Here is a 69,501-nt window from a genome sequence, read left to right as displayed (position 1 = left end):
CGTTTCTCATACTTTAAACCAATCCTTCTGAGGGACAGGACTGAGAAAGTGTCCCCAAGCTCCACATAAAGCAAAACACTGGAGGCAGTGATGACAGGTGGGGAGAAGCAAGGGAAAGGTGTTTCTGATGCTGAGCAAACCTGTGCCTCTGTCCCTGCAGGCTGTCCTCATCCCCCGCTGCCCCACCTGGCTGGCCCCTTCCTTTGCTGACAGCTCTGCCTCCTGCCTGCCTCTGCCTGCCCACACAAAGCCTTGGGCTGCTCCAGGCTTTTTCTGGGTGATGTGTTGCACCACAGCCCTGCCCTGGCAGGGAAATGCTTTTCTCCTGATGTCCAGTCTGGGCCTCCCCAGCTGCCCTTAGCACAATTATTTCTTCAGGCTCATTCCCACTATGAAGAAAAGCTCCAGCCTCTCTGAAACCACCCTTCACTCCCTCCCGGACTACTCCTGTTCTGTCCTCAGTCTCCACACCACTGAGCCCAGAGTCTGCAGCCTCCTCCTGCTGGTTATGTGATGAGGCCTCCAAACACCATCTTGGGAGATTTTTGGGTCCTCTCCAAGGTCTGTGAAAATACAAGAATAGTGGTGGAAATTATTTTCTCCCAAATCTTGCAGTGACAGAACAAGGCTCAATATCTTTCAACTGAATGAGGGTGGATTTACATTTGTTAGAAGGAGGAAATATTTTACAATGATGAGAGTGGCACAAAACTGCAACTGCATTCTTCCACAGAATTGGATTCCCTGTCTCAGGAATTATCCAAAAGCAGGAGCTTTGTGCAACCTGACCCAGTGAAACCCTCTCATCCCCAAGCACAGAATTCCTGTTGTGTGGGTTCTCTGCTGTGCTGGGTGCCCTCACAAAGCTTCTGGCCAGAATGTCTGCTGAGGGCAGCCAGGCTGCTGCAGGGGCAGTGACCTCACAGCCATCACCATGGCAGCCCTGTGCCCTGGGCCTGGCTCTGCCCTTTCCTCTGCCCCTGCCTTGTCTCTGCTGCCATGAAGAGTTTTGTCATTCATATCTTGTCCCCAAGGTGCTGGGGCCAATGGCTTCCCAGGCAGGCTCCTGGAGCAGAAGTGGCTTTTCAGAGCCCAGGCAGAAATGAGCCCTGAGGCAGCAGCTCTGCAGTGCTGGCCACCAGGCCGGGCTGCCAAGGGAGGCTTCTGGCCATGCCCTGCAAGCAGCTGCTGCTGCCAAGGTGCCTTTGGTGCCTCAGGCTCTGCCTGGCACAGCTCCCAGCACGGCACTCTGCCCTTGTGCCCGAGCCCTTCCCTGTGCTGGGGCTGGCCTGGGGCTTTTCCTGCAGCGGGACCTGCCCTGCTCCTGGCACAGGAAAGCAGTTCCTGCTGGAGCAGGAGGAACTGCCATGGGCTCCAACAACTCCAGCAAGGCTCAGGTGACATCAAAATTGCTTCCTAGATCACTATATTTTAATAATTGTTATAGCTCCTATACTGTGGAGTAAATTACTCTCTTTTTTTAAATTTAATCTGTGGTGTAAACAAACCATTCTGTCTAATCATGATCAGAATCAATCCGAGCTGTATTTATATAAATTTATCTAGCATTCCATCGATAATCCTGTGGGACAAATTGCATTAAGGTTCAATTCTACCTGTCCAATCTTTTACACCTTTGACAAAGTCTGGGGCTGGGATTGGATCCAGCCAATCCCACTCTCCTGTACTAAAATAAATTTTGGAAGCCTAGGGGCCCTGCAGGGATTTGAGGATCCATGGTGGCTGTTGGATATCATTCCTCCATCTCATTACCCAGCAGGATTTTCTGTAATAAAGAAATAAAGCTTTTGCCTGAGGCTCCCACTGTGCCCATGACAGGAACCCCTGTGAGTGTCTGGGACATCCCGGCTCTTTGGCAGCCTGGGGACTCCTGCGATGTCACCATGGAGCCCCTGTGAGTGCCTGTGACAGATGGGTGCCTTTGCAGCGCAAGGTCCCCTGGGATGTCACCATGGAATGGCTGTGACTGCCTCTGAGCACACAGCTCTTTACCATCCCCAGAAACCCCTGGGAGGTGTCCATGGAGCCCCTGTCTCTGCCTGTGACATTCCAGCTCTTGAACAGCCTGGAGACTCTTGGAAAGTGACCATGGAGCCCCTCTGAGGGCCTGTGACAAATCTGATCCTTAGCAGGCAACCATCCCCAGCCCCATTCCTATGGTCAGTTTCCATGGCAACCATCCCCAGCCCCCTGCTGCTATGGTCAGTTCCCATGGCAACCATCCCCAGCCCCCTGCTGCTATGGTCAGTTTCCATGGCAACCATCCCCAGCCCCCTGCTGCTATGGTCAGTTTCCATGGCAACCATCCCCAGCCCCCTGCTGCTATGGTCAGTTCCCATGGCAACCATCCCCAGCCCCTGTTGCCATGCTCAGTCCCTCGGCAGCTCCATGCACACCCCAGGCCAGGGGTGGGTGCCATGGACACCAGCTCAGGCCTGCAGCCAGAGCCCGTTGCCATGGCAACCATTGGCAGCCCCATCCCCAGGGTCATGGGATCCCAGATCCACAGAACTGGCTGAGCTGGGAGGGACCCATCAGGATCCTGGAGTCCAACTGCTGGCCCTGCACAGGACACCCCAACAATGCCAGCCTGGGCCTGGCAGCGCTGGCCAAACGCTGCTGGAGCTCAGAGAGCCCTGGAGCTGGGAGCCTTCCCTGGGGAGCCTGGGCACTGCCCCAGCAGCCTCTGGGCAAAAACCTTTTCCTGAGATCCAGCCTGAGCCTGCCCTGACTCAGCTGCAGCCGTTCCCTCCAGTCCTGTCCCTGGGCACCAGAGGGAAGAGGTTCCCACAGCCCCAGCCAGGGACCCGCTCCCAAGGCTGCTGCCATGGCCACCAGGGCTGGGACCAGCTGGGATGCTCGGTTTCCATGGGCCGGGGTTCAGGAATGGGATTCCCCAATTTCCTTCTCCCGCTAAAACCACGCTGCTGCTCGCTGCCCTCCCACCTCCCATGGAAAGAACAAAAGGCAAATATCCCAAAGGCTGGGATAAGAACAATTTACTGGGAACAGCAATGAGATAAGGAACAAACAGGAAAAAAAGCAATATTGATAACAGAAGGGATAAGAAAAACTATTTACAGGGAAAACTACAACATCACCACTGAGTGGCTCTTCCTGGCCACGTATTTCCTCCTGCCTGGAAAGGACACCTTTCTCCTCAGGGAGAGAGAGAGAGAGTCCCTTTCCTGCCCCTGGCAATGACCTGAGGTGGGAGTGAATGTAATGACACGGCTCTGGCCAGACCCTCTTGTTCTTCAATCCTACATCAGGTCACTAGCAGGGGCAGGAAAAGTGACAGGTGTCTTCCCACCGTGGATCACAGGGAACATGGATCAGCAGGTCTCTTCCCAATGCGGGTTCTCCAATGGGGGATGAAGCTGGAGCAGCACACGAGGCTCTTCCCACACTCGGGGCACTTGCAGGACTTCCCTTACTGGTGACTCTGTTGGTGTTTGGTCAAGTCAGAGCTCTGGGTAAAGCTCTTCCCACACTGGGGACACTCGTAGGGCCTCTCCCCGCTGTGGATGCACCGGTGCCTGGCGAAGTTTGAGTTGCACTTGAAGCCCTTCCTGCAGTCTGGGCAGCGGAAGGGCCTCTCCTCTGTGTGAATCCATTGATGCTGGAGGAGACTGGAGCTGGTCTGAAACCTCTTCTGACACTCGGGACAGTCATAGGGCCTCTCCCCGGTATGGATGCGTTAGTGAGTGATGAGCTCAGAGCTGCACCTGAAGCCTTTCCCACACTCCCCACACTCGTAGGGCCGTTCCCCAGTGTGAGTTCTCTGGTGCACGATCAGGTTGGTGATCCACCAGAAGCTCTTCCCACACTCCAAGCACCTGTGAGGCTTCTCCCCATCAGGAACCTGCTCATGGACCACCAGCTCCAAGCTCTGGCTGAAGCTCTGTCCACCTTCCTGGCACAGGGTGGATCTTTACTCCTCAGAGCAACCTGGGCTGCGTTTGCAGCCCCTCCTCGTGCGGCATCTCCGGGGCTTTTCCTCCCCGTTGGGTTCCTGCGCCGTGGAGCCGCTCAAAACGACCTCTGCCACGAGGTTCTGCCGCGGGGATTTGTCCTCCCTGCTCTCCATGCTCAGCTCCTGCTCTGGGGGAGGAAGGACAAGGACAGGATGGCATTTGCCTCCAGGCCACAGGCTGTGGAAGGGGCTAACATCCGGCCTGTTAGCTAAAGGAGCAAGAAGAAGCTGAGAAGAAAGAAGAAGCTGATAAGGATCTCTCTCCAAGGCTGTAACCAAGGAGACTAAGAGAATTGAGGGACTGAAGAAAGATAAGAACTTCACAGCTTCACGAAGTATATTTAGAAAGTTACGTTAAGTCACTGTAACTTTTCACCAATGGTGTTATGTTGATTTACTGTATCCAATAGATAGGGTAGAAGAAGCATAAACAATTAAAAAGTGTATAAAAGGCCAGCCATGTTCGATAATAAAGTGTTGCCATCTGAGACTGCTTGTGGTCTCTGCTTTGTGTCGTGACCGCCTCGACAATGACAACAGGCAAGGGCAAGGAGATGCCCCCAGGCTGTCCTGCAGCAGGGGCCGTGCTGGGCTGGGAGATGGAGCAGGAGAGAGGGGAAAGGGGCACTGACTTCCTCCTCACCTTGCATTGTTCTGGGGCATTTTCCTCACAGCCTCAATGGGGGTTGGCAATGGAAATCCTGGTTTGAGGAAAACAAAGGATGAGCACATTGAGTCTGAAGGTCCCTCTGCCCAAGTGCATCTCTACAAGTCACCGGCCATCTGGGCTCCAGAAAAACCTCCCAAACGCCACGAGTCAGCCTGGAAAAAGCCTCCCAGGAGTTCCCCACCCCTGCTCCCTCCCCTCAGGTGTTGGGGGTTCCCCCTGTCCCAGCTGCTGGGGTCACGCTTGCATTGGGGGTCCCCCTTCTCCTCGGTGCCCGCCCTCCCCAGCCTGCTGGCAGTCCCAGCAATCCCAAAAGCTGCCCCCTCTTCGCTCTGCCCATTCAGGGATGCCGGGGCTTTTTGGGCTCCCTTTTGGGCTCCCTTCTCCCCTCATTCTCTGCTCCGGGCTGCAGGGGCTCCAAGGAGTCCCCCCTGCCCCTCTCCAGCCTCTGCAGGCTCCCGCCCATGGCGGCGCTCCCCCCTCTCTGGGCTCCCCACTTTGGGCTCCTGGGGGACACAGGGCTCTGCTCCTCCAGGCTGCCTCTGCCGCCAGCCGCCACCGCCACCCCCCGATGTCCCCCCGAGGGGCCTTTTCCGCTCAGCCTCGCACTTCTTCATTCTCCAAACATCCCCCCAAAAAACCCAACTGGGAGGAACTGGGAGTGACTGGGAACATGCTGGTGGTCACTGGAAAAAACTGGGCTTCTACTGGGATCAACTGGGATCACGCTGGAGGTGACTGGGATCATCCTGGCAGTGAGTGCCACTGCACTGAGGCTGACTGGGAGTGCTTGGCAGCAAATGGGATCATACTGGGGAATAATGGGAGGGACTGGGAACATGCTGGAGGGAACTGGCATACACTGGGAGATACTGGGAGTGACTGGAACCAAAGGGAGGGTGAAAGAGAGCCACTGGAACCATGTGGAGCACAACTGGTTCATACTGGCAGGGACTGGGAGCACACTGGGCTCATCTCTGGATCATACTGGGAGGGACTGGACAAATACTGGGAGAATCTGAGAGAGACTGGGAACACATCCTGCACATCATCCCCCATACTGGGCCTGACTGGGAGCAACTGGGATTATACTGGGACCACACTGGGAGGGCTGGCATGTGACTGGCATCCAACTGGAGCTTACTGGGATCATATTGGGGTTGAAAGGGAGTGACTGGGATCACACTTTGGGCTACTGGGAGCACCTGAGAGAAACTGGGATCATGCTGCAAGCAAACTGGAGGAACTGGGCAGGACTGGATGCATGCTGGAGGCAGCTGGGATATTCTGGGCATGACTGGGGGATCCCACTGGGAGAACTGACACCTTCCTGGGGCCCCTGGCAGCGCCTGGGAATGACTGCAGACATGCTGGGACAAGGTGGGAAATGTTGGGGGGTTGTGTGGATTTTGGGGGGTTTGGATTTTGGGGGTTTTATTGGCGCTTTGGGGGCGGGTGTTGTTCTGGGGATGTTTGGGGGTTGATTGAAATTTTTTTAGTTTTGTTTGTATTTTGGGAGACTTTACTGAGATTTTGTTGGGGGTTTTTTGGGATTCTCAGAAATTCTGGCAGTTTTATTGGGATTTCTAGGAGATTTTGAGGCATTTCACTGGAATTGTGGGGGCTTTTAGTGGGATTCATTGGGGATTTGAGGTTTTTTTTGAGAATTTTAGTAGACTTTTGGGGTTTCATGTTTTATTTGGGTGTTGTCATGATTTCTTTAGGTCTTGGGGGAGATTTTGTGGGATTTTTATGGTTTTTGGGACATTTTTTGGGGATTTGCGGGCTTTCATCAGGATTTTGGGCGTTATTGGGATTTCAAAAGATTTTGTGGGCTTTTATTGGGATTCTAGGGTGTTCTAATAGGATTTTGTCATATTTATTTCAGACTTCATGAGCTTTATTGGGACTTGTGGAGTTTTAAGGAGATTAAGGAGATTTTGATGCCTCTCAGCCCTTCCACAAACCCTGGGAAAACCCCAAAGGCCCCAGACCCCAAAATCCCCCACAAATTCCACTAAAAATCCCAAATTCCTCAAGAAATTACAATAAGATCCTCCAAAACCCCAGAGAATCCCACAAAATCCCAGTGAAACCCACCAAACTCAAAAAAACTCCCCAAAATTTCACTAAACCCCCTCAAAAATCAACCCCCAAGCCCCAATAAAACTCCCCAAATCCAAAACTCCCCAAATCCACAAAACCCCCAAAATCCCATAACCCCCCAAAACCCAATAATTCTCTCCGAAACCCCACTAATAGCCCCTCAACTTCCATCAAATACCCAATAAAGTCCAAAAAAACGCCCAAGATAATTCCAAAAAACCCTCCCAGAATTGCATCAAAATTGCCCCAAAATGCCCCAAATCCCAAAATTGCCCCCCAAAATCCCCCCAGACTCTCTGGGGCCGTCCTGGGTCAGGGGCACCGGCCGGTGGAACAGGAGCCACCTCAGGGGCCCTCGGAGCTCTGTGGGGAGGGGGCACCATGGGAGACCCCCAGAAACGGGAGGGGGGGGTGGAACCCCTGTTGTGCCCCCTCGCCCTGAAACCCCCAGACCCCGGTTCAGGGGGGGCCTGGGACCCCCCGGGACCCCCAAATCTCCCCCGGGACCCCTCCGGGAGCCCCAAACCCCCCCAAGGTTGGCCCAGGATCACCCTGGACCCCCAAAACCTTCCCGGGACCCTCAGACCGCCCAGTTCCCCACAAAAGTGACCCCAGACCCACCTGAGACCCCCCTCAAATCCATCAGACTGCCCCAAATCCTCCTCAGACCCCTCAATCCCCCCCAAACCCTGGGAAATCCCCTCACACTCCGCTAAATCCCCCCAGATGCACCTCAGAACCCCCCAGAGCCCCCCAGCTCCTCTCACAATCCCCCAGAATCCCCTCAGACCCTCCCAATTCCCCTCAGATCCCCTAAACCCACCTGAGAACACCCAGACCCTCTCAAACTGCCCCTAAAGATCCCTAAAGCCCCTCAGACCCCCTCACTCCCCCCAAACACACCGCACACCCCCCTATTTCCGGTCAATCTCTCCAAAATCCCCAATTTCTCCTCAGACCGCCCCAACCCCCCCAGTTTCCCCTCAGCGCCCTCCTCAGCCGCGCTCGCCTCTGAATCTCCCGCCTCCGCCGCCGGCACGGGCTCCCCAGCCAATAGCGGCGCGCCCCGCCCCGAACCAGCCAATGAGGGCGCGGCTCCCCTCAGCAGCGCCCGCCTCCCCGCGGCGCTGCAGCCAATCAGAGGCGAGCCGCAGCGGCGGTGCCGTGCCGGGCGCTGCAGAGAGCGGGGGCGGCGCTGGGAGCGGCCGGAGCGCTCCGGGAGCTGCTGAGGCGGCCGGGACAGGGCCGGGAGGGGCTGAGAGGGGATCGGGGGGCGTGGGAGGGTCCGGGGGGCTGGGGGGGCTTTGGGGAGGGTTCCGGGGTGTGGGGCGGGGTCTGGGGAGGGGTCTTGGCTGGGGGATCGTGAGGGGTCAGGGAGGGTCTGGGGAGGGGTCCTGGGGCACTGTGGGGGGATCTGGGGGTGGGGAGGGGTCCTGAGAGGGGTCTCGAGGGGGGTCCTGGGGGTGCTGGGGGGACTTTGGGGTTCCAGGGTGGTCCTGGGCCAACCTTGGGGGCTTTTCAGGGGGATTTGGGGTTCCCGGGGGAGATTTGGGGATCCTGGGGGTTCCCAGCCCCCCCCCCCTCCCGTTTCTGGGGGTCTCCCATGGTGCCCCCTCCCCACAGAGCTCCGAGGGCCCCTGAGGTGGCTCCTGTTCCACCGGCCGGTGCCCCTGACCCAGGACGGCCCCAGAGAGTCTGGGGGGATTTTAGGAGGGCTTTTTTAAGGGCTTTGGAGGGTTTTGATTGAAGTTGAGGGGCTATTAGTGGGGTTTTGGAGAGAACTATTGTGTTTCAGGAGGTTATGTGATTTTGGGAGTTTTGTGGATTTGGGGAGTTTTGGATTTTGGGGGATTTTATTGGGGCTTGGGGGTTGATTTTTGAGGAGGTTTAGTGAAATTTTGGGGAGTTTTTTTGAGTTTTGGTGGGTTTCACTGGGATTTTGTGGGGTTTTGGAGGATCTTATTGTAATTTCTTGAGGAATTAGGGATTTTTAGTGGAATTTGTGGGGGATTTGGGCGTCTGGGGCCTTTGGGGTTGTCCCAGGGTTTGCGGAAGGACTGAGAGGCATCAAAATCTCCTTAAAAGCCCCAAAAGTCCCAATAAAACTCATGAAATCTGAAATAAATATGACAAAAACCCATGAGAACACCCTAGAATCCCAATAAAAGCCCACAAAATCTTTTGAAATCCCAATAACCCCCAAAATTCCGATGAAACTCCATAAATCCCCCCAAAAATGTCCCCTAAATAATAAAAATCCCATAAAATCCCCCCGAAGACCCAAAGAAATCATGGCAACACCCAAAAAAACCCCACAAAACCCCAAAAATCCCACGAAAATTCTGAAAGAAACCAAATCCCCAATGAATCCCACTAAGAGCTCCCACAATTCCAGTAAAATGCCTCAAAATCTCATAGAAATCCCAATAAAACACCCCAGAATTTCTGAGAATCCCAAAAAAAACCAAGTAAAATCCCAGTATAACCTCCCAAAATACAAAAAAAAAAAAAATTTCAATCAACCCCCAAACACCTCCAGAAGAACAGCCCCCCCAAAGTGCCAATAAAACCCCCAAAATCCAACCCCCCTCCCAAAATCCACACAACCCCCCAACATTTCCCACCTTGTCCCAGCATGTCTGCAGTCATTCCCAGGCGCTGCCAGTGGCCCCAGGAAGGTGTCAGTTCTCCCAGTGGGATCCCCCAGTCATGCCCAGAATATCCCAGCTGCCTCCAGCATGCATCCAGTCCTGCCCAGTTCCTCCAGTTTGCTTGCAGCATGATCCCAGTTTCTCTCAGGTGCTCCCAGTAGCCCAAAGTGTGATCCCAGTCACTCCCTTCCAACCCCAATATGATCCCAGTAAGCTCCAGTTGGATCCCAGTCACATGCCAGCCCTCCCAGTGTGGTCCCAGTATAATCCCAGTTGCTCCCAGTCAGGCCCAGTATGGGGGATGATGTGCAGGGTGTGTTCCCAGTCGCTCTCAGATTCTCCCAGTATTAGTCCAGTCCCTCCCAGTATGATCCAGAGATGAGCCCAGCGTGCTCCCAGTCCCTGCCAGTATGAACCAGTTGTGCTCCACATGGTTCCAGTTGCTCTCTTTCACCCTCCCTTTGGTTCCAGTCACTCCCAGTATCTCCCAGTGCGTCCCAGGTCCCTCCAGCATGTTCCCAGTCCCTCCCATTATTCCCCAGTATGATCCCATTTGCTGCCAAGCACTCCCAGTCAGCCTCAGTGCAGTGGCACTCACTGCCAGGATGATCCCAGTCACCTCCAGCGTGATCCCAGTTGATCCCAGTAGAAGCCCAGTTGTTTCCAGTCACTCCCAGCATGCAGCCAGCCACTCCCAGTTGCTCCTGTCATGATCCCAGTTGCTCCCAGCTGCTCCCAGTCACCCTCAGCATAATCCCAGTCACTCCCAGTAGATCCCATTGGCCCCTACCATGGTCTCAATTGCCTCTGCAGGCTCCTGCTCACTCCCAGTATGATCCCAGAATGATATCAGTACAAAGCCAGTACAGTCCAAGTATGATTCCAGTATGATCCCAGAACAAACCCAGTACAGTCCCAGTCACTCCCAGTATGATCCCAGTATGATCCCAGTATGGTCCCAGCAGAGCCCAGTCCCTGGCAGTGCTGCCAGCGCTGGGATCCCGCAGCCCTCTGAGCGTTCCCCGCTCCCGGCTGTGCCGAGAGGAGCCCCAAGGGCTGGCAGTGCCCAGGCAGGCTCCCCAGCAAGGCCCAGTTTGGATGGGGGGCCCCCAGTTGTCGCAGTTTGCCTCTCCTTTTGCCCGGGCCGGCTTCCCCCCTTCTCCGCAGCGGCCGGGAGCAGCCGAGAGCCCCGCGCTGCCCGTGCCGAGCTGTGCCGGCTCCAGCCCCGCTCCTGCCGCGGGCTGCGAGGGCTCCGGGAACGGGGCAGCGAGGGGGTCGCTGCTGCTGCGGGAGGAGGAGGAGGGAGCCAAGGGCAGGGATGAAGGAGGAGGAGGAGGCGGGATTAGGGAGGAGGAGGGTGGGAGGGGAGATGGAAGAGGAGGGGGAAGGCGGAGAGAGAGCAGGCACAGAAGGAGAAGGAGGTGTGGTTAGGGAGGAGAAGGATTAGGAGGAGGCGGGGGGATGGAATAGGAGAAGGGGCAGGAAGAGGAAGGGGAGGGACAGAGGCGGATGAAGGCTGAGCAGCAGGAAGCACGCGGCCGAGCCCTCCGTGCATTCGCAGCCCCCACCTGTGGGATCATCGCCCCCATGGCGCAGGTGAGCGGGGAGGGGGAGCTCGGCCCAGATATCCCGGGGGTCCCTGGGCTGGGATTTTTGGGGGGAAGTTTGGAGAATGAAGAAGTGCGAGGCTGAGCGGAAAAGGCCCCTCGGGGGGACATCGGGGGGTGGCGGTGGCGGCTGGCGGCAGAGGCAGCCTGGAGGAGCAGAGCCCTGTGTCCCCCAGGAGCCCAAAGTGGGGAGCCCAGAGAGGGGGGAGCGCCGCCATGGGCGGGAGCCTGCAGAGGCTGGAGAGGGGCAGGGGGGACTCCTTGGAGCCCCTGCAGCCCGGAGCAGAGCATGAGGGGAGAAGGGAGCCCAAAAGGGAGCCCAAAAAGCCCCGGCATCCCTGAATGGGCAGAGCGAAGAGGGGGCAGCTTTTGGGATTGCTGGGACTGCCAGCAGGCTGGGGAGGGCGGGCACCGAGGAGAAGGGGGACCCCCAATGCAAGCGTGACCCCAGCAGCTGGGACAGGGGGAACCCCAAACACCAGAGGGGAGGGACAGGGGACAGGGAGCTCTTGGTAGGATTTTTAGGGCTGAATCTTGGTGTTTGGGAGGTTTTTCTGGAGCCCAGATGGCCGGTGACTTCTCGAGGTGGGCTCGGGCAGACGGACCTTCATATTCAACGTGCTCATTCCTTATTTTCCCCTCACCAGGATTTCTCATTCCCAACTCCTGGGAAGCTGTGAGGAAGAGGAAGATGCCCTGGGACACTGAGGCAGGTGAGGAGGAAGTCAGTGCCCCTTTCCCCCTTTCTCCTGCTCCATCTCCCAGCTCAGCAGAGCAGAACCTCGTGGCAGAGGCCGTTTTGAGCGGCTCCACGGCGCAGGAAGCCAACGGGGAGGAAAAGCCCCGGAGATGCCGCACGAGGAGGGGCTGCAAACGCAGATGGCGGGGATGTGAGGGGGAAAGAGCCAGCCTGGGCCGGGAAGGCGGCCGGAGATGGAGCCAGAGCTCGCAGCTGGTGGTCCATGAGCAGGTTCCTGATGGGGAGAAGCCCCACACGTGTGAGGAGTGTGGGAAGAGCTTCAGGAGGAGATCCAGCCTGATTGTGCACCAGAGGAGCCACACTGGGGAACGGCCCTACGAGTGTGATCAGTGCAGGAAGAGGTTTAAGACCAGCTCCCATCTCCTCGTGCACCAGCGCACGCACACAGAGGAGAGGCCCTTCCGCTGCCCCGACTGCGGAAAGTGTGTTCCCAACAGGGATCACAGGGAATGTGGGTCACCAGGGCTGTGCCCAGCGTGGGTCCTGCGCTGGGGGATGGAGCTGGAGCAGCGCACGAAGCTCTTCCCGCACTCGGGGCACTCGCAGGGCTTCCCTCACCGGTGCCTCCGTTGGTGTCGGGTCAAGTGAGAGCTGCTGGAGAAGCTCTTCCCACACTGGGGACACTCGTAGGGCCTCTCCCCAGTGTGGATGCGCCGGTGGGTGACGAGGTGGGAGTTCTGCCTGAATCCCTTCCCACAGTCGGGGCAGCAGAAGGGCCTCTCCTCTGTGTGACTCTGATAGTGCTGGAGGAGATGGGAGCGGATCCGAAAGCCCTTCCCACACTCGGAACACTCGTAGGGCCTCTCCCCAGAGTGGATCTTTTGGTGCAAAATCAGATTGGCGCGATGTCTGAATCTCTTCCCACACTCCCCACACTCGTAGGGCCGTTCCCCAGTGTGGGTTCTCTTGTGCTGGATCAGGTGGGAGCTCTGCCTGAAGCTGTTCCCAAACTCCCCACACTCGTGGGGCCTCTCCCCAGTGTGGATGCGCCGGTGCAGGACAAGATGGGAGTTGTGCCTGAAGCCCTGCCCACAGTCGGGGCAGCGGAAGGGCCTCTCCTCTGTGTGCGTGCGCTGGTGCACGAGGAGACTGGAGCTGATCTGAAACCTCTTCCTGCACTGATCACACTCGTAGGGCCGTTCCCCAGTGTGGATCACCTGGTGCCTGATCAGTTGGCAGTTCCACCTGAAGCTCTTCCCACACTCCAAGCACTTCTGGGGCTTCTCCCCATCAGGAACCTCCACATGGACCACCAGCTCCGAGCTCTGGCTCCATCTCCGGCCGCCTTCCTGGCCCAGGCTGGCTCTTTCCCCCTCAGATCCCCGCCATCTGCGTTTGCAGCCCCTCCTCGTGCGGCATCTCCGGGGCTTTTCCTCCCCGTTGGCTTCCTGCGCCGTGGAGCCGCTCAAAACAACCTCTGCCACGAGGTTCTGCTCTGCTGAGCTGGGAGATGGAGCAGGAGAGAGAGGCAAAGGGGCACTGACTTCCTCCTCACCTGCCTCAGTGTCCAGGGACATCTTCCTCTCTCTCACAGCCTCACAAGAAGTGACAACGGGAAATACTGATTTGGGAAAAACAAGGGATGAGCACGTTGAGGTTGAAGGTCTCTCTGCCCAAGTCCACCTCTACAAGCCACCAGCGACCTAGGCTCCAGAAAACCTCCCAAACACCAAGATTCAGGGCTGAAAAACCCTCCCCGGTAGTTCCCCACCCCTGCTCCCTCCCCTCTGCAGTTCAGGGTTCCCCCTGTCCCAGCTGCTGGGGTCACGCTTGCATTGGGGGTCCCCCTTCTCCTCGGTGCCCGCCCTCCCCAGCCTGCTGGCAGTCCCAGCAATCCCAAAAGCTGCCCCCTCTTCGCTCCCCATTCAGGGATGCCGGGGCTTTTTGGGCTCCCTTTTGGGCTCCCTTCTCCCCTCATGCTCTGCTCCGGGCTGCAGGGGCTCCAAGGAGTCCCCCCTGCCCCTCTCCAGCCTCTGCAGGCTCCCGCCCATGGCGGCGCTCCCCCCTCTCTGGGCTCCCCACTTTGGGCTCCTGGGGGACACAGGGCTCTGCTCCTCCAGGCTGCCTCTGCCGCCAGCAGCCACCGCCACCCCCCGATGTCCCCCCGAGGGGCCTTTTCCGCTCAGCCTTGCATGTCTTCATTCTCCAAACATCCCCCCAAAAAAACCAACTGGGAGGAACTGGGAGTGACTGGGAACATGCTGGTGGTCACTGGAAACAACTGGGCTTCTACTGGGATCAACTGGGATCACGCTGGAGGTGACTGGGATCATCCTGGCACTGAGTGCCACTGCACTGAGGCTGACTGGGAGTGCTTGGCAGCAAATGGGATCATACTGGGGAATAATGGGAGGGACTGGGAACATGCTGGAGGGAACTGGCATACACTGGGAGATACTGGGAGTGACTGGGACCAAAGGGAGGGTGAAAGAGAGCCACTGGAACCATGTGGAGCACAACTGGTTCATACTGGCAGGGACTGGGAGCACACTGGGCTCATCTCTGGATCATACTGGGAGGGACTGGACTAATACTGGGAGAATCTGAGAGCGACTGGGAACACACCCTGCACATCATCCCCCATACTGGGCCTGACTGGGAGCAACTGGGATTATACTGGGACCACACTGGGAGGGCTGGCATGTGACTGGGATCCAACTGGAGCTTACTGGGATCATATAGGGATTGAAAGGGAGCGACTGGGATCACACTTTGGGCTACTGGGAGCACCTGAGAGAAACTGGGATCATGCTGCAAGCAAACTGGAGGAACTGGGCAGGACTGGATGCATGCTGGAGGCAGCTGGGATATTCTGGGCATGACTGGGGGATCCCACTGGGAGAACTGACACCTTCCTGGGGCCCCTGGCAGCGCCTGGAAATGACTGCAGACATGCTGGGACAAGGTGGGAAATGTTGGGGGGCTTTGTGGATTTTGGGGGGTTTGGATTTTGGGGGTTTTATTGGCACTTTGGGGGGGGGTGTTGTTCTGGGGGTGTTTGGGGGTTGATTGAAATTTTTTTAGTTTGGTTTGTATTTTGGGAGACTTTACTGAGATTTTGTTGGGGTTTTTTTGGGATTCTCAGAAATTCTGGCAGTTTTATTGGGATTTCTAGGAGATTTTGAGGCATTTTACTGGAATTGTGGGGGCTTTTAGTGGGATTCATTGGGGATTTGAGGTTTTTTTTGAGAATTTTGGTAGACTTTTGGGGTTTCATGTTGTTATTTGGGTGTTGTCATGATTTCTTTAGGTCTTGGGGGAGATTTTATGGGATTTTTATGGTTTTTGGGACATCTTTTGGGGGATTTGCGGGCTTTCATCAGGATTTTGGGCGTTATTGGGATTTCAAAAGATTTTGTGGGCTTTTATTGGGATTCTAGGGTGTTCTAATGGGATTTTGTCATATTTATTTCAGACTTCATGAGCTTTATTGGGACTTGTGGAGTTTTAAGGAGATTAAGGAGATTTTGATGCCTCTCAGCCCTTCCACAAACCCTGGGAAAACCCCAAAGGCCCCAGACCCCCAAATCCCCCACAAATTCCACTAAAAATCCCAAATTCCTCAAGAAATTACAATAAGATCCTCCAAAACCCCAGAGAATCCCACAAAATCCCAGTGAAACCCACCAAACACAAAAAAACTCCCCAAAATTTCACTAAACCCCCTCAAAAATCAACCCCCCCAACCCCAATAAAACTCCCAAAATCCAAAAATCCCTAAAATCCACAAAACTGTCAAAGTCCCATAACCCCCCAATACTCACTAATTCTCTCCAAAAACCTCTATAATTCCCCCTCAACTTCCATCAAATACCCAATAATGCCCTAAAAAAGCCCCAACATAATCCCCCAAATCCTCCCAAAACTGCCTCAAAACTGCTCCAAAATGCCCCAAATCAGAAAATTCCCCCAAAATTGCCCCCCAGATCCCCCCAGACTCTCTGGGGCCGTCCTGGGTCAGGGGCACCGGCCGGTGGAACAGGAGCCACCTCAGGGGCCCTCGGAGCTCTGTGGGGAGGGGGCACCATGGGAGACCCCCAAAAACGGGAGGGGGGGCCTGGGAACCCCCAGGATCCCCAAATCTCCCCCGGGAACCCCAAATCCCCCTGAAAAGCCCCCAAGGTTGGCCCAGGACCACCCTGGAACCCCAAAGTCCCCCCAGCACCCCCAGGACCCCCCTCGAGACCCCTCTCAGGACCCCTCCCCACCCCCAGATCCCCCCACAGTGCCCCAGGACCCCTCCCCAGACCCTCCCTGACCCCTCACGATCCCCCAGCCAAGACCCCTCCCCAGACCCCGCCCCACACCCCGGAACCCTCCCCAAAGCCCCCCCAGCCCCCCGGACCCTCCCACGCCCCCCGATCCCCTCTCAGCCCCTCCCGGCCCTGTCCCGGCCGCCTCAGCAGCTCCCGGAGCGCTCCGGCCGCTCCCAGCGCCGCCCCCGCTCTCTGCAGCGCCCGGCACGGCACCGCCGCTGCGGCTCGCCTCTGATTGGCTGCAGCGCCGCGGGGAGGCGGGCGCTGCTGAGGGGAGCCGCGCCCTCATTGGCTGGTTCGGGGCGGGGCGCGCCGCTATTGGCTGGGGAGCCCGTGCCGGCGGCGGAGGCGGGAGATTCAGAGGCGAGCGCGGCTGAGGAGGGCGCTGAGGGGAAACTGGGGGGGTTTGGGGCGGTCTGAGGAGAAATTGAGGATTTTGGGCAGATTGACGGGAAATAGGTGGGTGTGCGGTGGGTTTGGGGATAATGAGGGGGTCTGAGGGGGCTTTGGTGGGTCTGAGGGGGCTTTAGGGATCTTTGGGGACAGCTTGAGAGGGTCTGGAGTGTTCTCAGGTGGGTTTAGGGGGATCTGAGGGGAATTGGGAGGGTCTGAGGGGATTTTGGGGGATTGTGAGAGGAGCTGGGGGGATCTGGGAGGTTCTGAGGTGCATCTGGGGGGATTTAGCGGAGTGTGAGGGGATTTCCCAGGGTTTGGGGGGGATTGAGGGGTCTGAGGGGGATTTGGGGCAGTCTGATGGATTTGAGGGGGGTCTCAGGTGGGTCTGGGGTCAATTTTGTGGAGAACTGGGGGGTCTGAGGGTCCCGTGAAGGTTTTGGGGGTCCAGGGTGATCCTGGGCCAACCTTGGGGGGGGTTGGGGCTCCCGGAGGGGTCCCGGGGGAGATTTGGGGGTCCCGGGGGGTCCCAGGCCCCCCCTGAACCGGGGTCTGGGGGTTTCGGGGCGAGGGGGCACAACAGGGGTTCCACCCCCCCCTCCCGTTTTTGGGGGTCTCCCATGGTGCCCCCTCCCCACAGAGCTCCGAGGGCCCCTGAGGTGGCTCCTGTTCCACCGGCCGGTGCCCCTGACCCAGGACGGCCCCAGAGAGTCTGGGGGGATTTTGGGGGGCATTTTGGGGGGGGTTGAGAGGGTGTGTGGGGATTTTGGGGGGGTTTATGTGGATTTTGGGAGGGCTTTTTTGGACTTTGGGGGATTTTGTTGGGATTTATGGAGAATTATTGGGGTTTTGGGGGGTTTTGTGGATTTAGGGGGTTTTGGATTTGGGGGGATTTTATTGAGGTTGGGGGGGTTGATTTTTGAGGGGGTTCAGTGAAATTTTGGCGAGTTTTTTGAGTTTTGGTGGGTTTCACTGGGATTTTGTGGGATTCTCTGGGGTTTTGGAGGATCTTATTGTAATTTCTTGGAAATTTGGGGATTTTTAGTGGAATTTGTGGGGGATTTGGGGGTCTGGGGCCTTTGGGGTTGTCCCCGGGTTTGCGGAAGGGCTGAGAGGCATCAAAATCTCCTTAAAACCCCACAAGTCCCAATAAAGCTCATGAAGTCTGAAATAAATATGACAAAATCCCATTAGAACACCCTAGAATCCCAATAAAAGCCCACAAAATCTTTTGAAATCCCAATAACGCCCAAAATCCCGATGAAAGCCCGCAAATCCCCCAAAAAATGTCCCAAAAACCATAAAACTCCCAGAAAATTTCACCCAAGACCCAAAGAAATCATGACAACACCCAAATAACAACACGAAACCCCAAAAGCCTACCAACATTCTCAAAAAAAACCTCAAATCCCCAATAAATCCCACTAAAAGCCCCCACAATACCAGTAAAATGCCTCAAAATCTCCTAGAAATCCCAATAAAACTGCCAGAATTTCTCAGAGTCCCAAAAAAACCCGAACAAAATCTCAGTAAAGCCTCCCAAAATACAAACCAAACTAAAAAAATTTCAATCAACCCCCAAACATCCCCAGAAGAAACCCCCCCCCAAAGCGCCAATAAAACCCCCAAAATCCAAACCCCCCAAAATCCACAAAAGCCCCCAACATTTCCCACCTTGTCCCAGCATGTCTGCAGTCATTCCCAGGCGCTGCCAGTGGCCCCAGGAAGGTGTCAGCTCTCCCAGTGTGATCCCCCAGTCATGCCCAGAATATCCCAGCTGCCTCCAGCATGCATCCAGTCCTGCCCAGTTCCTCCAGTTTGCTTGCAGCATGATCCCAGTTTCTCTCAGGTGCTCCCAGTAGCCCAAAGTGTGATCCCAGTCACTCCCTTTCAATCCCAATATGATCCCAGTAAGCTCCAGTTGGATCCCAGTCACATGCCAGCCCTCCCAGTGTGCTCCCAGTATAATCCCAGTTGCTCCCAGTCAGGCCCAGTATGGGGGATGATGTGCAGGGTGTGTTCCCAGTCACTCTCAGATACTCCCAGTATTAGTCCAGTCCCTCCCAGTATGATCCAGAGATGAGCCCAGTGTGCTCCCAGTCCCTGCCAGTATGAACCAGTTGTGCTCCACATGGTTCCAGTTGCTCTCTTTCACCCTCCCTTTTGTTCCAGTCACTCCCAGTTCCTTCCAGTATGATCCCATTTGCTGCCAAGCACTCCCAGTCAGCCTCAGTGCAGTGGCACTCAGTGCCAGGATGATCCCAGTCACCTCCAGCGTGATCCCAGTTGATCCCAGTATAAGCGCAGTTTTTTCCAGTGACCACCAGCATGTTCCCAGCCACTCCCAGTTCCTCCCAGTTGGATTTTTTGGGGGGATGTTTGGAGAATGAAGAAGTGCGAGGCTGAGCGGAAAAGGCCCCTCGGGGGGACATCGGGGGGGTGGCGGTGGCGGCTGGCGGCAGAGGCAGCCTGGAGGAGCAGAGCCCTGTGTCCCCCAGGAGCCCAAAGTGGGGAGCCCAGAGAGGGGGGAGCGCCGCCATGGGCGGGAGCCTGCAGAGGCTGGAGAGGGGCAGGGGGGACTCCTTGGAGCCCCTGCAGCCCGGAGCAGAGCATGAGGGGAGAAGGGAGCCCAGAAGGGAGCCCAAAAAGCCCCAGCATCCCTGAATGGGGAGCGAAGAGGGGGCAGCTTTTGGGATTGCTGGGACTGCCAGCAGGCTGGGGAGGGCGGGCACCGAGGAGTAGGGGGACCCCAATGCAAGCGTGACCCCAGCAGCTGGGACAGGGGGAACTCCCAAAGAGCAGAGGGGAGGGAGCAGGGGTGGGGAACTCCTGGGAGGCTTTTTCCAGGCTGAATCTTGGTGTTTGGGAGGTTTTTCTGGAGCCCCAATGGCCGGTGACTTGTAGAGATGGACTTGGGCAGAGGGACCTTCAGACTCAATGTGCTCATCCTTTGTTTTCCTCAAACCAGGATTTCCATTGCCAACCCCCATTGAGGCTGTGAGGAAAATGCCCCAGAACATGCAAGCAGGTGAGGAGGAAGTCAGTGCACCGTTCCCCTCTCTCCTGCTCCATCTCCCAGCCCAGCAGGGCCCCGGCTGCAGGACAGCCTGGGGGCATCTCCTTGCCCTTGCCTGTGGCCCGGAGGCAAATGCCATCCTGTCCTTGTCCTTCCTCCCCCAGAGCAGGAGCTGGGCATGGAGAGCAGGGAGGACAAATCCCCGCGACAGAAGCTCGTGGCAGAGGCCGTTTTGAGTGGCTCCACGGCGCAGGAACCCAACGGGGAGGAAAAGCCCTGGAGATCCTGCACGAGGAGGGGCTGCAAACGCAGCCCAGGTTGCTCTGAGGAGTAAAGATCCACCCTGTGCCAGGAAGGTGGACAGAGCTTCAGCCAGAGCTTGGAGCTGGTGGTCCATGAGGAGGTTCCTGATGGGGAGAAACCTCACAGGTTCTTGGAGTGTGGGAAGAGCTTCTGGTGGATCACCAGCCTGATCATGCACCAGAGAACCCACACTGGGGAACGGCCCTACGAGTGTGGGGAGTGTGGGAAAGGTTTCAGGTGCAGCTCTGAGCTCATCACTCACTAACGCATCCATACCGGGGAGAGGCCCTATGACTGTCCCGAGTGTCAGAAGAGGTTTCAGACCAGCTCCAGTCTCCTCCAGCATCAATGGATTCACACAGAGGAGAGGCCCTTCCGCTGCCCAGACTGCACTAAGGGCCTCAACTGCAACTCAAACTTTGCCAGGCACTGGTGCATCCACAGCGGGGAGAGGCCCTACCTGTGTCCCCAGTGTGGGAAGAGCTTTACCCACAGCTCTAACTTGACCAAACACCAACAGAGTCACCAGTAAGGGAAGTTCTGCAAGTGCCCTGAGTGTGGGAAGAGTCTCGTGTGCTGCTCCAGCTTCATCCCCCATTGGAGAACCCGCATTGGGAAGAGACCTGCTGATCCATGTTCCCTGTGATCCATGGTGGGAAGACACTTGCCACTTTTCCTGCCCCTGCTAGTGACCTGATGTAGGATTGAAGAACAAGAGGGTCTGGCCAGAGCCGTGTCATTACATTCACTCCCACCTCAGGTCATTGCCAGGGGCAGGAAAGGGACTCTCTCTCTCTCCCTGAGCAGAAAGGTGTCCTTTCCAGGCAGGAGGAAATACGTGGCCAGGAAGAGCCACTCAGTGGTGATGTTGTAGTTTTCCCTGTAAATCGTTTTTCTTATCCCTTCTGTTATCAATATTGCTTTTTTTCCTGTTTGTTCCTTATCTCATTGCTGTTCCCAGTAAATTGTTTTTATCCCAGCCTGGGATCTTTGCCTTTTGTGCTTTCCATGGGAGGTGGGAGGGCAGTGAGCAGCAGCGCGGTTTTAGCAGGAGCAGGAAATTGGGGAATCCCATTCCTGAACCCCGGCCCATGGAAACCGAGCATCCCAGCTGGTCCCAGCCCTGCTGGCCATGGCAACAGCCTTGGGAGCGGGTCCCTGGCTGGGGCTGTGGGAACCTCTTCCCTCTGGTGCCCAGGGACAGGACTGGAGGGAACGGCTGCAGCTGAGTCGGGGCAGGCTCAGGTTGGATCTCAGGAAAAGGTTTTTGCCCAGAGGCTGCTGGGGCAGTGCCCAGGCTCCCCTGGGAAGGCTCCAGCTCCAGGGCTCTCTGAGCTCCAGCAGCGTTTGGCCAGCGCTGCCAGGCCCAGGCTGGCATTGTTGGGGTGTCCTGTGCAGGGCCAGCAGTTGGACTCCAGGATCCTGATGGGTCCCTGCCAGCTCAGCCAATTCTGTGGATCTGGGATCCCATGACCCACAGCAACAGGGTCCTGGTGATGGCTGCCTGCTAAGGATCAGATTTGTCACAGGCCCTCAGAGGGGTTCCATGGGGACTTTCCAAGAGTCTCCAGGCTGTTCAAGAGCTGGAATGTCACAGGCAGAGACAGGGGCTCCATGGGGACCTCCCAGGGGTTTCTGGGGATGGTAAAGAGCTTTGTGCTCAGAGGCAGTCACAGCCATTCCATGGTGACATCCCAGGGCACCTTGGGCTGCAAAGGCACCCATCTGTCACAGGCACTGACGGGGGCTGCACGGTGACATCGCAGGAGTCCCCAGGCTGCCAAAGAGCCGGGATGTCCTGGACACTCACAGGGGTTCCTGTCATGGGCACAGTGGGAGCCTCAGGCAAACCTTTATTTCTTTATTGGAGAAACTCCTGCTGAGTCATGAGATGGAGAAATGACACCCAACAGCCACCATGGATCCTCAAACCCCTGCAGGGCCCCTAGACTTCCAAAATTTATTTTAGTAGAGGAGAGTGGGAGTGGCTGGATCCAATCCCAGCCCCAGACTTTGTCAAAGGTGTAAAAGATTGGACAGGTAGAATTGAACCTTAATGCAATTTGTCCCACAGGATTATTGATGGAATTCTAGATAAATTTATATAAATACAGCTCTGATTGATTCTGATCATGATTAGACAGAATGGTTTGTTTACACCACAGATTAAATTTAAAAAAAGAGAGTAATTTACTCCACAGTATAGGAGCTATAACAATTATTAGAATATAGTGATCTAGGAAGCAATTTTGATGTCACCTGAGCCTTGCTGGAGTTGTTGGAGCCCATGGCAGTTCCTCCTGCTCCAGCAGGAACTGCCTTTCCTGTGCCAGGAGCAGGGCAGGTCCCGCTGCAGGAAAAGCCCCAGGCCAGCCCCAGCACAGGGAAGGGCTCGGGCACAAGGGCAGAGTGCCGTGCTGGGAGCTGTGCCAGGCAGAGCCTGAGGCACCAAAGGCACCTTGGCAGCAGCAGCTGCTTGCAGGGCATGGCCAGAAGCCTCCCTTGGCAGCCCGGCCTGGTGGCCAGCACTGCAGAGCTGCTGCCTCAGGGCTCATTTCTGCCTGGGCTCTGAAAAGCCACTTCTGCTCCAGGAGCCTGCCTGGGAAGCCATTGGCCCCAGCACCTTGGGGACAAGATATGAATGACAAAACTCTTCATGCCAGCAGAGACAAGGCAGGGGCAGAGGAAAGGGCAGAGCCAGGCCCAGGGGACAGGGCTGCCATGGTGATGGCTGTGAGGTCACTGCCCCTGCAGCAGCCTGGCTGCCCTCAGCAGACATTCTGGCCAGAAGCTTTGTGAGGGCACCCAGCACATCAGAGAACCCACACAACAGGAATTCTCTCCTTGGGGATGAGTGGGTTTCACTGGGTCAGGTTGCACAAAGCTCCTGCTCTTGGACAATTCTCTGGAAAAACAGTTGCAGTTTTGGGCCACTCTCATGATTGTAAAATATTTTCTTCTTTTAACAAATGTAAATCCACCCTCATTCAGTTGAAAGATGTTGGCCCTTGTCCTGTCACTGCAAGATTTGGGAGAAAATAACTTTGACCACTATTTTTCCATTTTCACAGACCTTGGAGAAGACTGAAAAATCTCCCAAGATGGGGTTTGGAGGCCTCTTCACATAACCAGCAGGGAGAGGCTGATGGCTCTGGGCTCAGTGGTGTGGAGACTGAGGACAGAACAGGAGCAGCCCAAAAGGGATTGAAGGGTGGTTTCAGAGAGGCTGGAGTTTTTCTTCATTATATAAAACAGCCAGAGAAAGAAATAATGGCACCAATGGTGTGGAGTGTCCCTACCCCAGGAGGCAGGGATTCTACCCAGAGAGCCACCATTGGGCAAGGGGCGTGATTTAAAGAAGATTCCCACTCTCCACCCTGTGGGGTGTGCCCTTTCAAGCCCAGGAAAAGATACTCCACCCCATCTGGTCAATAAGGAATGGCCTCACAATGTTCTTCCTTTTCTGTACCCTCATTGGTTTATGTTCTACTGCAATGCCTCCAGCTTAGATTTTTTCCTTGATTGTCCTCCTTGATCCACCCCTTTGCAGTCCCCTGCTCCTCCTGCTATTGGACTCCAACCCTAAGCTTCACCCCTAAACCCATGACCCCACCCCCTTAATTTCTTTTCTTGGGCTCTGGCACAATAAAGGATCCTGGGTAGTGCTAAACCAAGAGCCATCCTGTTGCCTTCCTTTCCCTGTTGTCATCGGTGCCTGCCTGAGGTCTGAGACTCCGGGGCCTGGAGGAGTTGTTACGCTGCTTACTGCAGCAGAACCCAAGTGCAGCTGGGGAAGCCCAGACTGGACACTAGGGGAAAGGAATTCCCTCGCCAGTGCAGGGCTGTGGTGCAACACATCTCCCAGAAGGAGCCTGGAGCAGTCCAAGGCTTTGTGTGGGCAGGCAGAGGCAGGCAGGAGGCAGAGCTGTCAGCAAAGGAAGGGGCCAGCCAGGTGGGGCAGCGGGGGATGAGGACAGCCTGCAGGGACAGAGGCACAGGATTGCTCAGCATCAGAAACACCTTTTCCTTGCTTGTCCCCAGCTGTCATCACTGCCTCCAGTGTTCTGCTTTACCTGGAGCATGGGGATACTTTTTTGGTCCTGTCCCTCAAAAGGATCTATTTTAAGTATGAGAAACTTCAGTGTTTCACTCCCTTTTGAGTCTCTGAGAAGTTTTTTGAGCACACTCTGAAGGACTGAGTCTGATACAAAGAGCACAAAGCCCCAGAGGGTGATTAAAGTCCTGGTGCTGTGTCTGTGCTGCTGAGCTGGGCCGGGCTCCTGGCCCAGAGGCAGCTCCTGGCAAGGGCAGCGCTGCAGAGAGACAGCTCTGTCCAGGAGCAGCTCCTGTGCACAGCCCAGCAGGGCTGGGGCACTGCCAGGGCAGCTCAGGGACACCAGCAGGGCACAGACAGAGCTGACAGGGCTCAGCACTGGCAGGGGCTGGGGGATGTCCCAGAGGGGGCTGTGTCACAGCAGCACCTCTGTGGCTGTGTCATGGAGGCACAGAGCAGCTGTGATGTCAGCAAGGGGTGTGTGACAGCACAGAGTGGGCTGTGTGAGGTCACAGATTGGGCTATGACACCACAGAGTTTGTTGTGTGAGGTCATTGAGCAACTACAGCATCATAGAGGGGATTGTGTGACATCACAGAGCAGGCTGTGCCATCATGGCATGGCTGTATGACATTATAGAGCAGACTGTGATGTCAAAGTGTGTGCTGTGACATTACAGAGTGGCAGTATGACATCACAGAGAGGGTTTTGTGACATCACTGAGGGTGTTGTGACATCACAGAACTGTCTGTGACATCACAGAGTAGGGTGTGAGGCCATGGAGCAGAGTCTGCCATCATGGAGGGTGGCCCTCTGTGACATAAGAGAGTGGGTTGTGACATCACCAGGTGATGGAGCAACATCATAGAGCCAGGTGTGCAATCACAGAACAGACTGTGACATCACAGGGTGACTTTGTGACATCACCAAATCTTCTGTGACATCACAGAGCAGCTTTATGATATCACAGACTGATATCCCAGCACTGGCCCTGTGATACCATGAAGGGGCTTTGTGACATCACAGAGCAGCTGTGTGCGTCATCACTGAGTTGCCAGTGATTTCATAGAGTAGGCTCTGTGACATCATAGGCTGGACATCATAGAATGGATTCTGCCATCACAGGGTATCTGTGTGACATCACAGAGGGGTTGTGACATCATAGAATGGCTGTGTGACATCCAGGATAGGTTGTGTGATATCACAACATTATCTGTGACATCATAATGAGGGCTGTGACATCACAAATGGGCTGTGTGACATCACTGGGGTTTTGTGACATCACAAGGGGCTGTGTGACATCACAGGGGCTGTGTGAGGTCACTGGGGAGGTCACTCTGCCCCAGCCCCCCTCACAGCTCCCCCAGAGCAGTCCAACACTGCTCGTGCACAGTGGGGTCCCCTGTCCCCCCGGGTCCCCCCGCCCCCGGCGCCGCAGCCTCCCCCAGAGGATGTTCCACGAGATCGACCCCAGAGCCTGGCACGGGGACGGGGGGACGGGGCCCTGGGGGTGGGACAGGGGCACAGGGACCCCCCAGCAGTGTCTGTGTGTCCCCCAGGGCCAGAGCCTGGGCCAGGGCTCCTTCACCCTGTTACGAACGAGGGCTTGAGAACGCTGAAAAAATCCCTGGGAAAAGATCAGCAACAACCAGATTTAATATTAAGCGACAGCATCACAAAGTTCCTTGGCAAGAGTCACTCTGCTCCTGACTGGACACTTCAGGCACACCGGGGGAACAAAGCAACAACAAAACCAAACCAAATCCAGGCAAATAAAGCAGAAATGAACCAAGAACGGTCCCTGTGTATGTGTGTGTGTGTGACACAAGGACAGTGAGGACAAGGATAAAAGGAATATGATCTAAAAGCTGAACAGAGCTCAAACTTAACAGGACTTAACTAATACCTTAACCTAAACTTCTCCCGTAAACTTAACAATTTAGTAAAAGAACAACACTTAACAGTCTTTAACCTCATTTATAACCTATGACTAAATAATTTAACAGTGGAATAACACTTAACAATAGTCATCTTAGCTAATAAATTAAACCTAACAAATTAGCAAAAGAGCAACTGTCGTGGGGACAGGACATTTTCATGCTTATTATCCCAAATCGTGGTTTCTGTTCCCTGCTCCGTTTGTTGTGTCTATCGTTTTGTCTTTCCCCCGCCCCTGCCTTGGGGCTGGGCTTTTTGCATGCTTGCTTGGCCAGCTGGCTGCTTGCTTGCTCTTCTAGCTTTGCTTCTCTTTCTTTTTTTTTTTTCTTGCTTTTTTAGCTCGCTTGCTTTTTCGCCATTTTTTTTTCTCGTTTCCCCGGTTTCTGTTGTTCCCTTTCTTCCCTTCCCCCCCCCCCCCTTTTCCCCCCCGAAGATATCGGACCGGCGCCGGGCAAGGGGCTCTGTCCGGGGTCTGCAAGAGAAGCTTCGTACCCTCCGCAGCGAAGAGAGAAACGGCTCGACCCCTTGGACTGGTGAAACATCTGTTGCCATCTCGGGCTATTTCTCTTGTGCTGGGAGTGTTTTTTTGTTGTTCTTTAATAAACAAGCTTTTTTCCACTTCCCCTCTGAAGAAATTCTTCCCGAACCCAGTGGTGGGGAGGGGGGAAGGTGCGGAGGGTTTTGTTTCCTATAAGGGGCTCCTTTGGAGATATTTTCCCCTAATTTGTCCTAAACCAGTTCAAATAATTTGGTGGCCCGTACGGGGAAACCGGACGAAGTGGAAAAAGCTTTACTCTAATAATATTTTTGGCTTTAACTGTTTGTGGGAATATTGGTATGTCTCCTTTTAAAGTTGTAATGTCATTTGGAGTGAAAGCCTGCCTCTATCTCTGGTCATTAGGGTTCTTTGAAGTTTTCATAGCTTTATGGTCACTGGGGTTATTTTCTTATCCAGAAATAGCTCCGGTATTGTCCCTAATACGTAGCTTTTGTAGCAGAAGGGCACTAACCAGAATATTCATCGGGCTGGGCTTGAGTGTGATACTTTGCAAGGGGCTTATAAAAATGTTGTTATCGGTTCCAGGAATGTATAATTCGTGGTTGCAGCTGTGTGTTAAATTTGTTATGGGGGAGGAGGTTATTCAGCCTTTGCTTTCCTTTTCCTCCTCCGAATTGTTTACATTTCTATTAGAAAATGTTCAGTTCTCCCTGACTGCCAAGGACACCATCTTTCTGTTATTTAATTTAACAACCTTGCTCTATACTGTCTGCAGTTTATATAAGATGAAGGCTGCAATTTCTAGAGGGGCTGGTGAGACCCCTGATTTAGGGGTACAACCAAGGGTAAAAAGTCCTGAGTGGTGTGGGAAATGGGAGGATATGGGCCAAATTTTAAAGGAGTTTTCTGATCCGGTAGACTGGGACTTTCCATCTGAGCAAATTCAGAACCCGGCTGAGGTGGCGAAGTACCTGAAAGGGAAATGCCAGGATAACCCTAAGGAGAAAAGGATCCTTGCAGTGAGCTGGGCCCTGGCATATGCTTATCGTACCCTGCTAGATACTGTAGGGCAGCAGACAGAGGCAGGGGGGCAGGGAGATAAATCAGCAGCTATCCCAGTTACTCAGGCTGCAGCTAACACCCCAGGCTCGAAGCCAGCAGTTAAATCAGACAGTGAGCCTCAACCAAGGGCTGTTGCTACTAGTACAAGAAGTGGAAAGTGTACAGATAAGACTGACCGACCAGTGGAGGATGATGATGATGATTACGATGCAGGAGAAGGACCCTCAACACCTCCTGACATAAAATCAGGAGTCAAAGCAACTGGCACAAGATCAGAGGCCACTATTGATTCCTTCTCCCTGAGGGACCTTCGAGGCCTAAGGAAGGATTATCGGCGACAGCCCGACGAATCTATAATTAGTTGGCTGGTCCGCCTTTTGGATGCGGCAGGGGAGGCTACCATTCTGGATGGCACTGAAGCGAGGCATTTGGGATCCCTGTCACATGATCCCGTCATCGACCAAGGCATGATGAGGGGGGCTAGGCCTCACAGCCTCTGGGAACGGGTCCTGGACAGCGTGGCACAGAGATATCTGTGTGTGCCGATGACCTCTATGTTCAGCAGACACGATGGAAGACCATAGAACAGGGGATCCAACGCCTGAGGGAGATGGCAGTGGTGGAGATCATTTTTTCAGACGATGTAACAACTAGGAATCCGGACTTTGTACCATGCACACCTGTAATGTGGAGGAAACTGGTGCGACTTGGGCCACCTGAATACGCTTCTGCTCTAGCAATAATGAAGCGGGAGGAGGTATATGAGACTGTACTCGATATGGCGAAGAAACTTCGGGCATATGCGGATGCTGTACATGGCCCGACTCATGCCAGAATTGCAGCTGTGGAAACATGACTGCAGGAACTAGAAGACAAAATAGAGGAAAGCAGCAAGAAACTCAGGGAAGAGATTAAGGAAGACCTCCTCCAAATTTCAGCTGTACAAATTAGAGGCCCTGGTACCCAACGCAGACGTTCCCTTGTTGGGGAGAGAAGGTACACCCCACGAGCTGAGTTGTGGTTCTTCTTACGTGAGTCTGGAGAAAACATGAGGAAATGGGATGGGAAGCCTACTGCTGCTCTGGCACAACGGGTGCGTGAATTGAAGGAAGGTAAGAAAAGGAAAGCAGCCCCAGTTGCCCGTAGCCGAACAGCCAGGTATGATGATGATGATGACATGTCTGATCCCCTTGAGGGAACCTCCAAGACATATGCCCCAGGAAAGAAGGATAAACAGGCGTAGAGGGGCCCTGCCTCTAGCCAGGTAGAGGCATGGGAAAACCGTATCTTTTGGACGGTGTGGATCCGATGGCCTGGCACATCAGAACCACAAAAATATGACGCTTTAGTGGATACTGGTGCACAGTGTACTCTAATACCATCGGGACATGTGGGGGCCGAGCCTGTTTCCATTGCTGGTGTGACAGGGGGATCACAACAACTGACCCTGGTGGAAGCTGAGGTGAGCCTGACTGGGAAGGAGTGGAAGAAACATCCCATTGTGACTGGCCCAGGGGCTCCGTGTATTCTGGGCATAGACTTCCTCCGGAACGGCTATTACAAAGACCCAAAGGGACTCAGATGGGCTTTTGGCATTGCTGCTGTAGAGGCAGGGGACATTAAGCAATTGAACACCTTGCCTGGACTGACAGAAAACCCATCTGCAGTAGGACTCCTGAGGGTAGAAGAGCAGCTCATGCCAATTGCGACCTCGACAGTGCATCGCCGGCAGTATAGAACGAATCGAGATGCCGTGATCCCCATCCACAAAATGATTCGTGAGCTGGAGAGCCAAGGGGTGGTCAGCAAAACCCACTCACCCTTCAACAGCCCCATCTGGCCTGTGCGCAAATCTGACGGAGAATGGAGATTGACTGTGGACTATCGTGCCTTGAATGAAGTGACACCACCACTGAGCGCTGCTGTGCCGGACATGCTGGAACTCCAGTACGAGCTGGAGTCCAAGGCAGCGAAGTGGTATGCCACTATTGATATTGCTAATGCATTTTTCTCCATTCCTCTGGCAGCAGAATGCAGGCCTCAGTTTGCTTTCACCTGGAGGGGCGTGCAGTACACCTGGAAGCGACTGCCCCAGGGGTGGAAACACAGTCCCACTATCTGCCATGGACTGATCCAAACTGCATTAGAGGAGGGTGAGGCTCCAGAACATCTGCAATACATCGATGATATCATTGTGTGGGGGGAAAACGGCAACAGAAGTGTTTGAGAAAGGAGAGAAAATAATCCAGATTCTCCTGAAAGCCGGCTTTGCCATCAAGAAGAGCAAAGTCAAGGGACCTGCTCGAGAGATCCAGTTCCTTGGAGTGAAGTGGCAAGATGGACGGCGTCAGATTCCCACCGATGTCATCAATAAGATCACAGCTATGTCCCCACCAACCAGCAAAAAGGAAACACAAGCTTTCCTAGGCGCCATAGGGTTTTGGAGAATGCACATTCCGGAGTATAGCCAGATTGTGAGCCCTCTCTACCTGGTCACCCGCAAGAAGAACGATTTCCACTGGGGCCCTGAACAGCAGCAAGCCTTTGCCCAGATCAAGCAGGAGATTGCTCATGCTGTAGCCCTTGGCCCAGTCAGGACAGGACCAGATGTGAAGAACGTACTCTACTCTGCAGCTGGGAACCATGGCCTGTCCTGGAGCCTTTGGCAAAAGGTGCCTGGTGAGACTCGAGGCCGACCATTAGGATTCTGGAGTCGAAGCTATAGAGGGTCTGAAGCCAGCTACACTCCTACAGAGAAGGAAATTTTGGCAGCCTATGAAGGAGTCCAAGCCGCCTCGGAGGTGATTGGCACGGAGGCACAACTCCTCCTGGCACCCCGACTACCAGTGCTGGGGTGGATGTTCAGAGGAAAGACTCCCTCTACCCACCATGCCACCAGTGCAACATGGAGCAAGTGGATTGCTCTCATCACACAGCGCGCCCGTATTGGAAACCTGAATCGACCTGGGATTCTGGAAGTAATTACAAACTGGCCTGAAGGTGAGAATTTTGGTCTCGCTGATGAAGAAGAACAAGAAGTGACACGAGCGGAAGAAGCACCACCATACAACCAACTGCCGGCAGAAGAAACACGGTATGTTCTTTTTACTGATGGTTCTTGCCGCATTGTGGGAATGAAACGGAAGTGGAAAGCAGCTGTATGGAGCCCCACACGACAGGTCGCAGAAGCCACTGAAGGAGAGGGTGGATCAAGCCAACTCGCTGAACTTAAGGCCGTTCAGCTGGCTCTGGACATTGCTGAAAGAGAGAAGTGGCCAAAGCTCTACCTCTACACTGATTCGTGGATGGTAGCCAATGCGCTGTGGGGCTGGCTGGAGAGATGGAAAGGGGCTAACTGGCAGCGTAGAGGAAAGCCAATTTGGGCTGCTGAAGAATGGAAAGATATTGCCACCAGGTTAGAGAAACTACCTGTGAAGGTTCGCCACGTAGATGCCCATGTCCCCAGAAGCAGAGCTAATGAAGAGCAGCAAAACAATCATCAGGTAGATCAGGCTGCAAGGATAGGGGTGTCAAAGATAGACCTAGATTGGGAACACAAGGGAGAGTTATTCCTAGCTCGATGGGCCCATGATGCCTCAGGCCATCAGGGTAGAGATGCCACCTACAAGTGGGCACGAGACCGAGGGGTGGATCTAACCATGGACAGTATTTCTCAGGTTATCCACGACTGTGAGACGTGTGCTGCCATCAAACAGGCCAAGCGGGTGAAGCCCCTGTGGTATGGGGGGCGGTGGTCCAAGTACAAGTATGGCGAGGCCTGGCAGATTGACTACATCACACTGCCCCAGACACGCCAAGGCAAGCGCTACGTGCTGACCATGGTGGAAGCCACCACTGGATGGCTAGAGACCTACCCTGTACCTCATGCCACTGCCCGGAACACCATCTTAGGCCTGGAAAAGCAAGTCCTATGGAGACATGGCACACCTGAAAGGATTGAATCTGACAACGGCACCCATTTCAAGAACGGCCTTATCAACACCTGGGCCAGAGAACATGGTATCGAATGGATATATCATATCCCCTATCATGCTCCAGCTGCTGGCAAAGTTGAACGGTGCAACGGACTCCTTAAGACTACCCTGAAGGCACTTGGTGGGGGAACATTTAGAAACTGGGAAAATAACCTAGCAAAAGCAACCTGGATGGTCAACACCCGAGGGTCCATCAATCGAGCTGGCCCTGCCCAGTCTGAACCCTTGCACACAATAGATGGAGATAAAGTCCCTGTGGTACATATGAAGGGTATTGTTGTCTGGATTAATCCCACCTCAGGCAGAGACAAACCCATCCGTGGGATTGTTTTTGCTCAAGGACCTGGTTACACTTGGTGGGTAATGCAGAAAGATGGGGAAACCCGTTGTGTACCACAGGGAAACCTGGTCTTAAGTGAAAACTGAGTATAAGATTTCATTGTGACACAGATGGAAATAGAATAAGGGGTGGATAATGTCGTGGCTTGTAAAATAAGCATGTATTCTATTTTGCCATCTGTTGGGGGTTAGGCAGTTTTTTCTTATCTCTTTCAGGAACAATGACACTGCCCGGAAGACAATGTCCTGCTAATGGGCTATATAATGTCCTGGCTTGTAAAATAAGCATGTATTCTTTTTTTGCCATCTGTTGGGGGTTAGGCAGTTTTTCTTATCTCTTCCAAGAACAATGACACTGCCAGGAAGACAATGTCCTGCTAATGGGGTATTGAATTACTCACTGTGGCTGGTAAGATTAGTTACATCATCCCATTGGGAGATGCTCCACCCAGAGGGAGGAGCCAAGCATCCCTGCCACCATAAAACAAGCACTTCTGAGACCACAGACAGCCTTCTTCGCTGGATTTCCGAGTGGAATCAGGAACTGAGGCCCAGCTGCTCCTTCGCCGCATTTTCGGAAGGGATCTACACCCTTCTGCAGATCGCCGCTCCAGGAGGAGCAGCCACCATTTGGCTGGACTGCTATCAGCACCCTGACTTCTCAGGGTGCCAGGTTTTTCTCACTCTGCCAGTGGTTGTTTTGCTTGTGTTAAATTACATTGTTATTTAGTTGTTTTTTTCTTTCTTCCAGTAAAGAACTGTTATTCCCGTTTCCCATATCTTTGCCTGAGAGCTTTTTTTTTTAATTCTGAAGTTGTGATAATTCAGAGGGAGGGGGTTTACCTTCTCCATTTCACAGGAGGCTTTTGCCTTCCTTCACAGGCTCCTGTCTTTTCAACCCAAGACAACATCCCAGTTCACTTTCATGTCATGTACTCATGAATGCATTGACCCGTGAGGATGGGAGGAGATTTTCCCCATGGTCCCTGCACTGGTCAGTGGCATGGATGCAGGATGAGATCAGGGTGATTCTGGCAGTGTTTGGGGAATAGGCCCCTCTGGCTGCAGCTGCACTTTGCTCCAAGCTGCTCTTCTGCATCCATTTCCATGCTCAACATCTCCATCTCTCCTGTCTTCCATGCAGGCTTCCAGTATCCTGCCAGTGTCAGGTGTGCTGCAGCCAGGAGAGACCCAGCAGGTCTCCTTGCCCTTCTCTGGCCACCTCAACAGCATCTCCAGTGCCACGGCGCTGTGCCACGTGGAGGAAGGCCCCAGCTCTGAGGTGCTGGTGCCCGGGGAGGCCTCACGTGCCAGCTGCTCCCCGAGCCCCCAGGAGATCAACTGTGGCTCTGGGGCACCTCTCAGGGAGAGGTGAGTAAGCCTTCCATGGGTTCCTGCTCTCCATGGCTTACTGTCCCTGCAGGGCTTCCCTGCTCCAAGGACTCTGTGCTCAGAGGTGCTGCATAGCAAAGGCCAGAAGCAGCACAGGGATGGCCACTCTTGGCTCCCTGGCTCCCAAGAGAGGAAGCACCTTCTTCTGTTGGGACAGAGCATCTTCTTCTCTAGTTTAGTGGTGAGCCCTCCTGCCTCAGATGCTGCCTGCAGGGAGCTGGGCTCTGGCCCTGCCTTGGCACTGCCTCTAGAGGTGTCTTTAGCTCCATGGTGTTGTGTTGCATCTTCTTCATCATCTTCCTTCTTCACCAAAACAGTGGGATTGTGGTGTGGGCAGGCGTGGGGCACAGACCAAACCTTGGTTTGGGTGCTGGTGCTGCCACAGATGAAGTCCTTGCAGTGCTGATCTGCCAGGGTTCTCCTGATGGTGGGGCAGCAGCCATAAAAGCTCCTGTCCTTGGGGCTCCCCTTCAGCTGCAGCAGTGGGCAAGCACAGGAGAAGCTCTGCTCCAGCAGGGCAGCCCAGCTCAGGACACACAGGCAAAGTGTGAGCTGGGAGTGGAGGCTGCTTAAAGCAAGCCTGTGCATCAGGACTTCCTTCAGGCCAGGCTGAAGTTGGTTTCATGGGGAGGAGAGGGACGGGGCTGCTTCAGATGGTTTCCATGGCAGACAGCACCAGCTGGCTTGGTCACAGCTGGCTTCCAGCAGGAAATCTGGCTGACAAGAGCCTGTCTTGCAGGAGAGCAGTTCCTGCAGCCTTTGCTTTCTGACTGATGGGATTATTCTCATTTAGGATCAGGCTATGAGTTGTTAAACCGAGGCTCACAGACAGAGACTCTCTAACTCATTGAAGTTAGAAAGTGGTATGTTTATTAACCCCGGCGGGCGGCACCAGAGTCGTCCCTACAAGGTGTGACTGCGCTGTACAAGGTTCTTTGCCCTCTCTTTATTTCCCAAGATCTTACATACAATAGATGTGCACAACCCAGCACCTTCCCTCCCCACTCTGTATTAAAATGAGGTCATTAGTCCTTCACACCTGCGCAATTCTTCTCTGGAATTGGGTCGGTGGTCTCGAATTGGGCCAGTGGTCTTAAGGGATGAAGTCAGGAATGTCTTCATCAGGTCTCTGTGACCCTCTGGCACCATCCACGGTCCCCTGCTTAGTGATTGATTGACATAAAGCCCAGGTGCTAACCATTGTTCTACTGGTTTCAAGGTGTTCTTCTAACAGTTCACTTACTCCACTTCCTTCTATCAAGAAGCTCATCATGCTAAACAATATAACAATCAGCTCTGGCTGAAGCATCTCATCATCATTAACCTGTGGTCTGCCTGTCTAACTGACATCCTGATCAATGTGAATTGCTTCTAAGCCTCAGCTGAAATCCGAACTCATTGAAATCCTGCTTCAGCTCTGCCCAGGCAGAAGGGAGCTGAATGAGCTGAGTAAGAATTGCAGGAGAGATCAGCAGACGTTGGCACTCTGTGCTCTGCTTGAAACTGGGAAGTCAAGAGACAAAGGGCGTTTTCAGGCACAGCGCAGAGAGCTGGTGGATCAGCCTTTGGCAGGGGGCTGGAGGTGTCTGGCTGTGCCTGGAGAGGCAGCTTGCACAGTCAAGCCCTTCTGATGGCAAGGCTCAGGCTTGGCTGGTCCTGGAGGTGCCCTTCCACCACTGCCCTCCCTTGGGATGTTCCCAACCTCTGTGGGTTGAGGAGAATTCACAGAAATGGCCTGGCACTGCTGCCTGGCCTCAGGGTCAAGGAATGAAGTGCAGGGCCAGCCAGGACGAGTGAGCCCAAGGTTCTGGTGCTGACTCTCAGCCATGTTTTCTGTTTTGTCTGCAGAAGGGAGCTGAAGCAGCCGGCTCCAAAGCTTGAGGAGGAGACAAAAGCCTTGGCGGAGGAAGAGAGGCGGAAGGAGAAAGAGAAGCAGAAGAAAGAAAAGAAGGGTGTCTCTGTGGGGAAGGAACCTCCAAAAGCAGAGAAGGGGAAAACCAAACCCCCAGAGAAGAAGGAAAGCAAGGCCCCAGAGAAGAAGGACACCAAAATCCCAGAGCGGATGGAAACCAAAGCCCCAGACAAGATTGAAAACAAACTCCCAGAAAAGAAAAACAAACATCCAGAAAAGAAGGAAACCAAATTCCCAGAGAGGAAGGAAAGCAAGGCCCCAGAGAAGAAGGACACCAAAGCATTATTAGAGAAGAAGGAAACTAAATTCCCAGAGAAGAAGGAAACCAAAGCTCCAGAGAAGATTGAAAACAAACTCCCAGAAAAGAAATACAAACCTCCAGAAAAGAGGGAAATCAAAATCCCAGAGAGGAAGGAAAGCAAAGCACCAGAGAGGAAGGAATTGAAAATCCTAAAGAAGGAAACCAAATCTCCAGAGAAGAGAAGCAAACCTCCAGAAAAGAAGGAAACCAAATGCCCAGAGAGGAAGGAAATCAAAATCCCAGAGAAGGAAACCAAGGCACCAAAACAGAAGGAACCCAAAGCCCCAAAGAAGGGGGAAGCCAAAGTGCCAGAGAAGAGAGAGACCAAAGCCCCAAAGAAGAAGGAACCCAAAGCCCCAAAGAAGGGGGAAGCCAAAGCCTGAAAGAAGGGAGGAACCAAAATCCCAGAGAACCCAGCTGAGCTGGAGAAGAATTCTTTATTTTATTCACGCAACTTATTTTATACAGTTTGACAAACCTAATGTGCCACTTTAGTTAGTTAATAGATTTCTTATTATTAGTTATGCCAATTATTCTGTTGGATAATAAAATATATTTTACTTGTGCATCAAATCTCTCTGTTGTATTGTTTGTATTGTTACCTATTCTCTTCACTGATTCTCATGGGACAAATCCCTTGTTCTTGCAGGTGCATTTGTTTTTCACCCTCAGATCAGATTGGTCACCAAGTCTCATTCTCAAAATAACTTCACATGGGAACTTGTGACTGCTTAGCTGTACTTAGAAGAGATGACAGGCCAGCTGTTAATATAGCAGAACAAGGCCTGGTTTCATAAGGCCTTTCTTTTATCATTATTCTACCTGTCTATGACATCTCCCCCTTTTTGTTCATTTAAAAAAGGCTCCTATGTTCTGATGTTGAAACAGCTCACTCTTGGGAGGGTATGATCTCATGAAGGTTATCACTGGTTATCTGTTAGATGTGGGACAAGATACATAAAAGACCAATTACAATCAACAAAACTTACCCAGTTCTGTCAAGTCATTGACACAGGGTTTTGCAGCATGAGCAAACAAAAGAATAATGTCCAATGTCTCTTAGGGAAATGGAAAGAAATGACCATTGTTTCCAATTAGCTGAGAAGTAGGAGAAGGTCCATTAGCTGGAAATGTTGATCTTGGACATCACTGAATGTCCTCCTGGAGCTGGAACAGGGAAGAACTGAAGAAGGTTGGGAGGAGCACTGTCCCATGATGATGCCATGAGGCTTTTGTTGGCCAATTGCCTCTGTCAGTTTCCAGGCACAGCTGTGTCTTGGCAGTCCTACTCCTGTTCCTGTTCTGGCCACAAAGGCTGCAAGGGGATGAGGTTATTTCTCTTTCCACTGGGCCTCATTTCCTCAGAGCTGATCAGTATCTGATGGAATGAACAGGTGACTGCTTTGAGCTGTTGGTGATAAAACACAGGCATCTCTTCTCCTGAAGTTAATGAATCAATTAGGCTTCCCTGTGGGACACTCCACTGGGATTTAGATGGGATGATCTTTTCTCCAAATTTCTAATGTAAATATTGCATGATTCAAAATGATTAGTCGTCCAAATTTCTCATGTACATATTGCATTATTTGAATGTTCTTAAGGCATTCATTCCTCTCCTTTTTTGTTTTTTAAGAATGAGATGCATGTCTTTTATGAGTATGAAAAAATATCATAGTAAAATAATACATGTAGTGGACAAGTAACTTAGAGCAATTAGGAATAATTTGGATACAACGATCAGGAATATTTCAAATAGCAGACAAAACTAACAACATAGGTGGAATGAAATAAATAGCAATCTCTGAAATAATGTACCATCACCCCAGAGTCTGCAAACAGCTGACAAACCTCGATTCAGTGGGGACTTGGATAATTATTTCCAGATCATAATTCCCAAGTTCCCTTTAAAAATAGTTCAACTGTCATGTATGGAGGGTCAAATTGCAAAGTCAAAGCAACTCAAATCTAGTTTTGATGCAGAAAACATCTGGGTCTGTTGGCTAATTCCTCTCCAGGTAGAGTTAAGGCCTGGCCACCACCCAAGCTCTAAGTTGGAGAGAATTCCCTATATGTAATTTTAAACAAGGCTCCTAAGAATAGCACTTAGGAGTAAAGGTCTAGGGGTGAAAGACTGATGAATCATCCAATAGCTGTCTCCTCCAGAATTTCCTCAGCATAGAGATGCTTTAAACACAGCAAACTGTTGGGGTGGTTCTGTAATAACAATTGGGACTGCATCTGATTGCTTAGAGTAGATGTCATAATACCATCAGTTTAGAGGAGGCTTCTGACAAAGCTGAGACATCATTTCCTGGAACTCTGAAAAATACTTAAAAATCATGAGACAGCACTGAGTCAAACCATGGAGCCCCAGTGCAGAGCCCAGCTAGAGGGGTAGTCTGGTCTAAGAGATACATGAGCAGCTAGAGAACAAAGGAGGGATCCTGAAACGACACGTGTCTTGTAGATAATTACACCAAAAGATGGTAAAGCATATGAAAAGCTGGCTATAAAAACAGGAATACAAACATGAATGTATTTATGACAGAAAAAATGCAACAAAGGAAAACACTGAACAGCTCACTCGTAAAATTTATGATACCTCAGATTAAATGACACTGAAATCTGATATAAATTCCTTTGGACAGTGATAGAGCTTAACAAGATGAACTTGATAAAACTCAGCCCTAAAAGGATTTCTGTCGCCAGCCGGGGCTGTGTACAAATCCCGAACGGGACGGGACTGCTGAGGAACGTGCCTTGAGCTGTTTTATTTTCCAGCATCAGTCTCGTTACATGGTTATGACAATGGGAAGATGCCAGCAGCTCACATGCCAGGCAGCAGACTAAGAAATTAATGTTACAACTCTATAAGTTTTTTGACCAATCACACAAAGCAAAAGCATATTTGACAGCAGTTGCATCCAACCACGATAAGCACACATACCTTTGGTTAAAACAATGCTTGCTTATTTCAAATACAATACCTGCGTCTAAGCATTAAACACAATGCACAGAGCTCCATTATTCAGCTTAGAACTTCCTAATATCTCGCTAGATATACTTTTCTGTAGCATAGGGAGTTATTCTAGCCAAGCATTAATACACAAACCATTATTTTATTTGGCCTTACTTTTCTACTTCTTACCTAATTTCTCTGTTGACCAATCTTATGGCTACTGTATAATCACAGTTCTGCTGTCTCTGAGGACTGCCTTTTGCAGCTTTCCCAAAACCCTCTGATTTTAAGGATTCCCACAATTCCCCCTCTCAGTTCACCTTAAAGAAACCTTCATAACCATGTCATTTATTAACTACATTGTGTTTTGTAGCTGTACTATAATATATCTGCTTATTACTAGCTTAAAGCATCTTTTTGCTTGCACTAAGCATTACTATATTACAACACAGCAATTTTAATGCAGTGAAAGTCCAGTCAGTTCAAAGGGTATAAGTCATGTCTGATAACAATTACAAGACATTGTTCACAAAAGTCTCGTCAATTCCAAGGTCTTAATTCAAAACTTTCCTCCATGTCTACACCTTCATCCACCATCTCTGTGAGATTTCAAGAACTCTCTGTGAATCCATTTCCTACCTCTCTCTCCTGTATGATAGAAACTTCTTTGATAGTTTTGTCCATAATTTGTCACACACACCAAAGTATGCAAGGAATTACTACCAGTATCACCACCAAAACACCCAACACATACAAACCTATTTTACAAAGTTCCCTTAGCCAAGGTGCAAAGCTCCATTCTTGGAACAAATCACCTAACCAGGACCCACCATCTTCTTCAATTTCAGTTGCCAAATCTTTCAGCTTTTGTATGCTTTTGTGGATGGATTCAGAATGATCACACAGGTTCATACAACACAATCCTTTAAATTCTTCACAACCGTGTCCGTGTGCCAGTAAGAAAATCAATTGCTGCTCTGTTTTGAAGGGCAGCATGTCTAACACTGTTAACATCTGTCAGCATATCACTGATTGCAGTGGATGTGGCATTAGTTTGTTTACTCAGCCAACATCCAGCCCCATCTAATTGTTTCAATGCCATTGCTGAAGCCAGCTGGGGTAAAAACAAACCTGCTGAAACCCTTTTGGCAGCATTCCAAGGCATGAAATCCCTCTTACAGTTCTCATCATAATGATGAGCAGATCTTGTTCCCTATGTTTCTTCTTAATGACTGCTTTAGCAGTAGGGGCTATCCCAGTGAGCATTCCAGTGGTACATGGGCCACCTTCAAGGCGTGATGGAATGCCCTGCCCAGCCCTATCTCCACCAATGAACCAACATCCTTTTGACAATTGTCGTGGATATTGGTCAGCCTCGGAAAGCACATCCCAACTGTTTGAATAATTACACCAACAACTTGAATTTCTGTATGCAAAACAATGGGGAGTAACTTTGTACTTTGGAGGATCACCTTCTTGCCAATCATTAGCTGTAAACATAAGGCAGAAATCCATTGTTAAAGGACCAAGAATTTCTAATTCTTGGGCTTCAGACACTGCTTTGGGATCTTCTTTCGCCCAAATGTTCCAATTCAATACAGGATTGCTCCCATTGTCAATTTCACCAGCCATACTATTGAATTGCTTTTTGATCACAGGCAAATCCTTTACTGGCACTGACTAGACAGGTTGAGAAAGGCTTTTCTGGTTCCAAGTTAGGCAAACACATGGTGTTTGAGCCTGCTGCCCTGGCTAAGGTCACCCAAACATTTGATTTTGGTTGTTCCACAGGAAAATCTGTACTACAAGAAGCAATTAAAACGAACCAACACTAGTGTAACATTTGATTTTGCTCCATCCTTTTCATGAGCTAATTTTTGGCAAAAAATCCTCCCATATATATCAATTTAAAAACTTTGCTTTTGACCTTAAAATAAGATTTCACCTTTGAAAGTCTAATAGAGGGGATAAAACAAAAAACACACATTTGCCAAAAATCAGCTCTACGAAACCAACAATTGACACATCTATAACTAGCATGCAATCAGAGTTTGCAGGCTCCCCGATGAACGAGGCGCGTCAGGCGTGCCCCGGGATCCCTCTGCTGGGCTCACGTCTGCGCACTCGCTGCTGCGGGCTGGGACTCGCCAGCACCTTCTGGGGTGAGAGAGGGTTTGACGTTTTGGCTGGGACCCACTTAATTCCTGCACCTCTAGAAACACAAACATGCCATTTCCCCCAAATTATTAATTGGAAAGGACCTTTAATTTGTCCTGTCTCAGGGTTCCTAATTAAAACAGGGAGATTTTCCTTCAGTTTTGCCTGTGTGTTATTTGAAAAATGCCTAAAAATTGGTGGATAGGGTTCTGCAGCAGAGCTGTTTAAGAAATTAAGAACATATAAAGCTTTGTTCAACCTCATCTGTGGTGTGACCTTTACTCCCCCTTCTGTTGATCAAGAATGCATTTTAATGTCTGATGTGCCCTCTCAACAATTGTTTGACTTGTGGAACAGTGAGGAATTCCAAAGATGTGAGGAACATCCATCCCAATGCTTTAAAAATGTGGCCCATTTTTGAGATATAAATGTGGGACCATTGTCAGTTTTTACTTCTTGGAGCACACCCAATGAAACAAAGGCTTGCAAGAAACGGTGACAGGCATGATTACCTATTTCACCTGTGTGAACAGAAGCAAAATCCACCACGCCCAGGACTGGGATCCACTGGGAGCAGGATCAGAGCACTGGGACCCAGAAGGATCAGAACTGGGGCAACAGGGATAATAATGGAAGAAACTGGGATATACTGGGAGTGTCTGTAACCATACTGGGGGTGACTGCTTTGACTGGGACCATGCTGGGGGAGAATGGGATCACACTTGGAATGACTGGGCCTGTGCTAGGGGCAACTGGGAGCAACTGGGATCCGACTGGAGCAACTGGGCTATGCTAGGAGCAACTGGGATCATCGTGGCATCAGAGCAGGATCATACTGGGAGTGACTGGGTCTGTGTTAGAGGCAACTGGGATCATCCTGGGACCAAATGGGACCATGCTGGGGACAACTGGGATCATACTGGGAGCAACTTGGACCACACTGAGGGTGACTGGGGTCATACTGGGATCATACTGGAAGTCACTAGGAGCAAGCTGAGAACAGCTGGGACTATGTTTGGGCAACTGGGATATACAGGGAGTAACTGGAATCATGCTGGAGGTGACTGGGAGTCGCTGTGAGCAACTGGAATCATGGTGGAAGCTACTGAGAGCAACTGGGAGTGCGTGGAAGCACACTGGGGGCAACTGGGATATACTGGGTGAGGCCAGGAGTGACTGGGATCACAGAGCAACCATAAAGGAAGCTACTGGATTAATATACTGGGACTATTTGGGAGGGACTGGCATTATACTGGGAGTAACTGGAACCATACTGGGGGACTGGGACCATACTGGGGGACTGGGACGATAGTGGGGGAAAAGGGCATTGTACTGAGAGTACTGGGAGTGACTAAGATGATACTGGGTGTGACTGGAACCATACTGAGAGAGGCTGGAACCATCCTAGGGGTGAATGTTAACACCTGGGACCATGCTGGGAGTGACTGGGATTCTACTGAATGCAAGTGAAAGTGACTGGGATCATACTGGGTGTGACTGGGAGCCACAGGGCCCATGCTGGGAGTGACCTGGGCACCCCTGGGGGGAACTGGGGCAACTGGCCCAGCTGGGGCTCAGGGTTGTTCTCCCCCAGGGCCGCCCCAGGTCCTGCTGCCACCTCTGACCTCAGAGAGCCAGGGGACAGTGGACAGGGACTGGAGAGGGACAGGGGACAGGGAGAGGGGAGAGGGACAGGGGAGAGTTGAGGGACAAGCACAGGAGACAGGGACAGGGGACAGCTGAGGGACAAGGGACAGGGGACAGGGCAGAGCCAGGGAACACGGCCTGGCTGAGGGACACTGAGCTCCAGCACTTGGGGCTGTTGCCCTTGGGCTCCCAGCACAGCCCAGGGGCAGAATCCCCTCCAGAAACTGTTGTTTGTTTTCAGCTTTGCTCTGCAACATTCCCCAGGAGCCCCTGCAGCGGCTGCAGCCCGGCCGGGTGCCCGGGGCCACCAAAGCCGCTCCGGCAGTGCCCTCCTGCCCCGGGCAGGGCACACAGCAGCCAAGGAAAGGCTCCTGCTGGGCTCAGGGCAGGCACAGGGCACTCCCCTGGCGCTGCCACGGGCACAGCAGAGCCGGCCTGGGCACAGCATTGGCATCCATGTCCCATGAAATCCCAGCAGGGATTATGGCTCATTGCACTGCTGGCATTGCATTGGTCATCCATTCAAATCATTTCCCCATGGAATTCCCATGGCTATGGCTTGAGATGAGATCCATCCATGGAATTATCACCTGGCTGGGATGAGACTGAGATCTGGCCATGGAAATTCCATGGAAATTTCTGCATTCCCAAGGCCCCCATTCCTCAATCCCGCACTCCCACAGGAACTCCCCTCCTCCTCCCACACCCACCTTTGTGCTCCAGAGCCTCCTGACCATGTCTAATGGATTTTGGGAGCTGTTCCACACAGCTGTGTCCCAGGGAATGCTTCATCTGCCCCACCATGATCCCTTTGCATTCCCAGCACCTCTGGCTGATCCAGGTGGCACCGTCGGACACTGCAAAGCTCCCGGGTCCCAGCTGGAAGGAGATGAAATCCCACCCCTCGTAGCCGTAGAGATCCCATCCCAGCCCCTCAGAGTCCTCCATTCCCACAGATCCCAGCCCAGCCCCCGGCTCCCCCCAGTCCCCCCCGCTCTGGTTGTACCAGCCCCGTCTCCAGGGCACTGTCGGCCACGGGCCCGTTCCTGTCCTTGAGCCAGGGCTGGCCATCCCAATATCCCAGCTCTGGTGATCCCAGTATCCCAGCCCTGGCTATCCCAATATCCCAGCCCTGGCTATCCCAATATCCCAGCCCGGGCTATCTCAATATCCCAGCCCTGGCTATCCCAATATTCCAGACCTGGATACCCCAATATCCCAACCCTGGCTATCCCAATATCCCAACACTGGCTATCCCAATATCTCAGCACTGCCTATCCCAATATCTCAGCCCTGGCTATCCCAATATCCCAGCCCTGGCTATCCCAATATCCCACCCCTGGCTATCCCAATATCCCAGCCCTGGCTATCCCAATATCCCAGCTCAGCTCCCCCCACCATCCCCGCTCTCTGCGGCTCCATCCGGCCCCGCTCGCTGCCCCAGCGCTCCCAGGGGTCCCATCCACGTCCCCCACAATCACGGACTGGGGGACCCCGGGCCGTGTTGTATTGTGTTTTATTCTCCTTGTTCTCAGTGTGCAATGGATTCCCTGATGTAGCCCCGCTTCTTTCCTGAAAATGCTTTGCCCCAAGTGCCTTCCCTCCTCCCTGTGGCTGCAGAGCCATTCCCCAGTCTCCTCCCTGGGCCCCTGTCAATCCCTCGGCCTCCCTTCCCCTCTTTCCAGAATCTTCCCCCAGGGGCGTGGAGTGATTGGGCAGAGGTCAGGGCCCTCCCTTAAGGTGCTTCCTCATTTGTGCTCCTTCATGTCCATCTGCCCGGTTTGCACAGCCCCGTTTCCCCCATTGGTTGTTGGATGTATCTTTGCCTTGTTTGCTCCCCCCTTTCCAATCTGGTGCAGGGGCTGAGTGTGTGCTGTGTGCAGCAGGTTGCCCTGAGGGTCAGAGCTGCCCTGAGCCCTGAAATAAACCTTGGCTTTCCCCTGCCCAGAGTGGGCCCTTTCTTCCTGCAGCAGCGTCTGCCAGCTGCTCCTGTGGTTTAGGGCTGGCAGCCCCGGCCGCTCTCCTGTAGCCCGGGCACAGGGGAGTGTCCCCCGCAGTCGAGCGTGTCGGGCTGGGCGGGCAGGGCCCGAACGGGCACTGAGAGGACGCGGCGACAGGGCCGGGCTGCGACAGCGCCGCTGCCAGGTACTGCAGGGAGTGCAGAACTGGGGGGACAGCGAGATCGGGGAGCTGGGGGGCTGAACGTGAGAGACTGGGGATCCAGGGGCGTCAAGAGGCCAAGGAAAGGGGGACTTGAAGGGCTGGCCGAGCTGGGAAGGAGGTTCAGGGGCTCAGAGTCAAGGAAAGGGGGTGCAGGGCCTGGGAGAGCTGGGATGGGGTGTGCAGGGAATCCTGTGCCCAGGAAAGGGGGTGCCAGGGTGTACTGGGAGTGAAAAAAGGGGCGTCTGGGGGCTGGGAAATGCAGGAATGGGGGCCCAGGGGGCCCAGGTCAGGGAAAAGGGTGGGGCTGGGTGCTGGGGGGGGGGGGGGGCCGGGAAAAGGTTGAGTTGCTGCTGGATAAGGGGGTGCAGGGGGGTCTCAGTGCTGGGCAATGGGGTAAAAGGGGGTCTGGGGTCTCAGGAATGGGGGTGCAGGGGAGGCTCAGGGTCACGGAAATGGGGGGCAGGGACGGGGAGAGATAGAACGGAGTTCCAGGGGGCCTGGAGCCCAGGAAAGGGGGGTCCAGGGTTTCCCAAAAAAGGTGGGACATGGCATAGGTACACCCGGGTTGTTCGTGAAGGGGGAGTTCAGGGCATCTCTGGTTTTGCAGAAGGATGGGACTGGGGGCAGGGAAAGGATGGAATGGGGGTCCAAAGTGTTCCAGGTCGTCCCAGGGTCAGGCACATGGGAAGTCTGGAGGTGCCCAGAGAGGTGGAGCTCAGCCCAAATATTCTGGGGGTGCCTGGGTTGGGATTTTTTGGGGGGATGTTTGGAGAATGAAGAAGTGCAAGGCTGAGCGGAAAAGGCCCCTCGGGGGGACATCGGGGGGTGGCGGTGGCGGCTGGCGGCAGAGGCAGCCTGGAGGAGCAGAGCCCTGTGTCCCCCAGGAGCCCAAAGTGGGGAGCCCAGAGAGGGGGGAGCGCCGCCATGGGCGGGAGCCTGCAGAGGCTGGAGAGGGGCAGGGGGGACTCCTTGGAGCCCCTGCAGCCCGGAGCAGAGCATGAGGGGAGAAGGGAGCCCAAAAGGGAGCCCAAAAAGCCCCAGCATCCCTGAATGGGGAGCGAAGAGGGGGCAGCTTTTGGGATTGCTGGGACTGCCAGCAGGCTGGGGAGGGCGGGCACCAAGGAGAAGGGGGACCCCCAATGCAAGCGTGACCCCAGCAGCTGGGACAGGGGGAACCCCGAACACCTGAGAGGAGGGAGCAGGTACGGGAAATTCCTGGGAGGCTTTTCCAAGGCTGAATCTTGGTGTTTGGGAGATATTTCTGGAGCCCAGATGGCCGGTGAATTGTAGAGATGCACTTGGGCAGAAAGACCTTCAAACTCATCGTCCTCATCCCTTGTTTTTCCCAAACCAGGATTTCCCATTGCCAGTTCTTGTGAGGCTGTGAGGAAGAGGAAGATGTCCCTGAACACTGAGGCAGGTGAGGAGGAAGTCAGTGCCCCTTTCCCCTCTCTCCTGCTCCATCTCCCAGCCCAGCAGGGCCCCGGCTGCAGGACAGCCTGGGGGCATCTCCTTGCCCTTGCCTGTGGCCCGGAGGCAAATGCCATCCTGTCCTTGTCCTTCCTCCCCCAGAGCAGGAGCTGAGCATGGAGAGCAGGGAGGACAAATCCCCGCGGCAGAACCTCGTGGCAGAGGCCGTTTTGAGCGGCTCCACGGCGCAGGAAGCCAACGGGGAGGAAAAGCCCCGGAGATGCCGCACGAGGAGGGGCTGCAAACGCAGCTGGCGGGGATCTGAAGGGGAAAGAGCCAGCCTGGGCCGGGAAGGCGGCCGGAGATGGAGCCAGAGCTTGGAGCTGGTGGTCCATGAGCAGGTTCCTGATGGGGAGAAGCCCTACAAGTGCTTGGAGTGTGGGAAGAGCTTCAGGTGGAACTCTGAACTGATAATCCACCAGAGGAGCCACACTGGGGAACGGCCCTACGAGTGTGATCAGTGCAGGAAGAGGTTTCAGACCAGCTCTGATCTCCTCAAGCACCAGCGCACGCACACAGAGGAGAGGCCCTTCCGCTGCCCCGACTGCGGGCAGGGCTTCAGGCAGAACTCCCATCTTGTCACCCACCGGCGCATCCACACTGGGGAGAGGCCCCACGAGTGTGAGGAATGTGGGAAGAGCTTCAGGCAGAGCTCCCACCTGATCCAGCACCAGAGGACCCACACTGGGGAACGGCCCTACGAGTGTGGGGAGTGTGGGAAGAGATTCAGACATCGCGCCAATCTGATTTTGCACCAAAAGATCCACACTGGGGAGAGGCCCTACGAGTGTTCCGAGTGTGGGAAGGAGTTTCGGATCCGCTCCCATCTCCTCCGGCACTATCAGAGTCACACAGAGGAGAGGCCCTTCTGCTGCCCAGACTGTGGGAAGGGATTCAGGCACAACTCCACCCTCGTCACCCACCGGCGCATCCACACTGGGGAGAGGCCCTACGAGTGTCCCCAGTGTGGGAAGAGCTTCTCCAGGAGCTCTCACTTGACCCGACACCAACGCAGGCACCGGTGAGGGAAGCCCTGCGAGTGCCCCGAGTGCGGGAAGAGCTTCGTGCGCTGCTCCAGCTCCATCCCCCACTGCAGGAGCCACACTGGGCACAGCCCTGGTGACCCACATTCCCTGTGATCCCTGTTGGGAACACACCTGCCTGATTCTCCTTTTGGTTTGGCTTTAATTTTTTTCTGTTCTTCCTCTCTTTGCCCTCCAAAAGCCAAGAGGGATGGATCTGTCACCTCAAAACCACTCAAATCCCACTGAAAACAACTGAATTTTAACCCATAAAGGCTCAGTCCCACTTCAAATTGCTTGTTCCCACCTCAGAAAAACTCAATCTCAGGCCAATCTCACTCCATTCCACAGCCACCAGGGTGAGATGGGGTTGGAAGGGGATTGGGAGCAGTGGGATCCCAATTGGGAGCGGTGGGATGGGGATTGTGTGGGGCTGGCTGGGTGGCATGTATGTAATATAAAAATCCCATTTTTTAAATCATCTGACCCAAACAATCAGAAATCAATATCCAGATAAAACCACTCACCCACAATTAAATTTAAAAAACATAATTTGAATTGTTTTAGAGTAGTTAAGGTTGTTATTAAAGTTTAATTGTTTGGTTAAAATGTAGGAGAAATTCTAGTGGTGCTGGGTTTTGTGTTTAGTATGTTTGTAATATGAATTGTTCTACTAAGGTTTGTTAGATTGTGTGTTAGTTTTCTTAGATATTTTTTATCTAAAGTCTATTAACTGCTGAGTTAAAACTTTCAACAGGTATTTCCTGGCATATAATTTGCTTATTTATATTTATGGATAATGGTATATTACTAGTTGTTGTTTTAGGTTGACTCATTATTGGAGTATTGTAATTAAGAGTCAAAATTATTATATTTCATTTTTATTATAATTCATTACATTTTAATTATAATTTCTTGATTTCTTATTTTATTATCATTTCTTGAGAGTATAGGAAGGAAGTTCGAGGACAGGAAAATGTTTTCCTTGCTGGGATATGGAATTCCAGATGCTGGGTGTGTGTGCAGGACCACACAGACTGGGGTCAAATATGGACTGGGATCAAACATGGACTGGGATCATATGGATTGGGATGGCACAGGCTGGGGTTGCACACGCTGGGGTTGCACACACCGGGGTTGCACAGGCTGGGGTTGCACACGCTGGGGTTGCACACACCGGGGTTGCACACACCGGGGTTGCACAGGCTGGGATCAGACGGGCTGGAAAAGCATTGGCTGCCTTTGGCTGCCTTTGGCTCCATCCACGTCTAAAGGCGGCCACATCAAGTTGGCTTCATCCTGTTTGGGGCTCCCATCCCCCTCTTTGCCCTGCTCTCCCGCCCCTTCCCCATCGTTCCCCCATCCCCAATCCCCTCCCCCGTGTTTGGGTTTGGGGGTTCCAGCCCCTCCTGCTCCGTTTGGGGGTCCCGACCCCCCTTTGGTTTAATTTGGGGCCCCGCCCCCCTTCTCCCCGCGCCCCCCGCTCCCCCCGCGGCCGGGGGCGCTGCCAGCACCACCAGTGCCACCAGTGCGGCCCCGGCTGCCCCCGCACGCCCCATCCCCATGCCCAGGGTCACCTCCCCCCTCCCCAAATTCCGCTGCCGGCGAGCGCTGGGCGCTGCGGCTCTGCCCGGCAACCGATGAGTCACAGCCGCGCCGGGCGCTGATTGGCTGCACATCGCCGGGCGGGGCCCAAGCGCCGAGCTCCCGCCCGGCAACTGGATCGGCACCAGCGCCGCGCGCTCTGATTGGCCAGCATCTCTTTTGGGCTGGGGGCGGCAGGAGCTGGGCACCCCCAGGAGCCCCTCGGCTTTGGGGCTCTCGATCCCCGCTCGGCCCTCGGGCCGGCCCTGGGGCCACCCCAACACCCCCGCCATGGGCAGGCTCCCCGCAGCCCTTCGGAACCGCCAGCAATGGGCTGCGAGCGGCAGCAGCCGCCCCGAAAAGGGATTGAAGGGGCCGGGCCGGCGATGGGGGAGGCTCTGGCCATGGCTCCGCTCCGGCCTGCGCCGGGCTGCCATTGAGGGAGGCTCCGTTCAGCGCCTGCCGAGGGGCTGGCACTGCGCCAGGGGCTGGCACTGCGGAGGGGCCGCGGTTGTGGCCATGGGGCCGTGCCGGGACTGCGGCGGGGTCTCTCCCTGCCACTGGGCTCCGCGACTGGCTCACGGTCTCTCCCCTTCCCCATCCCGATCCCATTCCTGTTCCCCATCCCGATCCCGCCGCTGTTTCCAGGGAATGGCTCCGATCTCAGCCCCGACCCCAAAGCCGGGGGGTCAAACATTGGGGTCAAACACCCCAAATCCTGGGGTCAACTGCCCCCGACCCCAAATCCTGGGGGTTCAAACACTGGGGGGATCAAACACCCCCAAAAGCAAACTCTGGGATCTCAGCCTCCCCCCCCCCCCAGCCCGAACCCCAAATTTTAGGATCAAACCCTCCAAATCCCAGATCCTGGGGTGTCAAACACTCCCCAGTTCCCAAACGCTGGGGTTAAATCCCCCTGACCCCAAATCCTGGGGTTTGAAACATCCGGGGTGTCCAACTGCCCTGATCCTGAATCCTGGGGTCAGTCCCCCCAAATCCCAAACCCTGGAGTGTCAAACCGCCCCAAACTCCAAATTTTAGGATCAAACCTCCCCCAGTGCCCATCGTTTGGAGTTATGACCCCCCCAACTCCTACCTCCCCCAAACCCACTCCAGTCCCGAGGCACAGTGGGGTTTGTTTGGGGTTATTTGGGGTTTATCTGGGGCAGCTCCAGGTGCAATGTCTGCAGAGAGACCCTGGGTACAATGCTGGGAAGAAAAGGGGGGCTGGGGTGGGAATTGGGGGATTCAGGATGGGGAAAGATTCTGGGTGGGAAAAGGGGATTTGGGTGGGCAGGGAAGGAGTTGGGGCGGTGGGACAGAGTGTAGATGTTGCAGAGCAGGAATCCATTTCGGTGCAGGGGCAATGCACATCTCGGGGTGCAGGCTGCAGCCCGCACACACAGCTGTGTGCTCCGAGCGCCGCTCTCGCACCGAGCCTTTGCTCGGAGAAACTGCTGCAGCCAGGGACAGAGATACGGGGCTGAACTCTGCAGCAGCGGAGAGGCTGCTGCGGGAAAACAGAGCAGAACAACCCGGGAACCCCTGCTAATAAAAAACACGAGCAGCAAACGTCAGGCGAAATCCGTGGAATGAATATGTACGAACCCGCGGCGCCATTGCACACACGCGCATTCGAGAGGGAGACAGAAAGGGCTCTGGGGCTGCCGGAGGCACGCGTGTCACTCCCAGGGAGCGGCTCCCGGCGGCGCTGTCACAAACCCAGCGGCGGTGCAGCTTTCCCGAAGCGCGGAGTTTGTTCGTGCCGCGGATCCCCCGCGCTCCCCGCGCCGCCCGCGGGACCCGCCCGGCCCCGGCCCGGCCCCGGCCCGGAGGGGCTCGCTGCTCATTGGCTGCCGCGGCGCGGGGAGGCGGGCGGCGCTGAGGGGAGCCGCGCCCTCATTGGCTGGGGCGGGGCGGGGCGCGCCGCTATTGGCTGGGGGAGCCGGCGCGCGCGGCGGAGGCGGGAGATGGTGAGGGGAGGGCGGGGCAGGAGGGAGCTGAGGGGGGGCCGGGGGAAACCGGGGGGGTTTGGGGCGGGTCTGAGGCGGGCCTGGGGCGGCCTGAGGAGAAACGGGGGATTTGGGGGGATGGACGGGAAACAGGGGCTGTGCGGGGGGTTTGGGGGCGTGAGGGGGTCTGAGGGGGCTTTGGTGGGTCTGAGGGGGCTTTAGGGAGCTTTGGGGGGGCTTGAGAGGGTCTGGAGCGTTCTCAGGTGGGTTTTGAGGGGAATTGCAGGAGTCTGAGGAGATTCTAGGGGATTGTGAGAAAAACTGGGGTGTTCTGAGGGGATCTGGGAGGTTCTGAGGTGGGTCTGGAGAGAATTTGGGGGAGTCTGAGGGGATTTCCCAGGGTCTGGGGGGGATTGAGGGGTCTGAGGGGGATTTGGGGCAGTCTGATGGGATTTGGGGGGTTTCAGGTGGGTCTGGGTTCAATTTTGTGGGGAACTGGGGGCTCTGAGGGTAATTGGGGGGGTTCAGGTGGGTCTGGGGTGATTTGGGCTCTGGGGGCACCTGAAGGGGGTGCCAGGGGGTGAAGGGGTCGCAGCCCCCCCGGCGCCCCCTGAAGCCCCCCTGTCCCCACAGAGGGGTCCCGGCCATGGCGGGGCAGGACCCCCGGCCCGACCACAGCATCTGCACCAACAGCCTGGGGGAGAAGAGCCTGAAGGACGCTGGGGGGCTGAGAGTGTCCCTGGGTGTCCCCAGGGGCTCAGGCTGTGCCCTGTGTGTCCCCAGAGCTGCAGCGCTCTCTGTCCCCATTGTCACCTGTCCCTGTGCCAGCTGTCCCTGTGTCCCCAGAGCTGGAGCTGTTCCTGTTCCCGCTGGCACCTGTCCCTGTGTCCCCTGTGTCCCCAGAGCTGGAGCAGTGTCTGTCTGTGTTGTCACCTGTCCCTGTGTCCCCAGAGCTGGAGCAGTGTCTGTCTGTGTTGTCACCTGTCCCTGTGTCCCCAGAGCTGGAGCAGTGTCTGTGTTGTCACCTGTCCCTGTCCCCAGAGCTGGAGCAGTGTCTGTCTGTGTTGTCACCTGTCCCTGTGTCCCCAGAGCTGGAGCAGTGTCTGTCTGTGTTGTCACCTGTCCCTGTCCCCAGAGCTGGAGCAGTGTCTGTCTGTGTTGTCACCTGTCCCTGTGTCCCCAGAGCTGGAGCAGTGTCTGTCTGTGTTGTCACCTGTCCCTGTGTCCCCAGAGCTGGAGCAGTGTCTGTCTGTGTTGTCACCTGTCCTTGTCCCCAGAGCTGGAGCAGTGTCTGTCTGTGTTGTCACCTGTCCCTGTGTCCCCAGAGCTGGAGCAGTGTCTGTCTGTGTTGTCACCTGTCCCTGTCCCCAGAGCTGGAGCAGTGTCTGTCTGTGTTGTCACCTGTCCTTGTCCCCAGAGCTGGAGCAGTGTCTGTCTGTGTTGTCACCTGTCCCTGTGTCCCCAGAGCTGGAGCAGTGTCTGTCCCCTCGCTCTGTCCCTGTGTCCCCAGAGCTGGAGCTGTCCCTGTGCCCGTTGTCACCTGTCCCCGTTGCTGCCAGAGCTGGAGCAGTTCCTGTCCCTGCTGTCCCTGTCGCTGTCCCCATTCTCACGGTGTCCCCAGAGCTGGAGCAGTCCCTCTGGGCCGTGTTCTCCCAGTCTGGGTGGAGTTTGGACATTTTGGCGTGGCTGTCCCCAGTGTCCCTGTGGTGTCCCGTGTCCCCAGTGTCACTGTGTTTCCTCTGTCCCCAGAGCTGGAGCAGTCCCTGGGCGCCATTTTCTGGCCCTTTGGGCAGATTTTGGACATTTTGGTGCGGCGCAGTCTCCGCCTGCGGGGCCAGGCCTTCGTCCCCTCCGAGGAGATGAGCAGCGGCACCAACGCCCCGCGCTCCCTGCAGGGCTTCCCCTTCCACGGCAGCCCACGGGAGACAGAGACTGGGGCAGTTCTGGCATCTTGGGAAAGAACGGGAATTCTGGGGGAAACCGCCCAAATCTGCCCTCAGATATCCCCAAAACCCAACTTGAAATCCCTCCAAACTCACCCTGAACACCCCAAAGCTTTCCCTGCTATGACAAGCCCATGGTGAGACAGAAATCCTGGGAAAATCCTGGAATTCTGGGAAAAACCCAAAGATCCTGAGGGAAAAAACCAACCCAGAATTCCCCCCAAATCCCATCAGGAATCTCTGAAATCTAATTGGGAACACCCCGAAAATCCAATCAGGAACCTCCCAAAGCTTCCCCTTCTATGCCAAGCCCATAGTAAGACAGAAATGCTAGGGGAAATCCTGACATTGTGGGAAAAAAATCCAAAATCCTGAGAGAAAAAAACAAGCAGGAATTCCCCCAAAACCCGATCAGGAATCCCTGAAATCTAATTGGGAACACTCCCAAAATCCAACCAGGAACCCCCCCAAAGCTTCCCCTTCTATGACAAGCCAAATGTGAGACAGGGGCAAAAAACTCAAATTCTGTGAAATAATCCCCAAATCTGGAGAAAAAAACTGAATTTGTGGGGAAAAAACCAAAATCCAGCCTCAGATAACCCCAAATCCAACCAGAAACCACCTGAATTCACCCCAAATCCACCAAAGCTTCCTATTCTACGACAAGCCCACGGTGAGAGAGAAATCCATAGATTTCTATCCGTAGAAGTCCTGTAATTTTGGGGACAATCCTAAAATTCTGGGGGGAAAACCCCCCAGAATCCTTGGAAAAAACCGAAATCCAGTCTCAAGCATCCCTAAAATCCATTCTAGAACCTCCCCCAAAGTTTCCCCTTCTGGGACAAACCCATGGTGAGACCAGAATCCTGGGGAAAGTACCCAAATTTTGGGGAAAATCCTGAAAATTCTGGGGAAAAAAATCCCAAAATTCAATTGGGAACCCACCCAAAACCCCATGGAAAACACCCAAATCCAGCCAGGGACCCCCCAGAATTCACCCTCAATCTAAAAAATGTTCTGCTTCTTCACAATGAGACCCAAACCGAGGGACAAATCCACAGATTCTTGGAAAAACATGAAATTTTGGGCAAAAGCCTGAAATCTGGGGAAGAAATGGAAATGCAGCCAGAAATCCACCCCCAATCCCCTGGGAATGACCCCAGATCCCTGTTGGAACCTCCCTAGTTCCTCTGAATTCCCCCAAATCCTCCTGAAATTCCCCAAATTCCTTCTAGGACTTGCCAAAATCCCTCAGTAACGTCCCTAATTGCTCTTGGGACTGCCCCAAATCCTGTCTGGAACCTCCCCAACTCCCTCAGAAAGCCCCAAATCCTGCCCAGATCCCCTCAGAATTCACCCAAACCTGTCAGAAAGCCCCAAATCCCCTCTGGAACCTCTCCCAGATTCCCCCAAAATCCTCAGGAACAGCCCCAAAACCCCCTGAACCATCCCCAAATCCCCCTGGAGCGATCCCAAATCCCCTGGAACCACCCCCCAGTCCCCTGGAGCCTCCCCAGATCCCCCTGGAGCCTCCCCAGATCCCCTCTGGAGCCTCCTCAAATCCCTCTGGAGCCTCCCCAGATCCCCTCCGGAGCCTCCCCAGGTCCCCCTGGAGCCTCCCCAGATCCCCCTGGAGCCTCCCCAGGTCCCCCTGGAGCCTCCCCAGATCCCCTCTGGAGCCTCCCCAGATCCCCTCTGGAGCCTCCCCAGATCCCCCTGGAGCCTCCCCAGATCCCCCTGGAGCCTCCCCAGATCCCCGGGCACTCCCAGGTCCCCGGGCAGCCCCGCAGAGCCCTGGCAAAGCCCCAAATGCCTCTGGGCAGTGCCCGCAGTCCCTGCTGGAGATGCCCCAAGGGCCTGGCATGGCCCCGATGCCCCGGGCGGGAATGTGCCGTCCCAGCGGATCCAGCACGCCCGGCCGGGCTCGGCCAGCGCGGCCGAGGGGAAGGGAACGTTGGTGGAGCGGGAGCGGGAGCGGGACAAGCGCGGAGCCAAGGGGGGAGAGGCCCCGGCCCCAAAGAGAGCGGGGCCGGAGCGCAGGGGCAGCGCAGGGGAGGGAGGCTCTGCTGGGGCTGGGGCACTTTGAGGGGTCCGGGGGATTGCTGGGGGGGCTGGGGGAGATTCTGTTGGGCTCTGCGGGGATTCTGAGGGAAGTTCCTGTGGGATTTTTGGGTGGATTTCCTCAGACTTTGGGTGGGATTTGAAGGGACTTGGGGGCACTTTGGGGGGATTTGAGAGGGGTTTGGTGGGATTTTGGTGCGGATTTCTTGAGTGGATTTGGGGTGGCTTTTGTGGGTTTTTGGGGAAATTTTTGTGGGCTAATTTGAGCGATTTGGAGGGATTTTTTTGTGTGTATTCCATGGGATTTTGGGAGGATTCTATGGTGGATTTTGGGGCAATTTTTGTATCATTTTTGTGGGGATTTAGGTGAATTTTGGGGTATTTTTGAGGATTTTTTGTGGAATTTTTGCAGGAATTTTGGTGGGATTTTTGTGAGGATTTTGAGGAGATTCTTATTGGATTTTGTTGGGGGGTTTTGGTGGGATTTTTAAAGGGAGATTTTAGTGGGATTTTGGTTAGATTTCTGAGGGGGTTTTTGGAATTTTGGTGGGATCTTGGGCAGATTTTTGTTGGTCCTTTTTGGGATTTTGTTTGGATTATGGGAGATTTTTGTGGTTTTTTTTTAGGGATTTTTGGGGAATTTTTGGTGGGTTTTATTTGGAGGGGGGGATTTTGTGGGGATTGTTGTGGTTTTGTTTTGTTTTGTTTTGTTTTTGGTGGGATTTTTGTGTTTTTTTCCTCAGGATTTTCTCAGGATTTTGGGCAGATTTTTTGGTGTGTATCCAGAGTGACTTTGGGCAGATTTTGGGCCTGACTGGGGCAGGTTTGGGGCAGATTTGTTGCCGATTTTGGGGTTTTTCTGCCGTTTCCCCGGCTGTGGGAAAAGCCCCGAAGCACATCCTGTTCCTGCCCCAGCTCCCTGAGGAGCCCGAGGAGCTGATGCTCTCCGTGCTCTGCACCAGTGAGATCCGGGGCAATCCCGGCATCCCGGGGATTCCGGGGAATCCGGGCGGGCTCTGGGCTTTGGGGGATTTTGGGGCTTGGGGGGTGAGAGGGGTGAGGGGGGCTTGGGGCTGGATTGTTTTGGGAAAGGAGCGGGATTCTGGGGGGAATGTCTGAGTGTATTAGGGGGAATTTGTGGGTTTTTGGGGGAAAATACCAGGATTTGGGGGGAGGAAATTTCTGATTTTTTGGGGGGAATTTCTGAATTTTTGCAGGGGGACATCTGGATTATTTAGAGATAATCCAGATACCCAAATCTGGAAATTTTTTTGAGGGGGGATTTGGGGATTTTTTGAGGAATGTTTCTGGATATTTTTTGCGGGGGGGGGGGTGGTGTTTCTGGATTTTTGGGAATGTTTCTGGACCTTTTTTTTTTTTTTTTTTGCCCCCTGGATTTGGAACAGGTTGGGTTTGGATTTTTGGGGGGAGGAATGTTTCTGGATTTTCCGGAGAAAGTTTCTCATTTTTGGGGGAATGTACCAGGATTTTTGGGGGAACATTTCTGGATTTCTTTGGGAGGAATGTCTGAATTTTTGGGGGAATAGTTCAGGATTTCTTTTTGAGAATGTCTCTGGACATTTTTTGGAGAACACTTCTGAATTTTTGGGGGAGCAATTCTGGATTTTTTGGGGAACATTCTCAGGTTTCTGGGGAAGATTCCCAGGTGTCTGGGGAACATTCCCGGGATTCTCAGGAACGTTCCCGGGTTTCTCAGGGAACATTCCCGGGTTTCTCAGGAACATTCCCGGGTTCCTCAGGAACATTCCCGGGTTTCTCAGGGAACATTCCCGGGTTTCTCAGGAACGTTCCCGGGTTTCTCATGAACATTCCTGGGTTTCTCAGGGAACATTCCCAGGTTTCTCAGGGAACATTCCCGGGTTTCTCAGGGAGCGTTCCCGGGTTTCTCAGGAACGTTCCCGGTGTCTGGGGCTCTCCTGGCCCCGTGCCCATCCCAGGTTCCCGGTTCCAGGAGCTGCGCTGGTGCCCGGGCGCCGCGACATCGCCTGGCTGCAGTTGGACACCGAGGTGCAGGCGGGCGCCGCCCGCGAGGCCCTGCAGGGCTCCAGCATCACCCAGAGCCGCGCCAGGAAGATCTCCTGCGCCAAAAGGTGACCCACGGCACCCCAAACCCCACCTAAACACCCCCAAATCCCATTGAAACACCCAAAAATCCTATAGAAACCACCCCAAAACACCCTAAACCCTATAAAACTGCTCCCAAATGCCATAGAAATACCTCCAAATAAAACTGCCCCAAAAACGGTCCTGACCTTCCCCAAACCTCCCGCCCTGCTCCCCCAGGTACATTCAGCTCACCCCAAATCCTCCTCTTTTATCCTTAATCCTCCTTCTTTTATCCCAAGTCATCCCTTTTTTGTCCCAAGTCTTCCTTTTTTTCAACCACAAAATCTCTTTTCATCCCAAATCTCTTTTTTTGACACCAAATCCTCTTTTTTCAACCCCAAATACTTTCTGTGTTCTCAAGTCCCTTTTCCAATCCCAAAATTTCCCTTTCCCACCACAGTTCCCCTCCCCAAATCCCATTTTCCATCCCAAATAATTATTTTTGCATCCCACATCTACTTTCCCTCCCCAAATCCCCTTTTCCATTCCAAATCCTTCTTTGTTTGTCCCAAATTCTCTTTTTTCCATCCTAAATCCTCTTTCTTCACCACAATCCTACCCCAAATGTCCTTTTCCTCACCCAATTCCCCTTTTCCCACCATAAATCTTTCCCCATCCTGAATCCCCCAATTCCCACCGCAATCCCCCATTTTTGTCCCCAGCATTGTACCCAGGGTCTCTCTGCAGACATTGCACCTGGAGCTGCCCCAAATAAACCCCAAACAAACCCCAAATAACCCCAAACAAACCCCAAACAAACCCCACTGTGCCCCCAGGGCTGGAGTGGCTTTGGGGGGCGTTTGGGATTGGGGGGGTCATGACCCCAAGCTTTGGGGATTGGGGAAGGGTTTGGTACTAAAATTTGGGGGTTGGGAGGGTTGAACACCTCAGGGTTTGGGGGTTTTTGACCCCAAACATTGGGAATTGGGGGTGTTTGATTTGGGATTTGGGGGTTTTTATCCCCAGGATTTGGGGATCAGGGGGTTTGACCCTCAAACTTTGGGGTCATGGCAGTTGGACACCCCAGATGTTTCAAACCCCAGGATTTGGGGTCAGGGGGTTTTATCCCCAAACTTTGGGGGGTGGGGGTGTTTGACACCTCCAGAGTGGGGATTTGGGGGTATTTGACCGCAGACTTTGGTAACTGGGGGTCTTGGACACCCCAAATGTTTCAAACCCCAGGATTTGGGGTCAGGGGCATTTAATCCCAACTTTTGGGAACTGGGCGGATTTAACCCATGATTATGGGGGATTTAACCCCAAAGTTGAATCAGGGATCAGGGGGATTTGACACTGCAGTGTTTGGGATCGGGGGGGCTTTGACCCCAAAGTTTGGGGATTGGTGGTTTTAACCCCAAACTTTGCGGGTTGGGGGTGTTTGACACACCAGGATCTGGGATTTGGGGAGTTTGATCCTAAAATTCAGGGTTTGGGCGGGGGGGGAGGCTGAGATCCCCGAGTTTGGGTTTGGGGGTGTTTCACCCCCCCAGTGTTTGGACCCCAAGGATTTGGGGTCGGGGGCAGTTGACCCCAGGATTTGGGGTGTTTGACCCCAATGTTTGACCCCCCGGCTTTGGGGTCGGGGTTGAGATCGGAGCCATTCCCTGGAAACAGCGGCGGGATCGGGATGGGGAACAGGAATGGGATCGGGATGGGGAAGGGGAGAGACCGTGAGCCAGTGGCGGAGCCCAGTGGCAGGGAGAGACCCCGCCGCAGTCCCGGCCCGGCCCCATGGCCACAACCGCGGCCCCTGCCGCAGTGCCAGCCCCTCGGCAGGCGCTGAACGGAGCCTCCCTCAATGGCAGCCCGGCGCAGGCCGGAGCGGAGCCATGGCCAGAGCCTCCCCCATCGCCGGCCCGGCCCCTTCACTCCCTTTTCGGGGCGGCTGCTGCCGCTCGCAGCCCATTGCTGGCGGTTCCGAAGGGCTGCGGGGACCCTGCCCATGGCGGGGGTGTTGGGGTGGCCCCAGGGCCGGCCCGAGGGCCGAGCGGGGATCGAGAGCCCCAAAGCCGAGGGGCTCCTGGGGGTGCCCAGCTCCTGCCGCCCCCAGCCCAAAAGAGATGCTGGCCAATCAGAGCGCGCGGCGCTGGTGCCGATCCAGTTGCCGGGCGGGAGCTCGGCGCTTGGGCCCCGCCCGGCGATGTGCAGCCAATCAGCGCCCGGCGCGGCTGTGACTCATCGGTTGCCGGGCAGAGCCGCAGCGCCCAGCGCTCGCCGGCAGCGGAATTTGGGGAGGGGGGAGGTGACCCTGGGCATGGGGATGGGGCGTGCGGGGGCAGCCGGGGCCGCACTGGTGGCACTGGTGGTGCTGGCAGCGCCCCCGGCCGCGGGGGGAGCGGGGGGCGCGGGGAGAAGGGGGGCGGGGCCCCAAATTAAACCAAAGGGGGGTCGGGACCCCCAAACGGAGCAGGAGGGGCTGGAACCCCCAAACCCAAACACGGGGGAGGGGATTGGGGATGGGGGGAACGATGGGGAAGGGGCGGGAGAGCGGGGCAAAGAGGGGGATGGGAGCCCCAAACAGGATGAAGCCAACTTGATGTGGCCGCCTTTAGACGTGGATGGAGCCAAAGGCAGCCAAAGGCAGCCAATGCTTTTCCAGCCCGTCTGATCCCAGCGTGTGCAACCCCAGCGTGTGCAACCCCAGTGTGTGCAACCCCAGCGTGTGCAACCCCAGCGTGTGCAACCCCGGTGTGTGCAACCCCAGCGTGTGCAACCCCAGCCTGTGCAACCCCAGCCTGTGCAACCCCAGCCTGTGCAACCCCAGTCCATGTAATCTCAATCCAGTTTATCCCAGTCTGTATCATCCTGATCTCTATGGTCCCATTCCATACGGTCCCAGTCCATATTTGATCCCAGTCCATGTTTGATCCCAGTCTGTGTGGTCCTGCACCCACTCCCAGTGTCTGGAATTCCAATTCCCAGCTAAGAAAAACTGTTCCTGTCCTTGAATCTCCTTCCTATCCTATCAATAAATTAGATTAAAATTAGAAATCAACAAAATATCATTAAAATGAAATAAATTGTAATAAAAATTAAATATAAGAATTTTGACTCTTACTTACAATATTTCAATAATGAGTCAACCTAAAACAACAACTATTAGTATACCATTATCCAGAAATATAAATAAGCAAATTGTATACCAGGAAATACCTGTTGAAAGTTTTAACTCAATAACTAATATACTTTAGATAAAAAATATCTAAGAAAACTAACATACAATCTAACACACCTTAATAAAACTATTCATATTACAAACATACTAAACACGAAACCAAGCACCACTAGAATTTCTCACACATTTTAACCAAACAATTAAACTTCTAACACCCTTAACTACTCTAAAACAATTCAAATTTTTTTTTAATTTAATTGTGGGTGAGTGGTTTTATCTAGATATTGGTTTTTGATTGTTTGGGTCAGATGATTTAAAAAATGGGATTTTTATATTACATACATCCCACCCAGCCCCACACAATTCCCATCCCACCGCTCAAACTGGGATCCCAATCCCCTTCCAACCCCATCTCATCCTGCTGGCTGTGGAATGGAGTGAGTTTGGCCTGGGATTGAGTTTTTCTGAGGTGGGAACAAGCAATTTGAGGAGGGATTGAGCCTTTATGGGTTAAAATTCAGTTGTTTTCAGTGGGATTTGAGTGGTTTTGAGGTGACAGATCCATCCCTCTTGGCTTTTGGATGGCAAAGAGAGGAAGAACAGAAAAAAATTAAAGCCAAACCAAAAGGAGAAGCAGCCAGGTGTGTTCCCAGCATGCATCACAGGGAATGTGGGTCACCAGGGCTGTGCCCAGCGTGGCTCCTGCAGTGGGGGATGGAGCTGGAGCAGCGCACGAAGCTCTTCCCGCACTCGGGGCACTCGCAGGGCTTCCCTCACCGGTGCCTCCGTTGGTGTTGGGTCAAGTGAGAGCTGCTGGAGAAGCTCTTCCCACACTGGGGACACTCGTAGGGCCTCTCCCTAGTGTGGATGCGCCGGTGGGTGACGAGGTTGGAGTTGTGCCTGAATCCCTTCCCGCAGTCGGGGCAGCAGAAGGGCCTCTCCTCTGTGTGACTCTGATAGTGCTGGAGGAGATGGGAGTGGATCCGAAACCTCTTCCCACACTTGGAACATTCGTAGGGCCTCTCCCCAGTGTGGATCTTTTGGTGGACAATCAGGCTGGAGCGATGTCTGAATCTCTTCCCACACTCCCCACACTCGTGGGGCCGTTCCCCAGTGTGGGTCCTCTGGTGCTGGATCAGGTGGGAGCTCTGCCTGAAGCTGTTCCCACACTCCCCACACTCGTGGGGCCTCTCCCCAGTGTGGATGCGCCGGTGCACGACAAGATTGCAGTTGTGCCTGAAGCCCTGCCTGCAGTCGGGGCAGCAGAAGGGCCACTCCTCTGTGTGCGTGCGCTGGTGCAGGAGGAGATCAGAGCTGGTCTGAAACCTCTTCCTGCACTGATCACACTCGTAGGGCCGTTCCCCAGTGTGGCTCCTCTGGTGGATGATCAGGTGGGAGTTCCACTTGAAGCTCTTCCCACACTCCAAGCACTTGTGGGGCTTCTCCCCATCAGGAACCTCCTCATGGACCACCAGCTGCGAGCTCTGGCTCCATCTCCGGCCGCCTTCCTGGCCCAGGCTGGCTCTTTCCCCCTCAGATCCCCGCCATCTGCGTTTGCAGCCCCTCCTCGTGCGGCATCTCCGGGGCTTTTCCTCCCCGTTGGGTTCCTGCGCCGTGGAGCCGCTCAAAACGGCCTCTGCCACGAGGTTCTGCCGCGGGGATTTGTCCTCCCTGCTCTCCATGCTCAGCTCCTGCTCTGGGGGAGGAAGGACAAGGACAGGATGGCATTTGCCTCCGGGCCACAGGCAAGGGCAAGGAGATGCCCCCAGGCTGTCCTGCAGCCGGGGCCCTGCTGGGCTGGGAGATGGAGCAGGAGAGAGGGGGAAAGGGGCACTGACTTCCTCCTCACCTGCCTCAGTGTCCAGGGACATCGTCCTCTTCCTCACTACCTCACAAGAACTGGCAATGGGAAATCCTGGTTTGGTAAAAACAAGGGATGAGCACAATGAGTCTGAAGGTCCCTCTGCCCAAGTCCCTCTCTAAAAGTCACCAGCCATCTGGGCTCCAGAAAAACCTCCCAAACACCAAGATTCAGCCTTGAAAAAGCCTCCCAGGAATTCCCCGTCCCTGCTCCCTCCCCTCTGCTCTTTGGGAGTTCCCCCTGTCCCAGCTGCTGGGGTCACGCTTGCATTGGGGTCCCCCTTCTCCTCGGTGCCCGCCCTCCCCAGCCTGCTGGCAGTCCCAGCAATCCCAAAAGCTGCCCCCTCTTCGCTCCCCATTCAGGGATGCCGGGGCGTTTTGGGCTCCCTTTTGGGCTCCCTTCTCCCCTCATGCTCTGCTCCGGGCTGCAGGGGCTCCAAGGAGTCCCCCCTGCCCCTCTCCAGCCTCTGCAGGCTCCCGCCCATGGCGGCGCTCCCCCCTCTCTGGGCTCCCCACTTTGGGCTCCTGGGGGACACAGGGCTCTGCTCCTCCAGGCTGCCTCTGCCGCCAGCCGCCACCGCCACCCCCCCGATGTCCCCCCGAGGGGCTTTTTCTGCCCTGCCTTGGAGTTCTTCATTCTCCAAACATCCCCCAAAAAAATCCCAACCCAGGCACGCCCCAGAATATTTGGGCTGAGCTCCAAATCCCTGGGCACCTCCAGATTCCCGTGTGCCTGACCCTGGGATGACCTGGAACACCTTGGACCCCCATTCCAGCCTTTCCCTGCCCCCAGCCCCACCCTTCTGCAAAACCAGAGATATCCGGAACTCCCCCTTCCCGAACATTCCGGGTGTCCCCATGCTGTTTCCCACCTTTTATGGGAAAGCCTGGACTCCCCTTTCCTGGGCTCCATGTACCCTGGAACTCCCTTCTACCTCTCCTAGTCCCTGACCCACCATTTCTGTGACCCTGAGCCTCCCCTGCACCCCCATTCCTGAGACCCCAGACCCCCTTTTACCCCATTGCCCAGCAATGAGACCCCCCGGCACCCCCTTATCCAGCAGCAACTCAACCTTTTCCCGGCCCCCCCCTCTCCCAGTACCCAGCCCCACCCTTTTCCCTGACCAGAGCCCCCATTCCTGCATTTCCCAGTCCCCAGACCCTCCTTTTTTCACTCCCAGTACACCCTGGCACCCCCTTTCCTGGGCACAGGATTCCCTGCACACCCCATCCCAGCTCTCCCAGGCCCTGCACCCCCTTTCCTTGACTCTGAGCCCCTGAACCTCCTTCCCAGCTCGGCCAGCCCTTCAAGTCCCCCTTTCCTTGGCCTCTTGACCCCCCTGGATCCCCAGTCTCTCACGTCCAGCCCCCCAGCTCCCCGATCTCGCTGTCCCCCCAGTTCTGCACTCCCTGCAGTACCTGGCAGCGGCGCTGTCGCAGCCCGGCCCTGTCGCCGCGTCCTCTCAGTGCCCGTTTGGGTCCTGCCCGCCCAGCCCGACACGCTCGACTGCGGGGGACACTCCCCTGTGCCCGGGCTACAGGAGAGCGGCCGGGGCTGCCAGCCCTAAACCACAGGAGCAGCTGGCAGACGCTGCCGCAGGAAGAAAGGGCCCACTCTGGGCAGGGGAAAGCCAAGGTTTATTTCAGGGCTCAGGGCAGCTCTGACCCTCAGGGCAACCTGCTGCACACAGCACACACTCAGCCCCTGCACCAGCTTGGAAAGGGGGGCGCAAACAAGGCAAAGATACATCCAACAACCAATGGGGGAAACGGGGCTGTGCAAACCGGGCAGATGGACATGAAGGAGCACAAATGAGGAAGCACCTTAAGGGAGGGCCCTGACCTCTGCCCAATCACTCCACGCCCCTGGGGGAAGATTCTGGAAAGAGGGGAAGGGAGGCCGAGGGATTGACAGGGGCCCAGGGAGGAGACTGGGGAATGGCTCTGCAGCCACAGGGAGGATTGACATGGGGGAGGAGGGAAGGCACTTGGGGCAAAGCATTTTCAGGAAAGAAGCAGGGCTACATCAGGGAAACCGTTGCAAACTGAGAACAAGGAGAATAAACCACAATACAACACGGCCCGGGGTCCCCAGTCCTTGATTGTGGGGGATATGGATGGGACCCCTGCGAGCGCTGGGGCAGCGAGCGGGGCCGGATGGCGCCGCAGAGAGCGGGGATGGTGGGGGGAGCTGAGCTGGGATATTGGGATATCCAGGGCTGGGATATTGGGATAGCCAGAGCTGGGATATTGGGATAGCCAGGGCTGGGATATTGGGATAGCCAGGGATGGGACATTGGGATAGCCAGGGCTGGGATATTGGGATAGCCAGGGCTGGGATATTGGGATAGCCAGTGCTGGGATATTGGGATAGGCAGGGCTGTGATACTGGGATAGCCAGGGCTGGGATATTGGAATAGCCAGGGATGGGACATTGGGATAGCAAGGGCTGGGATATTGGGATAGCCAGGGCTGGGATACTGGGATAGCCAGGGCTGTGATACTGGGATAGCCAGGGCTGGGATATTGGGATAGCCAGCCCCGGCTCAAGGACAGGAACCGGCCCGTGGCCGACAGTGCCCTGGAGACGGGGCCGGTACAACCAGAGCGGGGGGGACTGGGCTGGGATCTGTGGGAATGGAGGACTCTGAGGGGCTGGGCTGGGATCTCTACGGCTTCAAGGGGTGGGATTTCATCTCCTTCCAGCTGGGACCCGGGAGCTTTGCAGTGTCCAACGGTGCCACCTGGATCAGCCAGAGGTGCTGGGAATGCAAAGGGATCATGGTGGAGCAGATGAAGCATTCCCTGAGACACAGATATGGGGAAGAGCTCCCAAAATCCATCAGACATGGTCGGGAGGCTCTGGAGCACAAAGGAGAGGAGGGGAGTTCCTGTGGAAATGTGGGATTCAGGAATAAGGGCCTTGGGTATGCAGAAATTGCCATGGAATTTCCATGGCCGGATCTCTCTCATCCCAGCCAGGTGAGACTTCCATGCATGGATCTCCCACTAACCCATCGCCCTGGGAATTCCATGGGGAAATGATTTGAATGGATGACCAATGCCATGCCAGCAGTGCAATTGTGAAATACAAAGCTGTGTTTCGTGTCAGGTTCATAGAGGCAACATCTCTATTTGTGATTGTGATACGTGTGGAAACTGACCATGGGACAGTCATAAAGACGAATTCTAATAAATAACTGAGGAGGTAAAGCATGGAAGAAGGCCTTTGAACCAATCCTTTGTTCGCAATTACCCTTTGTAAGTCTTGAGTTGATTTAGGATCATTTGAATTAAAGCTTTAAGGATGTTGCTGTTTGACAGGAACTTTCTGCTTTAGCTAAGCCTTAAAGAGTTTTGCAATAATAACCTCTTGAAGTATAATTTTAGAATATTGCTTGTAGTAAGGATCTTTGAAACGATAGGTTTAGAATATATAAAAAGGAAACATGCTTATCTTGATACATTAAAAAAAACAGTGAAAAGCAGGTTAAGAAAGGAAGATGAACATCTACTCAAGGATTGATAGTGTCGACCAAGGGAAGCTGGACATCACTGTTATGGGATTTGCAATTAAAAGGTGGACCCACGTCTGGAATCGGGACCTCACCAGCTGGGAGACTTCTTTCTTCTTTCGGAAGCCGGACCCCACCATCTGGGGATACTCCTTTCTGGGATACATCCTGAGAAAAACTAAATCATAATAGTGTATAGAATTGTGATGTAAAAATTGGGAATAGAAACTGCTGAGAAAGCTTATGAGTACCTCTATCAATGCCTGTAAGCCTCAACTCTGGGTGTTGTCGTGGTTTGGCCCGGAAATGTGTTTCTGGAAAGGTCTAAGTCGGGCCAATCAGTGGCCAAATTCAAAATTGGCATGTGATGTGGCCATTGAGGATCTGGATACGCCTCTGAGAACACACGGGGGTTAAAAGCAGGAGATTCCCAGAGAACTTCCTCTTTGGGAATCCGGCGTTGGTGAGTAGAGTCTGACCTCTCCCCTGGCCAGCTGCGCCTGGGTGGGGGAGGCCATGACAGGGAGGAGGCCGGGAGCCCCAAAAGGTGCAGAGGTGGAGGAGAACATGCAGGGGTTGATGAGACTTGAGATGTCTGGGCAGCCCCCCCGGAGAGAGGGACAGAGATTGTGCTGGCAGCTCAGCCGGCCAGAAGCGGGGGATGCGGCAGAGAGGTGCCTGGCAGCTGTGGGAGTTCTGGACAGGCAGAAGTGAAGATTTTAACCCCTTTGTAGACTAATAGAAACCTTACAAATACTGAATCCTCTTGAATCAGGTTGAGGTGAGAGAGAGATGAGAGATGGGCAAGCGTGAGGAAAGCTGGAAGAGGAGAGAAGAATCCTGAGTGGAAGAGATGATGGAGTGGCCTTGGGCTGGACTCTTTCTTGTATGGCCATGGACAGACCCGTGTTTTTTCCCTGTGACCCAGAGACTGTATTTAGGGGGAGACAACACCTGGGAGTCAAGAGTGAAGCAGCAGCGTGAACAGAGACGGCTGAAGGGGGTGTGAGATGCCCTCTGTCTCCACAGAGAGGAAGATCTCTGTTTACAAGGCCCCTCGGCCCCAGGGGGTGAAATGTGGGGGGGACTGGTGTCCCAAAGTTGACACTGTTCACGAGGCCCCTCGGCCCCAGGGGGTGAAATGTGGGGGGGACTGGTGTCCCAGAGTTGAGAGACTGCTGTTTCTGGAAGTGAGTGGAGCATCTTTAAACGGGGAGCCCTAAAAGCAGTCCTGGCCTGTGTCCAGTGGTGAGAGCACTGGACATGGGGGGGAGAAGTCACGAGGGCTGATGTTCTCTGGGTGGGGCCATGGGTGACGCGGAAGCACAGGAGGTTTTAATTGTGCTTCCGGGGGAGGCCTATGAGGCAAGGGGGGACTCCTCTCTCCCTGATGGATTTGAGGGTTGATAATTTGAGGGGTGGTGAATCTGTGGAGAAAAGGGAGGGGGAGGAGGAAGGTATTTGGAAGGTTTTCATTCTTAGCTTGGTATGTGTTCCTTTCTAGATTTGTAATAAATAAAGTGTTGTGTTTTTCCCTCCATCCCCGAATGGGAGCCTGCTTTGTTCTGTTCCCGGGTCACATCTCACAGCAACCATTTAGGAAATATACCCTTCATGGGGGCCCTGGCATGGTGCCAGGGTCAAACCATGACAGCCACCAACTGCAGCTTTCCACACTGTGGGTGCAGCACAACACTTGCAGCAAAGCAGGACAAATATTTGAAGAATTTGGCAGCTTGTTCTTTTCTTTTCCTTGTGGGCTTGGCAGTTGTGCCATTGGTAAGGTTTTCATTGTTACTGTTCTACCCTAAAACATGACAGGCTACCAAGAACTCTTAGGGAATGCAAGCCTGACTGAATGCAGAGAAACAATCTCTAGAGCCTGCAGCCAGAAGTGGAGAGCTGTGTGATAATCATTCCAACACCCCCAAGGACATCTTGAAAATGATCTAGAAGATGAAAATGGGCTGACAGAAGGAGTTTGTTTCTGTGTTCAGTTCAGATTCTTCTACATCTGAAATCAATTCTACAGTCTCCATCTAAATCAAGAGTACAATCAGTTCATGAAAAGCCCCAGAACAAACAGTAACTCTCAAGAGATGACTGAAAGAATCTGAAAAGGAAAAATGCAGGAGAAATGCATTTCTCAGCACTGCAGTACTTGCCTACCTGAAACCCTCCTCCATTTCCTCTGCATGCCTGGATCTGTTGGTGTCAGTTCTGTATTCGGTGGTGCCTCCAGCCCTGAATCCCCTCATCTACAGCCTGAGGAACCAGGAGCTCAAGGCTGCAGTGAGGAGACTGATGAATGGACATCTTAGGAAGCATTAAACTGCTGGGCAATTTCTGCAATTCACTTGTAACAAAATCAATCTTTGATAGTTCTGTTGGTTTGGTTCTTTGATTTCCCTGTCTTTTTTTTTTTTTTAATATTCTTCCTAAAGCTAGATCATTGTTTCTGCTATTTCTGACTTTGTTTCTCTCCACATTCAGTGGCCGCAGACTGTGACAATGAGGAGCTGTGCTCTCAGTGGCTTTAGACGAATTTAGAATCTCCCAGCAGAGTTTTCTGCAGAGATGCCCTTTTGTTGCCTTCTCTGGAGCTGCAGCAGCAATGTCTGTGTGCAGAGCTGGGGCAGATCAGTGCTGGCCCAGCAGCTGTGCCCAGCAGCAGCAGCAGCACTTGGTGTTGCCAGTGCTGCTGCCGTGGCCCTGCCCCGCTGCCCTGGTGGCCCTGGTGTTGCTGCAGGGCCTGAGTGCTCTCGGGGCCGGGCACAGTCCTGGGGGTGGCAGTGCCGGGGCTGCAGCAGGGACAGGCCATGGGCACTGCTGGGGCAGTGCTGACGCCTCAGGCCAGGCCCTGGGGGCTCCAGGCTCCTTGCCCAGGCTCTCTCAAGAACACGGCCAGGCCAATGCTCAGCACAGAAAAGCCCCAGGGTGAGCAGCCCCAGGCTGGCCGTGGGCAGGCTGGGGGCAAACAGCATGGCTGGGGCTCTGCAAGGGCCCTGGGGGAGACGGGAAGGAGCAGCAGAGCAGGGGCTGATCCATCCCCAGTGCACTGCACAGCCCAGGGCAGCGTCCCAGAGCATCCTCATGGAGCTGCCAACAACATCCCCCCCCTGCAGCCCTGGCCTCTCCCCCAGCTCACAGAGGTGCCGCATCCTTGCAGGCACAGCCACGGCAGCACTGGCTCAGGAGCCCCTGTTTGCATTGCACAGAGCAGGCAGGAGCACCCCCATGCTGCTGCTGTGGGGACATGAACCTGAGGGAGCACAAATGCCATCAGCCCTTGGGGCCAGCAAGGGCTGGGGGACACCAGGGAAACCACTCAGCTTTGTCCTGGCCTCTGCAGTCAGCCAGAAAATTTGTTCCCATCAGCTGGGAGATTCCTGTCCCACTGCAGACGCTGTTGCTCAGAGCCAGGGCTGCCTGGTAGCCACCCCCAAACTGCCCTGAGCATTTCCTTTGCTTCAACTTTGCTTTCTGTACTCTTCCTTCTACAATTTTCTTACTGTTGCCCAGCCCTGTTCCCTCCCCTGCAAACACCCCATCCCTGTTTGCCCTTTCCTCTCTGGCCCCACTCCCCATTCCAGTTCCTGACTTGGCACCATGGGAACGTCCCTTGGGTAGCAGGATCATCCTCCAAGTGCTGCAGGAATTGTCTGCAGGCTCCTGCAGTGCCTGGTGCTCCTCCCTTGCCAGAGGCACCCCAGGCCAGGGGGGCACATCTGGGCTGCTGTGTCTGCCTGTGGGGCTCCCTGTTCTGGGCAATGAGGAGGAGCTGCAGAGGCTCTGCAGGACTGACAGGATGGCTTTGGGGCTGGGAGGAGAAGTTGAGGCACCTGAGCTGCTGGAGCTTCTGAAGAGGAGGCCCAGGGCTCATTGTGGAACTGCTCCAAGGGTGGTTTCAGAGAATCCCAGAATCAGCAAGGCTGGAAAAGACCTTGGAGATCATCAAGGCCAACCTGTGCCCTGAAACCACTTTGTGTCCCCGAGCGTCCTGTTCTCCAGGATAAATGAACTCAGTTCCCTCACCTGCTTCTCACAGGACTTGTGCTGCAGACCCCTCATCAGCCTTGTTGCCCTTCTCTGGACACACTCCATGTCCTTCCTAAATTGGAGGTCCAGAACTGACACAGTACTCGAGGTGTGGCCTCACCAGCACCCAGCACAGGGGAAGAATCACTGCCCTGCTCCTGCTAGCCACAACATTCCTGACCCAGGCCAGGAGCCACTGCCCTTCTTGGCCACCTGGGCACACTGCTGGCTCATGTCCAGCCTGCTGTCCCTCAGTCCCTGCAGGTCCCTTTCTGCCTGGCTGCTGTCCAGCCTGGCTGCTGTCCCCAGCCTGTAGCACTGCAGGGGTTGTTGTGGCCAAAGTGCAGGACCCGGCACTTGGACTTGCTCAACCTCACCTTATTGGATTTGGGCCCTGGATCCAGCCTGTCCAGGTCCCTTTGCAGAGCCCTCCTGCCCTCCAGCACATCCACACTCACACCCAGATGGTGTCATCTGCAAATGTACTGATGCTGGACTCAGTCCCCTCATGCAGATCATCAGTGCAGATACTGAAATCCACGCTGGCTGGCTCTGATCCCTCAGCCATCCTGTGGGTGCCCTGTGATGGCTCCCATGGTGATCTGTTCCATAACCTTGCCAGGCACCAAGGTCAGGCTGA

The 69,501-nt window shown here is 54.3% G+C and overlaps 3 protein-coding genes and 1 long non-coding RNA gene across 4 annotated transcripts; 3 read left to right on the top strand and 1 right to left on the bottom strand.

Annotated features, from left to right (window-relative positions):
- Positions 1-12,197: 12,197 nt before the first annotated feature.
- LOC135292692 (zinc finger protein 135-like) lies at positions 12,198-64,990 on the bottom strand. Its single transcript, XM_064406797.1, has 3 exons — positions 64,919-64,990; positions 60,310-60,905; positions 12,198-13,018 (listed from the first exon to the last, which is right to left on the bottom strand). Exons 1-3 carry the CDS (start codon positions 64,988-64,990, stop codon positions 12,343-12,345), a joined length of 1,344 nt encoding a protein of 447 aa, XP_064262867.1. The 3' UTR covers positions 12,198-12,342.
- LOC135292790 (uncharacterized) lies at positions 17,367-45,869 on the top strand. Its single transcript, XR_010354955.1, has 3 exons — positions 17,367-18,286; positions 19,406-19,465; positions 45,747-45,869. It is a non-coding gene; the product is annotated as an uncharacterized LOC135292790 (long non-coding RNA).
- On the top strand, positions 28,088-35,821 carry LOC135292674 (muscle M-line assembly protein unc-89-like). The gene is made up of 3 exons (XM_064406783.1): positions 28,088-28,120; positions 32,788-33,014; positions 34,884-35,821. Exons 1-3 carry the CDS (start codon positions 28,088-28,090, stop codon positions 35,629-35,631), a joined length of 1,008 nt encoding a protein of 335 aa, XP_064262853.1. The 3' UTR covers positions 35,632-35,821.
- Positions 45,953-46,669, top strand: LOC135292673 (zinc finger protein 436-like; the record flags this gene model as incomplete). Its single annotated transcript, XM_064406782.1, has 1 exon — positions 45,953-46,669. A coding segment is annotated over one exon (717 nt), but the record flags the coding sequence as incomplete, so codon positions are not given.
- Positions 64,991-69,501: the final 4,511 nt, after the last annotated feature.

Source organism: Passer domesticus, unplaced genomic scaffold, assembly GCF_036417665.1.
Source record: "Passer domesticus isolate bPasDom1 unplaced genomic scaffold, bPasDom1.hap1 HAP1_SCAFFOLD_44, whole genome shotgun sequence".
NCBI classification, from domain to species: domain Eukaryota; kingdom Metazoa; phylum Chordata; class Aves; order Passeriformes; family Passeridae; genus Passer; species Passer domesticus.
Note: the sequence above shows the minus strand (reverse complement) of the source record. Positions and strands in the feature narration are given on the sequence as shown.

Bases quoted from the DNA above. Each gene is read 5' to 3' on its own strand.
- LOC135292692 (XM_064406797.1), bottom strand. From the start codon at position 64,990: ATGTATCCCAGAAAGGAGTATCCCCAGATGGTGGGGTCCGGCTTCCGA. The intron at 60,906-64,918 runs GTGAGGTCCCGA...GTCCATGAGGAG, and splicing joins AGAAAGAAGTCTCCCAGCTG to GTTCCTGATGGGGAGAAGCC. The intron at 13,019-60,309 runs TAGGGAGAGGCC...GGAGGTTCCTGA, and splicing joins ACCCACCGGCGCATCCACAC to TGGGGAGAAGCCCCAGAAGT.
- LOC135292674 (XM_064406783.1), top strand. From the start codon at position 28,088: ATGGCGAAGAAACTTCGGGCATATGCGGATGCT. The intron at 28,121-32,787 runs GTACATGGCCCG...TCTTCCATGCAG, and splicing joins TTCGGGCATATGCGGATGCT to GCTTCCAGTATCCTGCCAGT. The intron at 33,015-34,883 runs GTGAGTAAGCCT...TTTTGTCTGCAG, and splicing joins GGGGCACCTCTCAGGGAGAG to AAGGGAGCTGAAGCAGCCGG.